Source organism: Pungitius pungitius, chromosome 6 (genome assembly GCF_949316345.1).
Source record: "Pungitius pungitius chromosome 6, fPunPun2.1, whole genome shotgun sequence".
Lineage (NCBI taxonomy): Eukaryota > Metazoa > Chordata > Actinopteri > Perciformes > Gasterosteidae > Pungitius > Pungitius pungitius.
Window position 1 is genome coordinate 15,888,708 of NC_084905.1, and position 64,755 is coordinate 15,953,462.

At 42.3% G+C, this 64,755-nt stretch overlaps 5 protein-coding genes, 1 long non-coding RNA gene and 9 other non-coding genes across 15 annotated transcripts; 13 read left to right on the plus strand and 2 right to left on the minus strand.

Moving 5' to 3' along the window:
• The first annotated feature begins 19,276 nt into the window (after positions 1-19,276).
• On the plus strand, positions 19,277-21,569 carry snapc5 (small nuclear RNA activating complex, polypeptide 5). The gene is made up of 4 exons (XM_037452628.2): positions 19,277-19,449; positions 19,838-19,968; positions 20,299-20,379; positions 20,912-21,569. Exons 2-4 carry the CDS (start codon positions 19,879-19,881, stop codon positions 21,098-21,100), a joined length of 360 nt encoding a protein of 119 aa, XP_037308525.2. The 5' UTR covers positions 19,277-19,449; positions 19,838-19,878; the 3' UTR covers positions 21,101-21,569.
• A 1,148-nt stretch (positions 21,570-22,717) lies between these two features.
• Positions 22,718-26,641, plus strand: lctlb (lactase-like b). Its single transcript, XM_037452641.2, has 13 exons — positions 22,718-22,876; positions 22,981-23,141; positions 23,240-23,327; positions 23,421-23,530; positions 23,627-23,755; positions 23,845-23,940; positions 24,056-24,110; positions 24,194-24,355; positions 24,429-24,706; positions 24,848-24,974; positions 25,065-25,264; positions 25,390-25,453; positions 26,511-26,641. Exons 1-13 carry the CDS (start codon positions 22,750-22,752, stop codon positions 26,624-26,626), a joined length of 1,713 nt encoding a protein of 570 aa, XP_037308538.2. The 5' UTR covers positions 22,718-22,749; the 3' UTR covers positions 26,627-26,641.
• A 274-nt stretch (positions 26,642-26,915) lies between these two features.
• zwilch (zwilch kinetochore protein) lies at positions 26,916-31,152 on the minus strand. The gene is made up of 18 exons (XM_037452638.2): positions 30,968-31,152; positions 30,751-30,793; positions 30,564-30,656; positions 30,055-30,209; positions 29,760-29,950; positions 29,600-29,679; positions 29,372-29,527; positions 29,194-29,265; positions 29,011-29,104; positions 28,865-28,917; positions 28,692-28,788; positions 28,512-28,591; positions 28,266-28,422; positions 28,128-28,156; positions 27,916-28,052; positions 27,725-27,820; positions 27,281-27,396; positions 26,916-27,177 (listed from the first exon to the last, which is right to left on the minus strand). The coding sequence occupies exons 1-18, from the start codon at positions 31,015-31,017 to the stop codon at positions 27,089-27,091; spliced, it is 1,788 nt and encodes a 595-aa protein (XP_037308535.2). The 5' UTR covers positions 31,018-31,152; the 3' UTR covers positions 26,916-27,088.
• A 332-nt stretch (positions 31,153-31,484) lies between these two features.
• On the plus strand, positions 31,485-35,103 carry rpl4 (ribosomal protein L4). The gene is made up of 10 exons (XM_037450995.2): positions 31,485-31,633; positions 32,322-32,493; positions 32,616-32,722; positions 32,953-33,091; positions 33,358-33,482; positions 33,790-33,919; positions 34,068-34,224; positions 34,415-34,498; positions 34,678-34,798; positions 34,978-35,103. The coding sequence occupies exons 1-10, from the start codon at positions 31,631-31,633 to the stop codon at positions 35,047-35,049; spliced, it is 1,110 nt and encodes a 369-aa protein (XP_037306892.1). The 5' UTR covers positions 31,485-31,630; the 3' UTR covers positions 35,050-35,103.
• Positions 32,786-32,883, plus strand: LOC119196765 (small nucleolar RNA SNORD16). The gene has a single exon (XR_005114350.1). It is a non-coding gene; the product is annotated as a small nucleolar RNA SNORD16 (small nucleolar RNA).
• Positions 33,188-33,287, plus strand: LOC119196767 (small nucleolar RNA SNORD16). Its single transcript, XR_005114351.1, has one exon. It is a non-coding gene; the product is annotated as a small nucleolar RNA SNORD16 (small nucleolar RNA).
• LOC119196758 (small nucleolar RNA SNORD18) lies at positions 34,274-34,343 on the plus strand. Its single transcript, XR_005114343.1, has one exon. It is a non-coding gene; the product is annotated as a small nucleolar RNA SNORD18 (small nucleolar RNA).
• LOC119196759 (small nucleolar RNA SNORD18) lies at positions 34,540-34,607 on the plus strand. Its single transcript, XR_005114344.1, has one exon. It is a non-coding gene; the product is annotated as a small nucleolar RNA SNORD18 (small nucleolar RNA).
• Positions 35,104-35,798: 695 nt separating the features above from the next.
• On the plus strand, positions 35,799-35,866 carry LOC119196760 (small nucleolar RNA SNORD18). The gene has a single exon (XR_005114345.1). It is a non-coding gene; the product is annotated as a small nucleolar RNA SNORD18 (small nucleolar RNA).
• A 466-nt stretch (positions 35,867-36,332) lies between these two features.
• On the plus strand, positions 36,333-36,400 carry LOC119196761 (small nucleolar RNA SNORD18). Its single transcript, XR_005114346.1, has one exon. It is a non-coding gene; the product is annotated as a small nucleolar RNA SNORD18 (small nucleolar RNA).
• Positions 36,401-36,850: 450 nt separating this feature from the next.
• Positions 36,851-36,918, plus strand: LOC134131268 (small nucleolar RNA SNORD18). Its single transcript, XR_009956677.1, has one exon. It is a non-coding gene; the product is annotated as a small nucleolar RNA SNORD18 (small nucleolar RNA).
• A 416-nt stretch (positions 36,919-37,334) lies between these two features.
• Positions 37,335-37,402, plus strand: LOC119196763 (small nucleolar RNA SNORD18). Its single transcript, XR_005114348.1, has one exon. It is a non-coding gene; the product is annotated as a small nucleolar RNA SNORD18 (small nucleolar RNA).
• A 406-nt stretch (positions 37,403-37,808) lies between these two features.
• LOC119196764 (small nucleolar RNA SNORD18) lies at positions 37,809-37,876 on the plus strand. The gene has a single exon (XR_005114349.1). It is a non-coding gene; the product is annotated as a small nucleolar RNA SNORD18 (small nucleolar RNA).
• Positions 37,877-38,161: 285 nt separating this feature from the next.
• map2k1 (mitogen-activated protein kinase kinase 1) lies at positions 38,162-45,264 on the minus strand. The gene is made up of 11 exons (XM_037450994.2): positions 44,944-45,264; positions 40,284-40,494; positions 39,935-40,081; positions 39,728-39,805; positions 39,562-39,613; positions 39,348-39,472; positions 38,977-39,184; positions 38,835-38,899; positions 38,685-38,743; positions 38,564-38,609; positions 38,162-38,490 (listed from the first exon to the last, which is right to left on the minus strand). The coding sequence occupies exons 1-11, from the start codon at positions 45,024-45,026 to the stop codon at positions 38,377-38,379; spliced, it is 1,188 nt and encodes a 395-aa protein (XP_037306891.2). The 5' UTR covers positions 45,027-45,264; the 3' UTR covers positions 38,162-38,376.
• On the plus strand, positions 45,008-48,145 carry LOC134131216 (uncharacterized). The gene is made up of 2 exons (XR_009956615.1): positions 45,008-45,133; positions 46,227-48,145. It is a non-coding gene; the product is annotated as an uncharacterized LOC134131216 (long non-coding RNA).
• Positions 48,146-64,755: the final 16,610 nt, after the last annotated feature.

The window sequence follows — 64,755 nt, forward strand, 5'->3', positions numbered from 1 at the left end:
AGTCTGTTGCATTGATAGGCTCAATGAAACACATGGTGTGAGAACTACTTCTGAAGAAAAATAAATAATGAGAGCACCTCGTAAATACCTTACTCATAAATATACCTCCGCCTGCAGGCTTGAGCTGGTTGGCGTTATATGCTTCACGCTCCACCCAAACCTGCTTGTCCACTACCAAAAAGTAGTAGCCCTGTCCCTGATTCAGCCCAGACAACGCAAACAATAACCTGAGCTCGATGGTGGAGACAGAGTTGGAGCACGTCACTGGAAGCCAGGTGACAACATCGGTGACCTCTGCCCCTTAGACACCTCTGTGCCTGGCTGCCTCTCTGCTGGTGCCGTGCTGTCTTCTGCACATCAACTGATGTAATATTTCTTGACTGTTTCTCACAGCAGATGGCAAAACTGTCTAGCTATCAAACGCTCCTCATCCCCCCCCCCACCCCCTCCCCCCAACTCCACCCACATTGCGGCGCTCCACTGGAGACAGCTCAGTGAGAGCTATCTGATCATCAGACCCTGATGATAGCACGGAGACTGGCGTCTGAGCTGGCCGATAGCCGTCAGGCGATCTCTGTTCAGAAATAGAGATGTGCAAGAATGGATTCATTTGAATGACGCCGACATTCTCTCCTTTCCCATCTCTGATGCTAGGCATGTTGCATCATCAGAGCTCGGCTTAACTCTAGCCCCTCCATCCACCTCCATTTCTAAGGGGAAAGTGCTACAATTTGTATTTTCAACGTGCTTACCTTTATATTTCTCGTTGAGTTCTATAAAAAAAAAAAAAACCTGCCGTGCAAAGGAGAATGTGCCTACACGGAAGGTGCGGTGACTGCAGTTGACAGGGTGAGTCTGCTGTGCGTGTGCGCCGCTGCTTCCTGTAGACTGCAAGTCTACTGGCGATGGGGTCACCACACAGGACTTTGTATTCAAAGAGGAGAACAAACAACGGAGACCTTGAACCTCCAGACCTTCCCCCCAGCTCCTCAATCCGCTCCCAGATATTAGCATCTAACGAAAGAAAGCTCACGTTCACATCCACGATGTGTGTGTGGGCAGAGATTGAGGGGAGATTCTCACTTCAGTTGAATCGAAAGATTGTGAGAATTATCCCACATTTCATGTAAAATGAAAGCCACGCCGAATGCTGAGCTTTTCCCGCTGACTGGCCGCTCTGATTGCAGCCAGGATAAGCGGGGTCAGTGGAGACTCACAGTAAATGGCCATGTCGCCAGTGCTCTCTGCTGCAGAGTTGACCGACGAAATAATGAACCGCACAGGCCTGTTTGATTTCCTCTGGAGACAGCTGAGCGGGAGTCTGATCCACACACAAGCCCTGGCTCCCACTAACCCAATCTGCTTCACCCAGCCCTTTTTTTTCCTTCTCTGTCTGTAACCGAGAGACGGCGTCTACGCAGGCCTTTTTAGGGTACATCTATTCACTGTGATTTATGGTAAATTAAAAAGCTGGGAGTTCAGTTGCACAGCTAAAATGCCCTTTCCGACTGCCTGGCCGTGCTCCACGGCGTCTGAGCTGGATCCCATTTCCACTCATGTCCACTTTGTTGCTGTTGTAGGAGACCAATAATTCACATCAAATTGTGCGTTTCCTAGGAAAGTCTCATTCAGCCTTGCAGTTTGTGGTGCATATTGATGGTGCTAAAATTAGACAGCTGGCATATATGCATATTTCATGTACCACGTATAAAACAGTGAAAATAGTGATTTTGGATGGCCTGCGTCCCACTTATGCAGAAACATAATTATGGTTCCATGATGTTACGGCGCGTATGTCAGAAAGAGTGTAAAGGCACATCCACGGAAGAGCACACTGAATGTGAGATTTTTCTGGGAAACAAGGGGGTTGGCTACTTGCAGGCAGCCAGTGGTGATGTGTCTTGGCAGGCACACATAGGGGCACTGTAGTCATGGACCCAGTCATCATCATCTCACCGCACATTCCTACCCTATCTGTGCAGTAAACTGGATCTCCTCCCTCTTATCAGCTGTCAGGAATTTTCTATCGGAGGCCCCCTTTCTCCCTCTCTACCTCACTATCTCTTTTGCTCTCTTGTTCTGAATCCCTCGCTCTTTTTTTTCCCTCCCTTCCTGTCCCTTCCTCCAAGCTGCAGGGCTGACACACAGCAGGAGCGGTTAATGGTCGTTAAGATAAGGAAGCAAGGAGACGTCAGGCGGCTCCTACGACAGGCTGCAGCCCAAACAGCTGTGGAGCTAGATGCATCCCCACAGCTGGAGGCCCAGGAGTTAATTTGTTTCATTATGTCAAGTTCTTTGAATGGATTTGCGTTACATTACATTTTTTATTTTAGTCTCTGACTGAGGGTATGTCTAACCCAAGGTATAGAAAATAAATTTGAAAAATGGCACTGACCCTTTAGCTGTCTGAGAAATGTAAGTGATTGTACTATTTCAACAGCATAGACAGTGTTGCATGATATTATTACAGTGGCTGGAACAAGGCTGGAAATCACTAACAACACAATACAATTTTTTATTTTTTTTTACAGTTTTTATGAAATTCATGTATTCATGTTTATTTTCCAAGAACATTTTCTCCAGTGACACTTCAATTTGACATAATTTCTTATGATAGACATAGTCATTTAGTTTAATTAAAACATATACATTACATTAAGTTCCTATGAAGTATCTTAAATAAGACCTCACTATATGAATTCAAAAAGGCTTTCTCGAATTCATATAGTGAGGTCTTATTTAAAACTATTTAAGAATAATTTTCACACTGGCATCAGGGATGAAAGAGTGAAATACATTTTTTACTTAAAACCAGAATAACATTTGTAGTTATGTCAAAGTTTGCCAATATATTGATTTAAATGGTTTCCAGTAACCCCAGTGACAACCAGAATACTTTCTAAACAGAAACAGGAAGCTCATGGTATAGTTTGGGCTCACTGCAGGGATACGGGTTATGCAGAGAGCCACTTCCCTGCTTCTCTGTCCTGTTCGTCATCCTAACATCTGCTCTCCGCATTCTGCAAGCAATAATTTGGCCACAATCCATGCCACTGAGGAATCCTGCAGTACCAAAAGCCAGGCACAGGGGTCTCTCGCGCCTCCTTTTCCCCATACCCTCCTCCCTCCTCCCTCCTGTGTGATGACAGACCCTTGAGAAGAGCCCTTTGTTGGTAATTGAGCTTACCTCATTTTCAAAATACCAGGAGCCCTGCTGGATAATAAAAAATGTGACTATGCTGAGGTACATATTTCTGGCAGAAGCCAAACAGCGCTATGCACAGAAAACAGAGCTGTACTTGTTGAATTAGGAAAAGGTTGTTTTTTTTTACAGTCCCCGACTTTTCTTAGGTCAAGATTTGTTTTCCCTTAGCTACAGTGGGAGAGTGGCCTTGCGTGGAGTCCAGATTGCTGGGACCTTAGTAATATTCACCAGGAAGCCTGTAATTACTCAGGCAGCGCCGCTGCCATCAGGCCACGCCTCCAGCCCTCTGCAGACATGGCGGCCTGTAAACGTGTCAATGGCAGGATGTCTCTCCTCTCTCTCATAGAGGCACTTTCTAAATGAATTCAAATAACAAAAGCAAACATTGGCGTCTACTTATTTGCGCTGAATGATGGTAAATTACCTGACGACTTGGGACCTTAAACTGCCAAAACACCACTATGGTAGGTAGGATAAGTAGGATTTGTCTTTGTGTAATACTGTTGGGTTTGTAGCTAAAAGGCGAGATAAAAATAAGGTCCTGGGCGTTTGAGAAATATCTTTTGATGAATCCAGACGTTTGATCAAAAGGTTTCAATAGTCTGAAGATATGGATAATTTGACTTCTTGTGGGTGGAAAGAGGAATGTTCAAGATGAATATCTTCCATATTATTGGTAAACAGGCCAACACGAATGCTTTTTTCCCTAAATATTGTCTATCTTACCGTTAGTGTGGAGGCTGGCAGACACAAGTCTTTGAAATGTGATCCTTGTACCGGCCCAGTCCTGCTTCTTAAATGGATGATTATATCCAGAACAAAATTATTTCAACTCGGAGTGAGATGCGGGAGTCCTTTAATGCTAAGTAAATTCCTCTAGACTTGCTATTTGTACCCGTGGCAAAGAGTCACCAACTACAATCTGTCAGGACTGGGAACAAAGCAGAACTCTGCCTCGTCAGCTCTTTAGCTTTTTCAGTGGTCATCCGTGTATCAGAAATCCTAAAAACAGACAAAGCCTCTGGAATATTTGCTTAAACTTTCAATGCCCCATAATCATGCCAGTAATGATAGTCTGTTTGCTTTGTCCAAACACCCGGGGCTCTGTTTTAAACACAGAAAGACACACATACTCATGGGCATATATACATGGAGAGAGCACTGGGATGATGATGGATGTGAAGAAATTACAGGCCAAAGGTACTCAGTCTACTTCTAGTCATTTGAATATACAAAGTACATGAACTTAGCAGAACTACACTAAAATGATACATTGAAACAAACTAAATCATAATCTTCATAATATGGGAATTCAGCAGCGGTGATACTTTAACATTTTCACTATTGCAAATGTATTGCAGTGAGTGGCAATGTATTCCTGAGTGATTTTGTTGGGTGACATTAAAAGCTTAAACAAAAATAAGTTAGAATATCAAAGGCTTAGGTTAAAACAAACATCTACCCAGAGGGGAAAATCGTACAATTACGTAGAATGTGCCAGGCTGCTTTCCAGTTGAAAAGCAGGTCATGGAAAATGCTCAAATCCAGCTACAGAGAAAAGGCAAAACCACATGGTTACATAACTAGTGGGTCCAATTGCATTGTCACTCTTCATTTACAAAAATAATCTTTTCACTGTTGACAATACCAAGAAACTCTGCAGCCAGTCACTGCGATTCATGTGAGCATGCAGATTCAAGCGCATTTCAGTTAATGCACGGCCATTTCCTCTCTGTTGACTCAACTGAATCAGAATAAATGACATGAAACACAAACACTTACTAAGTCATATCCTAAGGCGTACATTACCCCCATCACCTTTAGGCCTAATACAGGGAAATTAAAACTCTAAAGTCTAAATCCCTGCTCTCACATGTTTTCTAAAAAGAAAGCATCCTGTCATGACACAAATGGGCTCTTGTATCCTGAATACTCTGCAGAGGGAATTAGCTTTGGCCTTGTCACAAGGTCAGGGTTCACATCAGGGGTCTGGTAGCAGGAGAGAAGTCACATGACCACCTCACTGGAAACTGATGGTCGATGGTATTGGCAGCCATGACTTCATCAGGTGAACAAATACACTTCACTCTATATTTCAAAAAGCATGTGGCAGCTTTTAGGGATTGGATGCTGTCATCACTTGGCAGAGAGCTGTAGGTAATGCTGTTTAGAGTTTGTTGTTTTCTCTCACATTCAAAAGGGTCTCAGAAGGTCTGTGATTAATTCAAATGTCCATGAGCACTCTAAATCATTTAAAAAAGAAAACTATGAAATATGTTAGCAAGCTCCTGTTAAGTGTTCCTATTAGTTGCAGTTTTTGACGCTCTTTTTCTTTTCCTGAAAAAATAATAACCAGCAAACCTTTCAAAAGCCTATGAGGTCATTTAAGAAGCCTCAGCGCTGTTTGGACTTCTCCAGAATACATTTTCAAAGAAAGTTGCCCGGATTGACTTACTGTATATATCCATGCTCAGTTTGTACAATATGATCCCAAATTTAAATGGTAGTACTTTTTAGAGGTACTGAAATCTATATTTCCTTTGTATTAAACAAAACAAGCACTTATTTATGGTTATGCATAGCAAACACACACACACACAGCCTCGATGATGCTCCTTTCAACAAACACACACACTTTGAACTTGTTGGTTCAGTAAAAAATGTTTGCATAATATGAAATTACTCATCTTTGCCACAACTTGGTCGCCTTTCCTCTGAAATTTTGGAAACAAAAGCCAACCCAAGAAACACATGACGCAGGATAAAAAAGAAATCATGAGTGAGGGTGTAGCCTGAAGACAGAATGCGTCATCCAGAGCCTGTTCGTATTCTTTCCCAGGCTCCCTGGATTCATTAACACGTAGCCCTTGGCAGCACACGGTTGAGCCGGAGGACGACCTCCGCACACCAGGAGATGAGGACATGTATTCTTCATCCATCCAAACTCAACCGCACACCACCCTGCACAGCACCTGCCTCTGAGAGTGTGTCATCTCGCCCAGTTCTTCTAATATTGTTATGCTTTGGTTGAAGGCAAATAATACAGTTTGAGAAAAGTATGATTTTTAGATTGCAGAAACGATCATTGTGTGTGCTGGGGAGGGGTGAATGAAGTAAACTGCCCCCCCCCCCCCCAACCCTCAGTCTCACCCGCAGGCCAGCGCTGCTATGATTTGGCCTCATTATTAAGTTAAATGCAGCGCGGGCGGCGGTGCTCGAGCTAATGAGCAGCGCGGAGCTGGCTGTGCTGCTCTCTCAGCCTCCTGTCCCAGCTATTAGAAAAATTAGAGAGTGGAAAATGAGTCAAGGATTGTGGAGGCCTTTAACGTGGTCTTAAATGAAACTGTCTGTAATCTGAGTGAACCCCACACTGACTGGGAAGGCCTCAACCCTCACTCAGACACCGAACAGCTCCCGTCTCAACCAAGACATTATCTTACCTTGTCTCTCAGCCATTGCGTGCACATGTATGTATAAATATATGCCTGTATGTGTGTTTAGGAGAGACCTCTTTCATTGTGTTTATGCACAAGATGGTATCTGAGCTGTGTGGGTGGCAGGGTCTCTGCTTAAGAGGAGCTGTGGCTTTAGAGGAGTAGTTTAGAGCTTGAAAACTACACACGTAAGACAAAACAAGACACTGAGGGTATGAACAGACAACGTTACACGTAAGGCTTTTAGGGAGTGGGAAAACTGATTTGTGTGGCATAAACTGTTCAAAGTTGTCCACTACGCTGCATATTATCCGTCTTAAGTAGTTCAGGGACCGTCCATCACAGCCACTTAGTGAAGACCGTGAGAGACTGGGAGGTTTAGCAGTCTCTGTGTTTAGATGACTTGGAGGGTTTTTCTGTCTGAAGCCAGCTCGCTAAATTGTTCAAACACGACCACACTGGCATTCACTGCACTTCATCTCAACACAGCTTATCCTGACCACACATTGACGATGTTTTTCTGGGAGATACTGCAGCGATAGCCGGCCAAACCTTTGAAACCAAACCGGCAGCTTACAGAGATCAGCAAGAGGCTCCATTTCGATATTAAAAGAGAGAGAAAGATCAGTTCTCTGTTTAGTTTTGGCTGAACTCTGCTCGGAGGAGATAATAGCCTGAGGTTGAAGGAACATGGGAGGAAGATGAAGTTCTTGTACGTGTGTGTGCGCGAGTGCGGGTGTTTGCTAAAATGTGACAGATATCGCTGCTAATATTCGTCTCCAGGGTCAAAGGTTGCAGTAACTGAGCCGCGTTCAAGTGCCTCAACCAGGCTCTCGTCTCCCTCTCCTTTTTGCTTCAGTGTGCGGCTGGGAGACAGCGGAGAGCAAATTCCTGTCACAGAATTGTCCTCCTACAAGCCCACTTCTGATGGAGAGCACTTAGCCGTGTTTATAGCTGTACAGGTTCAAAGAGAGGCCAGCAGCACAATGGGAAGTTGGCTGCAGCACCACTGTGTGGGAAACACCATCACACACCACGGAATCAAAACAAAGACACACAAGGGGGAAAAACTCTGCAGGGATTAAGGAAATTGACATTTTTCCCCCCCATTCTATTCTGCCACGTTGAATTTGACCGAAAACATTTCCTCAACACAACAGCAAATTTCGCCAACATGGTCCTTAGGGAACAATAGTGGACCTTTAAGAAAACTGACAACAAACATTAAAGTCATTAGTGCATCGGTCGAAAATATTTTTCAGGCAATTGTAAAGTCTCACTTTTACAACAGCTGACCTCTGATTGGAGAATGCCTTTTTCTCAGTAAGCCATTGGCTGGGTGAATGGGTGGGGTCATTAGGCCATCTATAGGCCCGAGTTATCAAAATGATCACATCAATGTGCACGAGACTGCTGACTCTCACTCTCACTTTCTGATGACTTCCCATCATGAGAAGAGAAATCCATCGGCCTACTTGGCGTCAGCGTTGGCGAAGGGCAGACACAAACGCCACATTAAAAGGGATAAAACTGGGGTTTGGGATTTGAGTAAATGTTTGGCTAACTCAGCTACATCACATGTCCAGAATTGAACTACATAGTGTGCTGACATGGCCATCACATACAATAAAGGCAGCCAGTCTTCTGGTGGTGGCCTTCTCACCCCACCCAGCCCCTGTGACCTGTCCTTCAGCCCCCCCTCCACAGCCCCCCCCCCCATTGCTTTAATCCAGCTAACCTTGTCACAACCACCAGACCTCATTCAGAACAAGCAGATGACTTTGTGCACGCCAGTGGCCTCTATAAATAGAAATTTCATTGAGGAGCAGCAGGCTGAATGGGAGGTATTGTAAACAGAGGGCCAGCCTAAATCCTTACACAGGGCTAACCTGGGAAAGTGATGGAAAGTGACATGCTTCAGCCATGAGGCATGCAGTACCATAACAAACTGACACCGACGAGCCACTGTCCTTCACTTCACACGCAGAGGTTTTACCTCATGCTAGCAATTGGGCAACATCTACTTGCAAGCAGCACACTAAGAACATTCTTTGGGCAATGCGACAAAAGAATGAGGTTTATGTTTATTTTCTGAGTCAGAACACTGTCTCTGAGAGGTTTTGGCTTTCCAAACTTTCCTGTCGACCATTAAACAACAATAAAAAGACATGTTTGTGGAGAGACAAGCTGGACGTCTCACGGGGCATTTGTAAGACCAGTGCAGACCAAACTGACCATGAAGCAGACAACTTTCTTTTACAATACATACTCGTACAACACATAGTGGATGCTTGTTTCCAACAGATCATAATTATGCAGTACTATACTGCTAATTTATTCATTACTAAAATTGTTTTACTATAATCTCGAAGGCATTGCCGCCAAGGTGTTGCACAGAAATTTACGTTACGATGGATGTATAAGACAATTTGATTGACAAGACTAAACACAGCCATCTACTATCCTGGTAAGGGGCTTGCCACTTGCAGCAGAACACAAGGGCATAGAGAACAGAGATTCATTAAAGTAAGGAAGTCCATCTGGATTACAGGGGCTTCTATCCACCTCTCGCGCTCTGTATTCCTAAAGTCATATGGACCAACTATAAAAGGAGGTTAAATAGTCACCTGACATACCACACCAAGAGACAGAGGCAAAAAGTGAGAGCGAGAGCGGCTGAACCATTTTTAAGCCACTCATTCGATGCACAGTTCACACGCAGATCCCAGCCAGGGGGGTAGGGATTTTGAGGAGGAGAGATCAGTAGCCGGGCTTAACTTAAAATGTCAAATGCTTTACTTTGACTTCATGGAAAAATAAGTCAGCTCAGAGACCCGATGTTGACAGACCACATGCTACCAAACGTTTCCCCCTGATTTCTTGAAAAAATGAATCCCAGAAGCAACAGGTACAGACCGGCTCTTTCACTGAGCTGCAGTAAAACAATGAGGTGCTTCAGCACCGAAGGCAAGTGATACCTGATCATCAAACTGCCACCAATTAGAGCATTAGGAGAAGTCATTCATTTTGCCTATGTTTAAGGAGGTGCAAAACTCCATGGACCATTCCCTCATAGCTGCTGAAATTTCATCCAGAGCAGTCCTGGCCCCACGGAGAGAAGTTGGGGTGTTGAGGGGCTAAGTGAGACAAGGGCCCTGGAGATCAGGCTCAACATCGTAGACCTATATGCACGGTCAGACACGGAGGGGCCACCAGAGTGAAGGGGGTTCGCTGGGGTGACTGACGACCTCCCTCTTTTTCAGCCTATGACCTAATGCAGGTAAGGCCTCTCTCCACTACCCAAATCTCCCCATTTAGGTATTTGTTGAACCTCTGCCTTACAGAAATAGATCCACGTGTGGTAAGCAGTGAAAGAAGAGCTCAATAAGAACCCAATTCCACAATTTGCGGGTGTGTAAAGTGTCTTGAATAACTTAAACAGCAACAACCGAATGTCTGACACAGCGGCATGTTGACGGATGTATCTTCAATTTTCTATTATACAAGAAATATTGGGGAAGAAATGCTGGATGTGGTAGATATTAAATACCATACAGAAGCAATTATTTGGAAATAAAAATTCTAACAATGCACTGTTTCTAACTATTCCAGTCAGTCTTCCCAAACGTGCTATAGGGTTCGTCCCTTCTAATGAACAGCTCCCTCTGCTGCATAACCTCTGAAATGTCTCCTACAGAGCTTAAACCGTTGAGGATCCGTGGAGTTGAAGAAAATCCCAACATGCATTGAATGTGAACACGGTGTTAACAGTGCTACCACATAAATTCACATTTATGGCAATCAAAGGAACCAAAAGCAACAGTGAAAATACATTTGAGTCGACTAACATTTATAAGAACTAGAAGAGAAAATCCAGAAAACAATGTTTAAAATGAATGTGAGTGAATGTGTAGTTGTTCGATTTCTGCATCGTTATGAACAACAACAAAAAAGAGCAGACATCTCTGAAGAACGGACATATGACCTTTCTCTGGAAATACACAATACAGTAATCACAGAATGTTTGGCTGAAATTAAATGTAGAATGAACGCAATTTAATAATCGTGCCGCTCACCTCTTAACTTAAATTTGTCATTCTAGTGTATTTTTTTTCTGAATTGCTTGAGAAGAATGATTAGATATAATTCCCTACAATCCAAAGTGGTGGTCCCGTATAAAGAGTAAATCCTCATCTGGGGAAGAGGGTTTTTCATCCAGCACAGGATTGCAAAGGGCTCCAACAATAACACCTCCGCACTGAAAGGAAATTCCTCCTCCTCCCCGATCTCTGCTGAAACACACAACTCTCTTAATCCAGCTCTGGTAATGAGGTCATTTCACAATTTAATTTGTCCCATCCTTTTAATCCCATTTTTTTTGATTCAACAACAAGGCATTCTCCAATTAAAGGAGCACAACTTTGTGATTGAGTCGCAAAACTATAAATGATTAAACATAAATGATAGAAATGAGAATCTTTGATCCGTTAAATGTTTAGCAGTGTTTTTGCAGGTTCGGATCAGAAGCTCTCAGCGAGGTGGGGGTGGAGGGAGGCAGTAATGGAGCAGACAGAGATGTTGTTGAGAGCCATGTCCTGCCAAAACCAACTCTGATCACTGCTCCGAAACCATCTGATCGCCGGAGCCGCCATCCGGGCCTTAAGTGGAGGTGACAGTGTGTCTAGGAGACACGTTGCAAGTCAGAGGAAATTGGAGATAAACAGATAAAAAATGCAGTCTCTGCTGGACGTAGCGAGGCACAGGGGGGGCAGGAAACAAACCTGTATTTAAGCTGATTACCCGAGCACAGTCCCAGCCCCTTTCGGCAGCTCTGCACGGCCCGGGCCCTCGCCGCTACCAGCGTTGTTAATTAGAGATTTGCTAAGGGGGGAAAAAAAGGCCGCCTTGTCAGACTTGCAGGAGTGTTAGTGATGGCTGGCTGGAGGGGGACATGCAGGGCTCTTAATTGGGCCTGTATGCTGTATCGGTGGCTGGCCGGAGTGCTGGTGATGATTGCTGTGAGCAGGTGGCCGTGGTGGCAGCTCCATGCAGGCCGTCCCAGGCCAGCCTGTCTGTTCTTGTCAGGACCTGGAACACTGAGCAGACAGCTCCTGAGCCCTGCGCTCATTACGCCAAGTTGCCCACCCCGTTGCCTAGTAACGCCCTGACAGCCCCTCCAACAACTTCCTCCCCAGTCCCACGATGCAACCCGCAGTTGATAGGGAATTGTTTCTGCATAGTCCAGCTAATAGATGGTGCTCTTTAAATGCAACGTGTAGCGCATTAAGAACCCACCAACAATGTACACCAGAAGACATTATTTCAATGCCAATCAATTAAGGCTCCAAAACCACTGATTCATCACTTTCTCAGCTGTGTTTTACGTGAAACCATATTTAACTGGGTTGTGACTTCGACTGGAAAATAACACAACAAGGCTTTCAATAAAGCTGTTTGTCTGGATTTAACAACATCTCAGACACGCCACAGCTGGTCATACATGACACGTGTGATTACAATCTGCCTTCCAACAGCACATCAAATGCAGACGTGAACATGTGCAAGCTTTCACGTGCACACAGCAGTAGTTAAAATCTCAGAGGCATTCTTGTTAAATCTGCTCTTTTCTAAAAGAATTCTCCATTTGCAGCAGAGTGGAGCAAAAGTAGGAGCGGAGAAGTGGCAACTTCATGCAAATACTGCTTGTGCATTCGTTTGCATCCAACAAACAGACTATGGAGCAGTGTGGAAATCAGTGCTCATCTGTATGCGCCTTCCAAACAGTACTTGTGCAAAATGAAAAGCTTTACAGGGAAATGCCTTAGGGCAGAACACATTTAATGGAGCAATTCTTTCTCTTTGTAATACCAAATGTCATCAGGTCGTTTGGGAAATACTACTGCATGTCCCAAGAGGACAGAGCGGTTACTTTATTGCTATTTTGATTACTTTGGACAGTATTCAGCCAAAGTTTCATCATCAATGGATTTTGATGAAAGCTACGAATGAAGTGTAAAATAATCCATCATGTTGGGGCGTACCGGAAAGATACTTTGGAGAAGGGCATGTGTAACAGAGACCCATCTGAAAAATGACAGGAAACCAGTTAAATGACATCAGTCACGGCACAGAGCGAGGCCTGTTTAATGAAATGGCGACGTCAATGAGCTCCTATAATGCCTTTTAAAACACGGAGCACACCTCGTGACCCGTTGTGGATTAAGGAAAGGACATATTTCATGTGACTGCAGAAGAAATTGTAGCTGGTTGGAATCCATTCAAGACCAACATCGCCCCCTAATTTGCTGTGACTAATCTGCCAGTAATACATGTTATTTTCACTTCTCTCATCTCAAAGGGATGTGGCTTGAAACTAAAAAGAAGCAAACTTATCTCGTGTCGTGATCCGTATTATTCAAGCGGATTTAATCCAGTCAACTGAGTGACACACAGTTCCCACAGTCCTGTCAGTGGTTTGAGTTCAGGCTTGCCCGGTGTTGTAAAAGGTCAATATTAAATCATAGCCCCACCTGGAAGGCTCCCTCTAACATAACCTGTATCCTCCCCGGGACTTGTCTACCTCCTGCGGTGCCGCTCCAGTCACCAAATTCCGAGAGTGGAGGGAGACCTCTCGGGTCCAGGCGCCAAGAAGCCCACCACATGTGAACGCCTGAAAACCCAAAAGGGCGATCATTTGTCACGGGTAGTTCGCACGTCTGGAATGTCTCAGTTTGTGCAGTCGGAGCATCAGAACAAGACGGGTGGTGTTCCCTCAGCTGATCAGGCCAGCGGACCTGGCGCTACAACGTTCGCACGCAGCTGTGTCTCCCCCCCCCCCCCCCCCGGGGGGTTGCGCCTGGGCTGCGGGTGCCAGACCTCACTGTGGAAGTGGCTGTAAATAAATGGTTTTGTCACTGTGTTCACACATTCCTCCAACCATCCGGGCCCGCTCTGCCTTATTATCATCGGCTGCCATGCTGCCATGGCCTCCATTACGTACGCATGGACATCAAACAACACTCGCAGTGTAGAGCCATCATTTTAGTTGGTATGGAAATATCCAAGTTTTTTAAAATAAGCATTCTCTTCAAACTCCAGTGTGACCATGTAGGACGTGATGCGCCGCTGGGTGCCTCTGAGGTGGTGGAGAGAAGGGGGGGGGAAAGGGCTCGGTTAATGAGAGTGAGGGTATCGGGAGGAAAGGCAGGCGTGCGGTGCCTGTGCTATGGTCTTTGAATGAGGAATGTGAGCAATGCCCAACGCTCTGAAGTCAATATTGGCTTTAGATGAAATGATAAGAGCGGCTCAGTCTCTCACCAACTACAACTGGGATCCCAGCCAAACCATTCAACCCAAAGGAACCAATTCTAGCTCGCCAATTCAAGGAGCATACGAGTTGCATTACCTTTACACAGACAAATATTGATTACACTTTATGAGCTGTTGATACCAGCCAGCCCTACAGGATTGATCGGGCCGTCTGCTGCATTTGACCTTCGTCCTTGGCATAACTGCCTCAGACTTTCCTCTGCCCAGTGCTGTACTGAGCCTTATTTCACAACTCTTTTGCTTTTCTTTTTTTTTACTTGGGTCAATAGGGCCAGAAGGATTTGTTTATTTTCCCCGTTCTCCAAAACATCTTTGACCACATTTCGTAACCAGGCATTTGGATATTTGAGATTGAAAAGGGTCAACAGAAGTGAAAAATGAGCCCGCAGACTTTAATAATAATGAATCATAATGACAAGAAAAAACAACGGCAAAATGTAGTGGACTTCCTTTTGGCTGGTCTGACATTACAAGGAAGTTTAACTTGGGGTACCGAGGGAGGTGAACAACGTAGACTAACACACCAGGGATCCGGAGAGAGAGAGAGTGAGAGTGAGAAAGGAAAATGTAATTAATCACACAACTGTCCGCGGGCCTGGTCTGGTGGAGGTGTTCTTGAGCTCTGGGTTTGTTTGTCAGTCTTGAGAGAATGACCAGTGGAGCAGCAGGGCTGTGTTTGGGTGGTCAATTAGTTTACAAACTTCAGCCGGGACGGAGAAATGATGCTCGGCTCCAAACTCCCGCCTGCCATCCCAGGCCAGACCACATCCTATCAGGCCCCAAACCTCATGCCGTGATCTGAGGCTGTGACAGAAAGAAGCTCAACCTAAATCCGCAGCCTTTTGCTGTGGTTACATCGGACTGCCTCACATCCAGGATCTGCCAGCGCTTTTTAAGCCCCTTTTCAGTTTTTTTTATGCGTCCAACTTGTGTGTGAGAACCAGACCTCCACCACCGCTGTCCCTCTGCTTTCCCCGTTCCCTGGAGATACAACATGTTGCACATCCTGTTCAATTCGGCTAAATGCACGTAAACTGTGGATGGTTTAGATTAAGGACAAAATCCAAATAAAAAACAACAGAACCGGACTGAACTCCAGTCTGAACACAGGATAATATGCTTTCCCGAAAGAGGGTCTTCTGGTCTTTATCTTTAACATCTTCAGATAAAGATTCAGAGGGAAACAATGATCAGGTTGTCCGGTTGGCTTTGACTCCACTTCCTTGAAAAATGACAATAGGCAATGCACCCAGACGGTGGATATTTTTTTATTGTGATTTTAGGATTAACATTATCAATTATCTTCTGTGACGCAATGACAGCACACCTACTGGGATTAAGCAGCTAACAAGTTTAGTGTGAAAAGTTCCAATATGCAAAAATCTGAGAAAAATTGTCTCCATATTACATCTAACATGTAGAAGATTTCTACACAATGACACGTCCATGTATTCTTCACCAAAGGACGCATTAGTGTTTTTTGTCTCTGTGTACGTGCAGAAGATTTAGCTGATTGCAGTGAAATGAACTCGAATACATTTGTCTCGCAGTGTGTGCGTGACTATATGCATGAATATGTGTGTGTGGAAGCTGAGCGCAGGAAATGTAAAGGTTAAGGTAGTTCCCTTGAAACAAAGGCTCCTCTGCCTCCCCACCGGCTCTTTCCTTTCATACTGAAGGCGCCTGAGGCTCCTGTCCACATCATTGTAATGTTTAAGAGGGAACATCCTGGAGCTGCCCCCCCCACCTTTCCCTTACACCTCCTATAGATGGCTTGACCTACAGTGTATCGCAGTCATGTCAAACGCCAGCTCAAATGTTCAACCTGGTGAGACACAAGCACATTTTAAGAGTAGCGCCTCACTGCTGCTTCACAAACGTATCTCTGTGGGCATCGGTATACATTCTGTGTCGTCGTCTTCCCTCCCTCTCTCCTTCTACATCAGTGCTCCCTCCTCTTTTTCCATGCTCTTACTCTGTGTTTAGCTGCCACGATTGAAAATTGAGTCATAACTTCCTGACGGCAATGTTTAAAGGTCACCCCCCCCCCCCCCCCCCCCCAACCCGCCCCTCAGGTCCCTCCCTCCCTCCTGCTCGATCCCTTTGCTCTCTTTCTCTTTGTTCCCGGGCCTCCTCTCCCTTTTGGGAGGCCCCTCAACCAACACGCCCACCTTCCCGGCGGGACCAAACTCTGCATATGCGCCACTGGCGGCGGCACGTAGGGCGACTGAGCCCCGGACTCAGCTGCCTCCAAGCCTCAGCAGGCCTGCCGAGAAGAGCTTTGATGGGGAAGGAATTGCGACGCAGTCTCAGTGATGACAAGGGCAAAAAAACCTGCAGCTTTAATAGAGCAGATATATAACAGTACAATATTAGTCACTTTCATTTTGATGAAACCAGCCCCGCGTAAAAGCCTCGTGCCACAGTGGGGCCTCTCGTGTCTCTGCTGGGAGGGCGGCAGCTGTGGTAGTGGGGCCTCAGAGCACCTATTTGTCTGACCCCCATATTCTTGAGGTCTCTTGTACACTGGCACACAGCTCCAGTTTCACCCTCCCAAGGCTCACTATGGGCTTGGCTCGCTACACGATAATGTTCTAGTACATGGTCACATTCCACAACATGCAAAATGTCTTGAGCAAACACTCGATGAGTCCATGAGGTGAGAGACACACGTTGTGTGCATGTATATATATATATATATATATATATATAGGCTATATATCATTTATAAGTCATGCTTTAGTAAGTATATACTTACTAAAGTAAAGTAAGTAAGTGTAAGTGTAAGTAAGTAAAGTAAGTATATACTTACTAAAGCATTAGTCATAAATGATGACATCATTGATATTTTAGGAAAACCTGCATGAAATGAAAATGAAATGTTGCATTTCCGTTCTAAAAATGGTGTACAATATTTTGGGGAACGGTAGTAATTAAAAGAGCCAGAACAACATTGCATATTCATCATAACAATACAAATAAAGCTTCGGTGTACTGTGTGTTTAATTACACATCACTTGAGATCAAAGTGGGCAGTATGTGGTCCCTTACCTAACATGAGTCATTTAGACTAAAGTTATTCTATTATCAGTCAAACAATATCTTGACAGTTTCATGCATACATTTCACACGGTAAACCCCGAGTTGTTGTACGATCGGCTCGGTTATAGAAAGCCTTTGGTGGAGGAACTTTGAGGAACCTACATGTTCTCATGTGCACGTGATCAGAGGCGGGTCAGCTACGTCGCTCCTCTTGGCTGGGCTCCATTGTTAGTCTCCAGTCCTGCACGCCTGCTGTGATTATCAACTCACACATCTGGGTGGACTTAGTCAAGGAATCCTATAAAGAACCTAATGGGCTCTTCCAACATTTTTGAAGACTGATTAAGAGCAGTTTCAGATCTTGTTCACATCAATGAGTTCCATATAGGATTTATAAAGGTTTTCACTGAATTAGTTATCTGCGTTAGGCCTAGCTTCCTTGTAGTGTAATCCGGTTTGAGGTTTTAGGGGCACACTTGCATGCTTTCCTAGTAAAACGCCAGGCAGCTGACTATTTGCTAAAGGGGGGGGGGGGTCAGATACTTGAATAAACATGGAGGGCCCATCCATCACTTACACCATTAGCATACACGTACACCAGCTCTTTCTGTACCCTGAAAACCAACCCAGCTTCCTTAACATACGATGCGTTTTGAGATGCTTAAAAACTAGCATGTGTTCCCACAAATGTATTCTCAAAACATGTTTGTGGCCTTCGTCAATATTGGGTGTCAATTTTAGGTAAATTCCACAATCTGGAGTTACGTTAGAAAGGCACATTTACTTCTTCAACGTGATTAGCTCAGTTACAGGCAGCTCACGGTCGGGAGAAGTAGCAAGCGGGCCTCGCTTTTAAGGCCGTTTTGGCTTCCAATGGTGTGACCCTCTGGTTTTATGAGAGAGACTAACACCATGAACTACATTTGTTACAAATTAGGCTTCCTAGTGCCGTAAAGTTGACACCTGCCACTTCAAACCATTTTAAAAGGGGACGACCCTTGAGAACTGACTGGAAAGAAAAAGCTAAATTAATACACATTCATTAGCTCGGCTGGCTAACTAGCTAGACCGCTCCAACCAATAGGGTAACGTAATTTACAAGTCCTTAAAAGTGAACCATAGCTTCGCTTGATATTGAGCATTTCAGCTGGAAACATCCGATTGAATTCAATAATTAAATTACATGTAGGTTTATCACTGGAGAGGTTATCATGTTGTTCTAACTTTGTTATTTCACACATTGTAAGTACAAACAAATCAAACTACATGTGCTTTTAATTTGATCTTCACCCAAATAGTTGACGCATGAATACCGTGTAAAATCCACCAGAAGCCCATTTATTCAAGTAAATTACTTTTACACGACTACCGGACAGCTGCAGTTACTAGTTACTGTGCGTGTTAAGATTACAAACACATGTGAGTCTAGAGTCAACTACCCAACAGTGAATTGTCATCACAGTGAAAGCTCCACTTTAACTACCACATTCAAATACACTAGACACCTTTGATGCATCAGGAACAATTCAATAAATAGACACTTTTTGACACCCAAGGATGTTATAGTGGAAATACGTTTTCTCTCCAGCACAATTTGAAAAATAGGACTATCACTTGTGAGACAGTGTTTTCTTTTTAATAGTGGATTAGATAACAAAACAAAAAAAAAGTGACGTATGAATATTGTCCTGCTTTTTTTTCATATGATAATGCTAAATGTACCAAAACTGCGCAGGAATGGGAACCGCTAGTAAATTGCCCCGTATTAATTCAGGACAGGAGTTCCGGTCCCTCAGAGGAAAGGCCACCAGTACCGTAATTTGACCACCAGATGTCGACAAAGCCAACGTTGCTTTACTAGATGATGTTGCCTTTGGTTGCTTCTCGTGATGTCGTATTTCTGAGCTCAAAGGCAAGGGGGTTTGGATTAACGTTAAATCTATTAAAGGTGTGTATCGTGGGTTATTTTCGGTGTCAATTCCTCATCAAAATGGGGGAAAATGCAACACATTAAATGAATGTTTTTGTTTTTAATACTGCCATGTGTAACGCTATTTCTTTAGAACAACTTTTAAACGATTTGTTAAAGTTTTTGGACCTTTGGACGAAACATCACATTTTAACTCAAAGGCTTCCACTATGGCTAACGTTAGTAAAACCAAAGAGAATGCTCACAGTGTTCGATCCTACGTTCCCCACAACTAATAGTATAGATATTAGATATTATAGTAGATATTTCCGACAGTCTTTAAGGTAACAACAACTCCGGATATGACCGCTTAACCACAGGAACCAACTTTAGCTAGTAACGTTAGCTCTTTCTGTAGCAACAACAACTCGCTATCGGAATTCAAAACAAAAGCCTTCGGAAGCACGTTATTCTGTTCATCATCGCCTTCGTCGTTAATATGGAGCTGTAGGCGCAATCTATAAACGAAGGTAAACGTGTGAGTTTTATTCTTGCGTGTGTTGAAATTACTATTCTTTTAAAATGTAACGTTACCGCTAACGTTAAAGTTATCGTTATTTAACGTTAGCCAAGTTGTCAGCTAACAGTAGCAGTGCACTCCACACAAACACGTTTTTTATTTGACACAATCCACACTGCTGACGAATTGAACGTCGGTCCTGGTATACCTTAACGTGAAAGACTCAATGCTATATTTTTAGTACATTAAGTTCCTAACTGCAGCCCACCGACGTCACAGTGGCAGGTGCAGAGTAGATGCTGTTGCAGTTGGGACTCGAGCCTTAACGCTGAAGAAGTAGGGCACGAAGAGGCCGGAACAGCCAACTAGCTAACGCTACATTTGGTTTACCTTCTCAGTGTTGAGGAATGGTCTGACTGCAGCAGCAGCACCAGTAAAGATGCACAGCCGTCTGCAGGAACTGAAGAAGGAAGAGGAGACTCTCCTTAAAATCAAAGTCATGTTACAGGACCAGCTGAACCGGTTGAAGGTGAGTGAGAGAGTAGAGGAAGTAGATTTGGTTTATTTATTTTCATCCTATCTAATTAATATTCTTCTACATACCCCTAGCCCACAGCCTTCTATTTTATATATTCATAATTATATTTTATACTGTAGAGTTAAATTATTAATTTGTCATCTGAACATGCCACTTGTTACACGCCAATGTTACTTCTCTTTGTTATGCAACAACCGCCATGTCAAATTCCTTGTAAGTCTAAGATAGTTTGGCAATAAATGTTCCTGATTCCTGCAGTAGAGTTGGTGCCTTGATATGGTATATGTGGTTGATATGTTCTGTATGCATCCCTGGTTTCAGTTCGAGGAAGGCGCCTTGAAATCGATCATCAGTGCTCAAACGGAAGAAGGAGCCTCTGAACGATCTTCCCCAGAAACTGAGGTAAAGCGCTAAAGGAATGTCAGCGACTACTCTGCTCAATGGATTATCCATCTGTCGATTCTCAGTAATATTTTGTTGTTGTATTATTTTAGAACTCTGAAGCATGATCACCTCATTTCTCCCACCAACACACTAAATTTCATCATTTAAAAACTAAAAAAAACATGGTCATCATTCATCTGTATTTAAAACATGTTTGTATCTGTATGCCTACAGTTATTGGCGCAAATTACTTTTACGGAATAAGGATATTTTAAGGAAGTGATAATATAGAATGTTTAATAAGCTAGAACATCAATATTCATGTGATGCTTATTGTTGCAAAGTAAGTCATCAGAAACTATTTGTAGTCCTATTTTGACTCGCTTTACTTTGTTATAAAAATATAACATGCATTAATATATACAATGTTAAATAATAAGTATGATAATTGGCAGCATGATGTTTTACAAGGATGCTTCCTGTTCTCGTACGTGTTTTTCAAATGTTTAGTATAAAAAGGTTCATGTTTATTATGTTTTTCTTGTTACAGGTTCATATTAACCTTGACGATGAGAGCAAGATCAATCAAACCAAACTGCTACTGAATGCCGCTGTAGATTTTGATATGGAGGAGGAGGACGATGAGGAGGAGGAGGAGGAGGAGGAGGAGGAGGATGATGAAGATGACAATGAGCTTCCGTTTATGCCTGACGAAGATGAGGACGAGGATGATTACTGAGGTTCTCTGTTTTACATGAGGCCTCTATATTTGCACAACTGAAGAAGAACCACATGTAACTGGACATCTGCTGATTTGTTGGTCCGATTTTATCACTTATGGAGATTAATTTATTTGGATGAAGTGAGTTTCTGTTGCAGTTTAACATTGCCCTCTCCTGTTTGTGATTCCAGTTCTGTTATTGACAACATACTATGTTAGAATTCATGTGTCAAATTTTGTGAGAAACGTTTCACTGATATGCAGTAAGACAGTGTTATTAGGTGCCTATAGCTTATTAGACATGTTGCATTGTGAGGATAAGCATAAAGGTGTATGGCTGGGCCATATAAGAAGATAGTGTGTATGTACGAGAAGATAATTGTAAGCACAAAATAAAATGTTTTGCATAGGGTTTATCTGACCTGACATCTTTTACAATGTCCACTTGTTTTTCAAATGTGATAAATGTTTGCTGATGGTCAACAAGCGAATCAATCTCATTTTTGATTAAGATAACGCTTAAAATTGTCCTAACCTGACCCAGGCGAACGAGTAATGCAGCGCAAACACTTTCTACCAGCAACCATTCAGCATTTTCTAAACATCTAAAACAATACAGTGGGCCTCACAATACGGCCAGCTTTCAGCCCGGACAGCAGGGGCCGCTTTGGAGAAGGGTGGTGCTACAACAGGATACATACAATAGAGATTAGCACCAATAGATATATTCAGCTTTCTACATGCTCTGCTGGTCCAGGAGAGCTCCCATTCGCCCAGGGACTTGAGCTCAGCACACTCACCTGCTGCAAATGAATTCTTCATAAGGCATACAGGTAATCAACGTCGTGTCCCCGACTCAGTGAATCAAATTTTATGGAGTGATGGTTATGGATTGTGCACTAGTCATTTTAAAGATAGTTAGCAGTGTGAATACTTAAACAAACATGCTTGAGAGTGAGACATGTTCTATCATAGAAACAAAAGTTTGTTTACTAATTAGTATTCATCATTTTTGGGAATTCTTTAAACAATGTCTACCATATGTTTACAATGCAAGGCATACAGGGCTATTTCTTCAATCTGCATTATAAGATTAAACATATGAATCAAACTGCAGGGTTATTAGACTATAAAACTGGAATGGGATATGCCCCTGAGCAGCTGAAAGCAACCATGGCAATGTAACAAATGGCGTTAATTTCCTTTAGATTGTCAAATGATAAGGTAATAAAAATTCCCACATTCACGTTAAGTCTTCCTTCATACGTTTAAATGTTCATTTGATGTCACGTGATGGTACTCTGCATACATCAACCTCGCTCAAATTAACTTTGCTTACAGAGGTGAAACTGGTTTGTATAGATTGTGTCAGCCTCAGCAAGATGAGCTCACACTCCATTGAGTTTGAAAGGGCGCATTGGGCTCTGCATCAGGGGTGCAGGACCCCTGCAGTCCATCATCTGCAATGCTTTCACGCTATTTAATGGAAAGGGACTGTACGTTCAAACATTTTTCTGTCACTTCGATTTTTCTATTTCAAATAAAGGAAGTTGTGATGATTCAGTCCGTTAAAGAGGGGGTGCTGAATGGTCCTCCTCTGTGTGCAAATGACAGTAAAGGACTGGAGCAGAACCGAACAGTGACTGTGCTGCAGGCTCAGGAGTACCATGCTGCCCCGCTGTGCATTCAGTGTGTGCCATGTGTTTGTGTTGGTGCTGTGTCTGTCTTCGGCTGAGGACTTCGACTGGACAAAGAACGGTCACAGCTCCTTCCATTATGGCACTTTTCCAGCTGGTAAACAAACATTGCTCTTTTGCTCACTGGGAAAGGTGCTGTACATTGAAATGACTGATTTTAATGAGAGTTGAGCATCTGGTCGCCATTCATGCATTTATTAGGATTTTCGTGGGGTGCCGGCAGTTCAGCCTACCAAACAGAAGGAGCTTGGGACAAAGATGGAAAAGGACTGAGCATCTGGGACGTGTTCAGTCATAAGAAAGGCAAAATCCAAAGAAATGACACCGGGGATTCCTCCTGTGAGGGTTACCACAAAGTCAAGGTGGGGTGATCGGGTGTGATGCATCCGTTAAATAGAAAGAACAGAAAGGGAAATGTTTCACTCCATGGTGTGTGTGTGTGTATGTGTGTGTTGTACAGGATGATGTTTCCCTGATGAAGGAGTTGAAGCTTAACCACTATCGCTTCTCTATATCCTGGCCCAGGCTCATCCCCACTGGCATAAAGTGTAAGTAGCTGCTGCTAATTCAAGTCTTTTGGAATTAAACCGGCCTATAAGATTACATTTGTTAAACTATTGACACCTAAATTCCATTTACAGCTGACCATATAAATGAAAAGGGAATACAGTACTATGATGAGCTGATTAACCATCTGTTGGAGAGCAAGATCACTCCCATTGTTACCCTGTATCACTGGGATCTTCCACAGGTTGGTATGCAAAACATTGATAATCTTTCATTTGAGACCTTTTCCCCTGCATCACTATTCCTCTGTATCAAGCTAATGTACTCTTTGCTTTTTTAGGTCTTGCAAGAGAAATATGGCGGATGGCAGAACATAAGCATGGTCAATCATTTCAATGAATTTGCGAGCCTTTGCTTTGAAAGATTTGGTAACCGAGTGAAGTACTGGATGACTTTCAACAATCCATGGGTACGCTTAAAAATGAATCATTTGGATAAATATGTATTTACCTGTTATAAGGACTCTTATCACACTGATGCTCTAATAATCTGTTAAAGTCGGTCGCAGTCGAAGGCTATGAGACGGGTGAGCATGCTCCCGGACTGCGGCTGAAAGGAACAGGTGCATACAAAGCTGCCCATCACATAATCAAGGTAGGACAAAGCATGTATATACACACACACATATGTATTTGTATATATATATAAAATAAGAAACATGAATTTGCCTCTTTGAACCCGAAATGTCATACAGTGACCTTTTTCATAGGCCCACGCGAAGGTTTGGCACACTTATGACACTCAATGGAGAGGGAAACAAAAAGGTAAACAAGGTCAAACGGTTAAAAGTCACTAGTACAGCATCACTTTCTGTCTCAGTGTTGAGAGCTCTTGTCCACTTCTGCAGGTCTAGTTGGCATCTCCCTCTCCGGGGATTGGGGAGAGCCGGTGGATATCAGCAACCAGAAAGACATTGAGGCAGCTGAGAGATATGTCCAGTTCTTCCTGGGCTGGTTTGCCACACCCATCTTTCATGGAGATTACCCTCAAGTGATGAAAGACTTTGTCGGTAAGTTCAATTGTAAACAGTTGATCTTAAAGTACCGTTTGGTGAATTAACCAATCACTACCCCTGTGAGCAGGAAGGAAGAGTGCCCAACAAGGCCTCGGGACGTCCCGCCTGCCCACATTTTCCCCCCAAGAGAAGAGCTACATCAAGGGGACCTGTGACTTCCTGGGCATCGGCCATTTCACCACCCGCTACATCACCGAAAAGAACCACCCATCAGCTCGCGGCAGCGGCAGCTACTTCACCGACCGTGACCTGGCGGAGCTGGTTGACCCGCGGTGGCCCGACCCCGGCTCAGAGTGGCTCTACTCGGTTCCATGGGGTTTCAGACGTCTGCTCAATTTTGTCAAGGTGACCCATTAGTTAATGGTGAATCATGCAGAACAGGCTTGTTGGCGTTTGTTGTGGAAGCCGAAATGATCTCAGCACACTGCCGCACTACTGAGATGACACGAAGGCAACTAACCAGACGTTGATTTGTTTCCCATCTAGTCTCAGTACGGAAACCCGATGATTTATGTGACGGAGAACGGAGTCTCTGAGAAGATGCTGTGCACAGAACTGTGTGACGAATGGAGGATCCAGTATTATAAGGACTACATCAATGAGATGCTGAAAGGTAAATGAGCTCAAGCATGCACCATTTGGTCATTTGGGGTAAATTTGTTCAACGTTTTGCTGTCAACTCTTTCTCTGTGGTGCTGCTCAGCCATCAAAGACGGAGTGAACGTGAAGGGCTACACCGCGTGGTCCCTGCTGGACAAGTTTGAGTGGGATGAAGGTTACTCAGAGAGGTTCGGCTTGTACTATGTGGACTTCAGGAACAAAAACAAGCCCCGCTATCCCAAAGCTTCTGTCCAGTTTTACAAACGCGTCATTAGCTCCAACGGATTTCCCAATCAGAGAGAGGTAAGAAATCAGGTGTTCACTGCAAAGTCCCACCTCCAATTCTGTTCAGACACTCAGATGTTCCTCTAAAACATTACGCTTGGTTAGTTAATGCAGTTTTGCTAGTGATGTGTAAATCCTTGCAGGTGGAGAACTGGAGGAGGAAGGCGGTTGAGACTTGTTCCTCCAGCAATCAGCTCCTAGCTGCAGGTCAGTTCGTCTAGAACATCTCTGTTTACTAATCAGCTAGCTGGGGTAAACAAATAAGGATTCTACTGATAGAAAAAAACAAAAACTTGCCAATGGTTTTCAAACGCAAGTAAGCTCAAGAATTAACAGGTGTTGCTGCACCCCAGAAAAACACACAAACAACTTATTAGCTAAAACTGCTGGGAAATATAAAACACAAAATCTCTGAGATATCTTCTTTGTTTGCCCCCCCCAGCTAGAAGAAAATCCAAGGAACATGCAGAAATGCCAAAGGTTTGGCCAATGCATGATGAAGTTTAGAACTTGAGGGTATATCTCATCAATGAATGTTGTTGTTGTTGCTTTGTGATTGCGCTGTATTAAATTTGACTAACAGAATCAAGCCTCTGCCGTTCCACACTAAAAAATGCCTCTGAAGCCAGCTTGTACTTGCGTACAGCGTGCGAATATGTCTTCATTTATCTGAAGTTTGAGTGTGCTTAAATCTAATTTGCAAGCAGCTTTGACAAAGACTAAGAAAGCGTAAAGCTTAACAGTGGACTTATTTCACAAAGCAGGATTATTTATGAAACTGTCTGAGATACTGTATAGGAACTCAATTTAGAGATCAAAGCTTCAGGACATGATTTAGTGATACTGGTTGATATTTGGTGAAAATCAAAAACATTTCAGAAGATTTGATTTAAAAATAAAATAAAACATTTTGTTGAAAAATGCTGCTTTATGAAACATTCTCTAGTCGCTGCATGCAGCACTCAAAGGGTTAAAGAGTTGTAATGAACCCTGAGTACTTTCTCTTTTCTTCATTAGAGGAACAGCGGAATACTGCTGCCAATATTCTAAGACTTATACATGGTAAGGAATCACTCATGCTCACTCTGAAGGAGATGAAAGATTTTGATTTAGAGGACAAATATTAACCCTTTGAGTGTTGTGCTTGAGCATCATCCCTCGCCTCATGAGCAGTGCCTGAACTACATCATAATACTGTTGACTTATTAATGTATGTCTGTATGTTTGTGTATGCACGTGTGTGTTTGTTGTATGTGAATTACAGACCCTTTGACCAGCCAAATGGAGATGGTAACTGAAATTGTTGTTCCCACCGTTTGCACACTCTCTATTTTGCTCGGCGCCGTCTTCCTTATGTTCCTGCTGCGGAGGCGGAACTAGACGTTGTGCATCTTTACAGCCACAAACGTCAATACACACAAGTGCATCATTTCTTTAATGGATCATGTGTGAATATAAATACTATACTCAGAGTTTCAAGAGAATGGGTTGTAAAAGCATGACTTAAGCCTTTTACTTACATTGTAGTAGCGGACACTCAAACAGTGTGGATAGCCCTGCGGCATGTTGCTTTTTGTTATATTGCTGAGGATTGATTGTACTTTGTTTGGAGTTGTTCTCTCAACTGCTGTATTGAACATAGAAACAGCAAATGTGATATTAAAGATGCATTTAGAGACCCCACAGTCTGAAAGTCGTTTATTCAAAAAATGTAACCAATATAACTTGATATTAACAGAGCCACTGGCTAGTTCTTCTATCATTTTAAAACGTGTTAATTGCTAATGAGAATACTGAAAATGACAAACTCCTGCCTTGTATTGAGTGGTGCTCAGTTTGAATTCATGCAAAGTTGACGAGGCTGCAGCACACCATGGTGGAGAATAAGGCAGGATTCTCACTGTCCACATTCATGGTTTCATTTGGTTCATCTGAATAAAAAAAAACAGTTAATGGAAGACAATGTTATCTCTACTTTACCGGGGATAAAAGCCATTTGTAACCATATATCACGTCCTGCACAAGGTTTTTCACCTGATTCAAAGATGACATGATCAACCAGTGGTCTGTCACTGAGAGTTATGGAGGTCCTGACATCACGGGAACCGTGGCCACTGGACACCTCAGCCCCCCACAGGACTGGCTGCTCTCTGTGGAACGCACAAACACAAGGGATGAGACTATCGCCTGTGTTAAAATGTCATACAGCTGGCACTTGGGTGACCAAAATGTGCACAGGACGCAGTGGGCTTGAATCACAGGCAGACACTCAGGAACACATGAGAATAACATCTGAACACAATGGACTTATTTAAAGTTCATCAAATCGTACCTGACGCAAAGTACAAATGGCTGACACTTTTTTGGGTGAAACTATTACTATTTTGTATTAAAACATAAATGTATAGACAGAATTCTTGATTTTGTTTTCCTAGGAAATAATGCAGCAGTAAGTGTGAAAAGGGTTGTATTCCTTACTTCTGGTAGAAATGGCTGATCAGTGCAGGTTTGATTTGCAGTTTGAATTCATGCTCCTCATCATATGGGTGTGTTTTGTAGTGCTGCAAACATGATCTATGGGGAAATAAAATTGTGTTCTTGAATGTCATCGTCGGAAAAGAACATTTTGAACTCTTATAGATTATTGGCAAAAAGGCAAATGAAGTTACTGTGTGAGAAGGAAAAGCCGGTCGTAGGTCAGTCCCAGGAAAGTACTGCAGGTCACTATTATTTCCAGCAGATGGTGCAGTTTTTGGAGTCGGATCACTTGCTCCTGCAGATCAACCTCTGTGCTCAGGTAATAACCCTATGGAGTAAAATGTCTAAACTTAGAATTATTAACAGTCAGTGAAAAAGACAGTTGTCAGTGAAACAGTCTTACCAAGTGGTTAAGAGTTGTCAATTGTTCCCCTGAGGAAAAAAAACGACATCAAAGTGTGTACTTTAAATATGACTTCAAAACTTTGAATCACGTGTAAAACACATATAGTTATAAGGCGAGTGATGTTTAAGAAGTTACCAATGAGGTAGTTAATGTAATCTTTTCTCATCTTGTCCAGACCCATCTCCAGCAGCATTTGGACAGGGGTGACACCTGTGAGAGACACATGGTCAATCTGCTGGTGGTAGGACTGCAGGATGAGCTTGCTGAGGGAGCTGCTGCTGTCTCTGTGAATCTAGAGGAATTTAAAATAAAATAAAAACAAAACAAATTAACAAACACATAACAGCCCTCAATCTGTTGATGAACTGCATAATTTCCTACCCAGGGTTTGATGTCCCCATATCTTAGAGCTTCCGTGACCAATTTCAGGCAATCTCCAATGTCTTGATATGAAGTTACACCTGCAATAAAAAATAAAACGGAGGAAAATGGTTGTCACTGTCGGTTTGTAACGCTGAATCAAGTGAACACTAAGCTTTCTCATTAGAGAAGCTGACTCACTCCTTCTCATCCGAACCCACAGCTGCTCCACGAAATCCAAATCGCCTCGTTCCAAGAATGAGTTGAATATGTTTGTCTCAAGTTTCACCTCTGTGTTCTTTGAGAAAAGTTGGATGAGCAAGAAAACTTCTGAAATATATGAGTTTGTGAAAAGTCCCTTTATTCTATGATACCTTAGCTGTTTTAGCAGTCTGGTCTTGTAGTGTCTTTGAAGTATCCCGAAGCTCTGAAAGACAAATGACAAAAGGAAAATTATACTTTGAATGAACTGTTTTTCATTAAGTTGTAACAAATGAGCATTGATTGAAAAAACAGATACCTTGAAGGAAGGCCTTGGTCAGATTTACAGCAGACATGCTTTCCAAAGCCTCCAGCCATTCAGTCTCACCAGTTCTCAAACCATCGGCTAGAGTCTGAAATAACACAAGACTGATATATTTAGATGCCTATTTGTTTGATGATGCTCACTATCATTTATGTCAGAACAATGTGGGACACAAACCTGAAGAAACTCCAGCTCTCTGTACATCTCATTCATTGGGCTCCTCATGTCGCCGCTGGCAACTTTAATATTCTGCACATGAGCAGAAATAAACATGCCTTTATTCTGTATTTAATGGTATTACAAGTGTTCATAGTAGAAAAACAGTATGTATAGATTGTGAACTACTGGTTCATACCAGTGTTGCTGTAGAAGACAGGGGTGGGGTTTCAAGGATACTTTCCACATGGCTCCATTTGAAATCCACTGTCACGCTACTCTGTGACTCAATAACGGAGTTTTCAAAAACAGTGGAGCCAAACAAGAGGAACCTGGCACTGCCTTTGATTGCCATCTGGAATCATTGACGGATGTAAGTTACTGAACATTAATTCAGACTAACGTAAAAGAAAGGACGCACACTCACCGAGGACGGGTGGTGCCTTTTGTTGTGCTCTTGTTTAAGCTGGTCCAAGGTTATGAGAGATGCTTTGTCCACAGTTGAGCCTAACACAATTTAAGTTAAAGAAATGAAACATCACACTAGGCTGACAATGGAAGGATTAATATAAGCCATCGGGCTTTACCTTTGCAGGTAACAGAGTATAATTTGACACCAGATACTCTCTTTCCCATGCAGACCGTTTCAGCTCCAAACCAGGTGGTTCCAGCTGGATCAGACATGTCACATCGAACCCATAGAGGGTGCAAGGCGGGGTTGTTGTCAATAGATGACATATTATCATTTTGGGATAATGTGTACCAAGATAGCAACTGCCTATAAAGAAAAAAATGCATTTTGATATGTTAGTTACGCAAGTTAATAAGTCATTCTTGCTCTTGCGTTATTTGGATAAAGTGTTAAACTTCTTAGTTGGTCACCTTGCTTTTGTGATTGTGAGCGGCTCTGGTCCCAGTTCTGTCAGGAGAGCATTGGCCTCCCCAATATCATCATCATCATTATCTGCATCATTGCTGTCATTGCAGTTGGTCGTTTCCTTCATTGGTTTATCATCGGGTTCATTTATTTTTGGAACCTTGAGAAATTACGAAATAAAAAGGACCAATTGAAGAATGGAGGTGAGGTTTTTTAATTAAAATTATTTGAGAAAAAGGGCACCTGTGGGTACGTTGAGTTATATTCTTTGCTTTTTACAATACTATATGTGTTTGTAATACACAATTATGGACGTCCGGGTGTCACTGAATGTGCGCTATCCCAAATTAATGTCTGCATCCCACAAAAATAAGGTTGCACTTCAAAAATCATAGACTTCTAAAATGCAATACAATCTCCACGTGTTAATTAAATAATCAAATTACCTAGCAATACTGGTTTGGGCTTACAGATACCCCTGGCTATGGTGAGGTACAGCGTTGACTTTACTCACAGCTTTTTCACAGATGACGACTGGCTGGTTGCCACAGTACATTTTCAGCACAGGAATTCTGCCTCCGTCCGTCTTTAACATTTGGATGTCCTCCTAAAATCAATCACCGAAACACGATGATTCATTCCGGTGTTCCACAGATACATACAGTTTAACACGACTGATTCAACTCATTAAATACAATTACCTCATATACAAATTGTTCGTTGCTTTCCTCATCTTGAAGAGACCTTCGATCAAACGAGAGAACATTTCCGTGAAAAGATAAGTTTATTGAGAAATCAACATGTAACGTTGAGCTGTAACACCAGGTGTACAACTCATCACTGCAAGCGTTCATTTGACTTTCTCTAAAATACCAAACACAACGTTCGTAATGGTAAACACTCCGAAAGTAAACTCACCGAAGAATATTATAAAACTCCTTAGCATTGGATATCACTTTTGAGCCCATTACGCAGGTCACCTGTTCCAGAGTGAATGAATGTTACATTTATTAAACGATGGTATTAAACTATTAAACGAGTTAAGCGGAGAGCTAGCAGTGCTGGGATGCTAATGTTGATATTTTGACTGCCGCGCGCTTACTCGGGCGGTGACGTCATAGGTCATCGGTCACAGGTCATCATTTTTTTAATCATAGTTATACGCTTAACGTTACATATCAGAAAATAATGGATCAAGGCAGCAGGTGTTGATACATTCCCAATAAACAATAATTATTTTAAAAAATTTAAAAAATGTCGTCCTCAAATTCATCTTGCGCCGTAAAAATGGCGTAAAGAAATAGTCCCATTTGAAGGAACGTTAACTAACTTTAATACGGGTTTGTTTAGAGTATTTGTTTCAAGATGCGATTGGAATTATTTGATACAACTGCAGGCATTTTTTAATAGACATTTGTTCACGGTAAGCAAAACATTCGTGAAAAACATATTTCGGCGGAAGTGATATCCGTCTACGCGGAGGCATAAAACCTAGAGTGTGTTATACCTACTTCCTTTTCACTGTGGCCGCCATACCGTGAGCAGTGTGGTTCCCGGCGAGCCGAAAACTAATTTTCGAAAATGGTGAGAAGATACGCTCAGATCGTTGTTAATATGCTATATAATACTTGCGGGTGTATATCTTGTTGTATTTGGCAAATAAACGTTACGTAGTTACCTGGATGAAGCTTGTATTCCGATCCGTTGGAATGAGCCCGGCTGACGAAGCTAACACGAGGAGCCATTTTGGACGTGTAGCGTCAGCTCAGTAATTCAGACCAGTTACACGTGTAGAGCGGCATGTCGTAGCTAGCGCATGTGGCACAGGGCATCGAATTTTGTATTGTTTCCCGTTGTAAATATACTTTACGGAATTAGGCTGTATTAATTCTCTTATTAGCTCATTTGCCAGCGCGATAGGTCAACGCAACGTTTTAGTCCAAAAGTTACGTTAGCTTCAGTCACGTTAGCATAGCTGAGCTAAGCTAACTTAACATCTAAAGCTGTTTACCAGTGGGAGTAGAAATGCTAATAAAACACCCCTGTTGATATTGTCAGTGATGTACGACGAGCATTCGCACGGAATTGGTTTTGGTGTTGGTTACCAGCCTAAATAGAGGCTCAAAGGAGAAAAGATATCTTGAGCAGACGTAGTTTTAAATAATGGACTTTCTCCGGGACAAAGCGAGTATGTCTTACATAATATTCATTAGCGTCTCAAATCAAAATTAATTATATTGAGATGAAGTCGATTGCTGTTTTTTCTTCATAGGCCTGTTCCCGACCACTGATCTCGGTTTATTCCGAGAAAGGAGAATCTGCCGGCAAGAATGTCGTCCTGCCAGCCGTGTTCAAGGCTCCGATTCGCCCTGATGTCGTGAACTTTGTCCACACCAACATGCGCAAGAACAGTCGGCAGCCGTATGCCGTCAGCGAACTGGCAGGTATACCTCCTAGAACTGGCCCGTGGACCAGGATTGTCCATTATAGTTGAATCAAAATATTTAAAAAAATGGTGAATACATTCATGTGTTTTGTAATAAAGGTACGTGATTTTATTTTACAGGGCACCAGACCAGTGCCGAGTCTTGGGGTACAGGAAGAGCTGTAGCCCGTATCCCCCGTGTGAGAGGTGGTGGAACCCACCGCTCTGGCCAGGGTGCTTTTGGAAATGTATCCTTGTAACCAAAATGTGTAAAGAAAATGCTTAAATTCTCAACAAACGGCCACAAGACTTGCAATGATGGTGTAATTTGCGACTTACTCTGTGATCAGTGACAGATGCCTACTGTCATATGCTGGCACAGATGGCTGACGAACAATGAGTCTGAGCAGGTAGTACTTGGTTAATCACTTGATTTTAATGCAGTAGTTTTTGTGAAACATCCTTGACTTTGGTGTAGATGTGTCGTGGAGGCCGCATGTTTGCCCCGACTAAAACCTGGCGTCGCTGGCACCACAGAATAAACACAACCCAGAAGCGCTATGCCATCTGCTCTGCAGTGGCAGCAACTGCCATTCCTGCACTTGTGATGTCCAAAGGTATGTACTAAGAACCATTTCATTTATACACCGAAGTATCCCGGTTTTAAATGTATTTCTAAATATTCATATTGCTTTAGAGTTTAAAGTTGGTCTTGCCATGATGGTGTAATTTGCGTCTGAGTCTGTGATCAGTGACAGTAGCCTGCTGTCTTAAAGCTGTCACATGGTATTGATGTGTCTTCGAGTCTGAGCAAGCTCTGGCAAAAAGGTAGTACGTGACAAAGTCAGCAGAGGGTGTTTGAACCAATTCTCTTGTCTGCTAGGACATCGCATTGAGGAAATCCCAGAGGTCCCATTGGTGGTTGAAGACAAGGTTGAGGGCTACAAGAAAACCAAGGAAGCGGTTCTCCTGCTGAAGAAGCTGAAAGCCTGGAATGACATAAAGAAAGTAATCAAACCCTTCTTTTCTGCTCGACCGAGCATTTGGAATTTTTTTCCCCTCGTGCAAATTTAAAGAAAGTAAAGATGGGAAAATGGAGAGAATAAGATGGCCCCATAGGATGACGGGAGATGCTAAGCATCTTTAATTTAATTTATGTATAAAACTCAAAAAGATCTTGGACTGGACTTGTTTTTTAGTGGTACTAATAAAGCACAATAAGGATGTGATAACTGCTAAAGCTTTCAAGAGTATGGAAAAAATAACTGAAGTTGTAGTTTATCATATAAGTAACAATGACAAACTTTGTACTCAGGTCTACGCCTCTCAGCGCATGCGTGCTGGTAAGGGTAAGATGAGGAATCGCAGGCGGATCCAACGCAGAGGACCATGTATCATCTACAACCAAGACTCCGGTCTCACCAAAGCCTTTAGAAATATCCCAGGTGTGTCCCATTAGTTCCCATTTCTAAAGAACCTAACTAGGTTAGGTTTATAGTTAGTGAAGTAAATGCATTCAAGACCTTGCACTATTACGTATTACTACAATGGAGAAAAAAAGATCCAATGTTTTTGTGCTGTCCTGTTGTCAAGGCATCACTTTGCAGAACGTAAACAAACTGAACCTTCTGAGACTCGCCCCTGGTGGTCACGTTGGCCGCTTCTGCATCTGGACTGAAAGTGCTTTCCGCAAGCTGGACGAGCTGTACGGCACCTGGCGTAGACCTTCCTCCCTGAAGGCTGGCTACAAGTGAGTATTTAAGACTTATCGCTGTTACAAAAGTAGAAATTCTCAATTACATCAGTGATGAGCTTCAACTTCGTGGTCCGTGTTTTTGAATATCTGATATCTAAAGAAGTTCTGAGTTAAAATGTCAAGACGTGTCACTCAACTGTTTTCATAATGTGAAACTTAAATTTGTAATGCCTATTTATTTCAGCCTGCCAATGCACAAGATGACCAACACTGACCTGAGCAGGATTTTAAAGAGTGAGGAGATCCAGAAGGCTCTTCGTGCACCAAAGTAAGCACTGCTCGCCTTATTAAACATTTATTTTTGCTTGCCAACTATGATGATGTTACAACTTCAGGTCCGTGTTTCTGAATCCTGATTGTATGGAAGTTCTGAGCAACACAAAGTAATAGATTTGTAGTTGTGCAGCAATTTCACAATTTTAAGACTAGTTTATTTTGTCATTGCAGCAAGAAGATCACCCGCAGAGTGCTGAAGAAGAATCCTCTGAAGAACTTGAGGATAATGCTCAAACTGAACCCTTACGCCAAGACAGCAAGACGTAATGCCATCCTGAAGCACGACCCTAAGGTAAGAACTAAAACACCTAATTTGCAAGCATGTGCTACCAGCTAGCTCAAGGCTAAAATATAACTCGCAAGGCAAAAATAATACATTGATCTAGTGAGTGTTTGAAAAAAGGCAACCCAGACTGACCCCTAGTGGCAAGTAGTCATTCCAAACGTGAATTTTGGTTGTTCTCTCCATAGATCAAGGCCAAGATGCTGAAACCCAAGAAGAAGCCTGGCAAAAAAGGAGCACCTAAAAAACCCAAGGCATAAATTTCAGTAATTGCAGACAAGGGTTCAGTGATTTAATAAATCATTTGTTGCAAATATACGAGTCAGACCAGTCATTCTAAATGTTAATTCACAATAACATTTATATCCCATAAACCAAAGACTGAAATCTGTTACTGCTTTAGACTGAAAACCTAGAAGAATATTCTGCACAAGGGTTCAGTATTTTTCATGATTCAATTATATAATCTTTTGAAAGACTTAACACTGCATGTAGGTTGTACATTAAAAATACAACCGTTGCTCGCACAACGCGTAGATGGGCCTCACAATGCTCTGCAGTGGGTGAGTCACAAGGCTGAACCAATGGTACTCTTCAGCTTTGAAAGCATTGAGTAAATGAAAATAACTGCAAGCTGCTGGTGGCGGTAAGACACCGCCTCGTGGAGCTCGTTTGCAGAGGACGCCTTTAACAAAGTTGCCGGATCTTGAAAGTCTTCTGCAATATATCAGGTGGGTCAATTGTTCAAATGTAAAAGTTGCCACTAGTGGCTCTATGGAAATGTTGGTAAAGCATACTAGACTCAATAATCTAAAGACATTGAGTTATAACATAAAGACATATAATTCGACTTTTCATAGTGTTTCACAAGAGTTAAATGTGTATTGCCTCATTTTTTTCAGCCTGCTAATGCACATGATGACCAACACAGACCTGAGCGAGTGAAGAGACCCAGAAGGCTTTGTGCACCAAAGTAAGCACTGCTCACCATATTGAACATTTTGCTTGTCAACTATGATGATGTTACAACTTCAGGTCCGTGTTTCTGAATCCTGATTGTATGGAAGTTCTGAGCAACGCATAAAGTAATAACAAATTGGTAGTTGCGCAGAAATTTCACAATTTTGAGACTGGTTTATTTTGTCATTACAGGAAAAAGAGCAACCAGAGTGCTGGAGAAGAATCCTTTGATAAACTTAACGATGATGCCAAACCAAACCCTGGCGCCATCCTCCTAAGGTAAGAACAAAACATGTAGACCTATATTATAGTTACTGGCTCGCTCTTGGCTGAAATATTAGAAATTGTTGCCCATCCGTGATGAGCTTCCACTTAAAGGGCTCTGTTTTTGAAGTTCAAAACATTAAGACTTGTCAACTGACTATTTTCATAATGTTCAGCATGATTTCAATTTGTAATGCCTCATTTTTTTCAGCCTGCTAATGCACAAGATGACACAACACAGACCTGAGCGAGTGAAGAGACCCAGAAGGCTTTGTGCACCAAAGTAAGCACTGCTCACCATATTGAACATTTTGCTTGTCAACTATGATGATGTTACAACTTCAGGTCCGTGTTTCTGAATCCTGATTGTATGGAAGTTCTGAGCAATGCATAAAGTAAACAAATTGGTACTTGCGCAGAAATTCACAATTTTGACTAGTTTATTTTGTCATTACAGGTAGAGCAACCAGAGTGCTGAAGAATCCTCTGAAACTTGAGGATGTTTAAACTGAACATACGGTACGACCCAAAACATGTAAATGGTGTTACTAGCTGGCTCAAAACTGCGATATATCAGATTTGAAATTGTTAATCACATCAGTGATAAGCTTCCACTTCATGGTCAGTGTTCTTGAAAGTGATATTTAAACTTTAAAGTAGTTCTCAGAAGAAGCATTAAACTGGTCAATGGAATGTGTTCAATATGAGTATTTAAATTTAACTCTTTTCAGTCTGCCAATGGACAAGATGACCAACACTGAGATGAGTGAGGAGATCCGTCTCTTTGTGCACCAACGTAAGCACCACTCACCTTATTGAACATTTATTTTTACTCGTCAACTATGATGATGTTACAACTTCAGGTCCGTGTTTCTGAATCCTGATTGTATGGAAGTTCTGAGCAATGCAAAAATTAATAACAAATTTGTAGTTGCACAAAAGTTCAATATTTTAAGACTTTATTTTGTCATTACAGGAAGATCACCCGCAGAGTGCTGGAGAACATGATAATGCTCAAACTGAATCTTTACACTATGACTCGAGGTAAGAACCAAAACGTGCAGACTTAATATATATATATATATATATATAACTGGAGAAAATAAATGATTGCACATGAGTGATAAGCTTAAAATTTGTTCAGTGTTTTGAGTATGCTAAAAAAGACATGTCACTCAACTTTTTTTCATGATCAACGAGTTGAATTTGTAATGCCATATTTATTTCAGTCTGCCAATGACCAACACTGAGGAGATACAGGAGGCTCTTTGTGCACAAACGTAAGCACCGCTCACCTTATTAAACATTTATTTTTGCTTGTCAACTATGATGATGTTACAACTTCAGGTCCGTGTTTCTGAATCCTGATTGTATGGAAGTTCTGAGCAATGCATAAAGTTAATAACAAATGGGTAGTTGTGCAGAAATTCACAATTTTGAGACTGGTTTATTATTACAGGAAAAGCAACCAGAGTGCTGAGAAATCCTCAACTTGACGATAATGCTAAAACCGAACCTTTGCACTATGACTTGAGGTAAGAACCAGATCATGTACTTGTATTGTAAACTGTTACTATCTGGCGCAAGGCTGCAATAAATTGTTTCCCATCATTGAGTTTCCACTTTATGGTTTATAAATTTTGAAACTGCTAAAGCATCAATTGAATGGGTTTGACAAAAGTGCTTTTTAATGGATTATTTCAGCGGCTGCATGAACCCAGAAGGCCTTTCGTGCACAATGTAAGTACCACTTACTAACTTACCACTCACCTCAATGAAAGTTAATTTTTCTTGTCAACTATGATGATGTTACAACTTCAGGTCCGTGTTTCTGAATCCTGATTGTATGGAAGTTCTGAGCAACACAAAGTTAACAAATTTATAGTTATATCAAAGTTCATTATTTTAATCGTTTTACATTGTCATTAAAGGCCAAATAAAACGGCAGTGCTGATGAAACCACACCATCCCAAGTGACTTATGGTAAGAAACAAACAAGTTTACATTCTTTACTTGTACATTGTTGTTTTTTTTAAATGATGCTGTTCTCTCCATAGATCAATGATGCTGGAGCCTTGGGAGAAGGAACCCTGGACATATATTAAATGTACATTATGATTTAATAATAAAATTCTCTGAAATTAAGTTGTTTCACAAGAATATTTATTTCACATAAGCTAAAGAAATACAAGGCAAAGAGGAATATCAAGCAGCATTTGTAGTGACTAAATTATTTGATAATTAGAAAAAGATGGCTTCAGGCAGGGCTGCAATGTGGCCCAATACATAAACGCACTTGGCATGTAGCTGTGTACACAATACAACTATTGATTGGAGAACTGAAGTGTCAGTTTCATCATTCCTCACATTGCAGTGCCGTGGGTGGGTGTCACCGGCTGATTGAGGCCAATGGTACTGCACAACCAGCCTGCAAAGTCCACCTGCTCTGCTTCAGACAGCTTGATGAAAGAATGCACCTGGGGAACAAAGTCTACAGGGGTTAGGGGTGAAAAAGCACTGAGAATGAAGATGCTGAGTAGGAAGTCTCACCGTCAAATGTTTCAGGTCTGCTCTCTCTGCAGGATTCTTAATCAAACTGCAAAAGACAGACTTTAGTGCATATTTCAACCACCAGGTGGCCCACGAGTTTGAATTGCTTTGCTCTACATACCATTTGTTCACAAAGTCTTGAAATTCAGGGCTGAATATCCCAGGCAGCTTTGGTGGAGGCTGGAAATATAAAAGTGCAGTCAGCATTGAAGGGAGTCAAAGGAATCTTAAAGAGGTTCTGTTCATTTTAGAATGGTTATATAATACGCACCTCATTGACTATGTAATCAAGCAGCTCAAATATGGCCATTGGTGGTCTGCTGTCAGGTCCATGTGCTAGGGGCCGCCGGGTAAAAGACTTCAGTTTATTTCATTACACTCATCACAAGACCAACCAGTGTTGTCCCACTTACAGCTGCCTGGTCGCCCGGGAGGCTGAGGCTTTGGGGATGACTCGCTGCAGGCAGCCTCCCCTTCGACAGGGGAACCAAAAATCTGTTCCAGTTCCTTAGCATCGGGCGGTGGGATTGGAAAGCGGCCGATCGCCATTTCAACCAGGGACAGACCCATGCTCCAGATGTCCGACTGAACGGAGTAATGTGTTCCCTGCAAACGCTCAGGCTGCACAACACGCACGCAATGCCGTTATTATAAAACGCTGTTAAGAGGCCACAACAATTAATCTCATGTGTGCAGTGTTGCATTTTCACAGCCCGAGTATGAGGCTAGTTGATTTTGGAATCAAGTTGCAGCAGCACTGGTAGAGGCTCGCGTGGGGACTCACCGACATGTAGGAGCGGGTGCCCACAAAGGAGTTGGCCATGGAGTCTATGAGCTGGCCGCTCACGCCGAAGTCACACAGCTTGATCTCGCCGCGGGAATTCACCAGTATGTTAGAAGGCTTGACATCTGAAAGAAGGACATGCAGTGTGTTTGTGTGTGTGTGTGTGTGTGTAGGAGGCAAACGTAAAGGGTCTTATAGCAAATGGAATAGTGACCTCTGTGCATGATCTTGTGTTTCTCCCTCAGGTAGGCGAGGCCTTTTATCACCTGCATAGACACACGTCATAGTACCATTTTAGGTTATTTAAGAGACAATGTATTAGCTCAGTGTTCAAATATAGCACGGAACTGGCAGTGGAGGTTTCTTTTGGAGCTACCCACAGCGATGCTGACTTTGCCGAGGATCTGCTCTGGGATGTTGCCTGCCTTCTTCAGCGACTGGTCCAGGGAGCCACCGTCCTATACGGCCGGCAGAGGAAGCAGAGAATGCAGAGCGTCTACTGAACGGACCTCGTTTCTGAGGCCTGCAAAGCAGCACTCGGACTGTAACACTGTACAAACACACGGGAACTTCTTAAAGACGAGTACCATATGCTCCATGCAAATGCTGATTTCTCCGTCGCTGTAGAAAGCTCCATAGAAGCCCACGATGTAAGGGGAGTTGCACTCATGCAGCACCTGCAGCTCCCTAATGATCTGGTTCCGAATGGCCGGTTTGATCTCCAGGTGGATCAGCTGGAGCACATCAGGTTTTATTGTTCCCGTATCACATGAAACAGAAATAACAGGACATTCAACTTTTGCAGGCCATATCTTTTTAACATATTTCTGTACGTATTTCAATCTTGTGTAACAAAATACTGGTAGATGAGAAACAGTCGATTCCACAGAGAGGCATGCCTTTGAGCTTTTAATTCCTACCAGGGCCGCAGCTTACCTTCCTCGCCATAATCAGACCGGAGGGTCGGTGGGAGACCTTGAAGACGACTCCTCCGTTGCCGGCACCCAGCTCGCAGATCTTCTCAAAGTCATCGTCCTTGAGCTCGCCCACCTTCTGCTTCTGTGTCAGAAAGGCCTCCAGACGTTTCCGCTGCTGCTCGTCCAACTCAAGCTCTTCCAGTTTCTTCTGCAGAGCCTCTAGATTTGTTCTTAGGAAGAGGACGGAGAGAACGATGATCAAGTCATAGTGTTAATCTCTTCCGTTCAGATCGAACTTTCTCAGAGGTTATTTTTCAAAAGTACCTGCAGTCCCGATCTACTGTATCTCTCTTATTATTGAAACCCTGCAGAACAGGAGCTTTGTGTGACAACACTAGCACAGGTTACCCCGGCAACAATTACCACTAACGAGCAGGAGGAGAGAAAGGGTCACCGGGTTTGTTTCAGCGGGTGTTCTTCCTAGTCGCCGGTGTGAGGGAGCGTGCGACGGCGCTCTCCGGACGCTGTTGTCACGGCAACGCATTGCCTTGAGAAATCAATTGTTGATCAAGCTATTCTAAAATGCTGCCCTTTTCTCTTTTACTCCAAGCGCATGATAATAGGATGCTTTTCTTGCTCACGGGTAACCATCATTTCCCCCCCCAGTCTTGTATGGAATCACAACAGATCAGGGAAGTAGGCTCTTTTTCTCTCTGCCGCTCGCCAGAGAGGTTTTAAGAGGTTTTATTTTTCGACAGTAGGTCTGCATATCCATGGAGACCAAGTGCTGTGTTTGAGTTGGTTGTGGGTAGCGTGGGCGACAAAAGCTGGAGGAGGACGGAGATACCGAGAAGAGGAGCAACTTGAAACCCACTCCACACAATACGAGCACGACGCTGGCCTTTTGTCCTCCACCCGAACAAGGCCACAGGACAAAGGACTCCTGTTGCAACTGAAGACACAATATTTCCAAAGCTTGCTTAAAAAAAAACACAGGAAAAAGGATGGCATTGCTGTTCTGCAGTGGGGCTTCTGTGAGATTATTAATTATTGAACTGAAATAAATCAAACCAGATCAATTCATGAGGATGCGGTTTACGACTGCTGTGAATCAGCTGTTCTCCCAACAGAGCGAGAACATGATGCACACTGCACTAAAAGGGGTTCATGGCAAGTACAAACATTATTGCTTTTTAGTACACTAACTTCCATTAGTTCAACTCAGGATAAATGTATAACAGCATTGTTTGATTATCACAACGAAGATCAACAGTTTTTAAAGATAAGGGGAATGAATGTGTTGGAAACCAAGCATGCCAGCTCTGCAAACACATTGCTAGGCAACAGCTTGGGTCCATTTTTACTTCCTGACAATTCACATAATGTCACTGCAACAGGGAATAAACTGGGACACATTTGTAAGGTTTATGTTGACAATTGGAAAATGCTCCACAGTGTACAAGTAGCGAATTCCTTTGTGGTGACACAGGATGTAGTAAGTTCTATCCAACAAACTACAGTCAGCTATGCACTATGGCTTCATCATTGATTGGATTTTTGCACATTTATTTCTGAAAACAACACTCTTATGCAAAAGAGTGAATCGCAAAGCTTGTCTTGATAATAAAGCTGCATAAGATGGAGGCAGTTTCTCTACGTTTGAATTGAAGTGGCACTGGGATCTTATCCTGGACGGAATATTTGGTCCATTTTTATTTGTTCTCAGATCTACTCTGATAATATTACATGCTTGGCTGGTATTTTGTGGGTCACTCAGTAAACTGCTCCTATGACCGGCGCACATTAGAGAGCAGCTGTAATGGCAATTCCGTTTCACCGGAGCCGAATGGTCTAGTTTCAATAAGAGGATCATGGATTGCATCTCGGTCTCTCGAGGCCAATATGCAACACCTGTACATCAGATCCTCCTGTATAATTGTCCATATTCCAAATAACGTGTTAATTTATGTATCTGTTCTGAACATGTTGTCCTCTTGTTCGATACAACAACAAACAGGGTTTGCTTTAGCTGTAATTTATAGTATTGGTTTTGTATTGGGCCACTGGATGTCGTCTCGGATCGTTGTTATCTAACATCTTATGCATGTACGAGTAGGATTTTACAGAACACCGGTCACAGTAGCAAAATCCCAGTTACAAATGTATATATGTAATAGAACAATATCTGCCGATTTCACTCATAGGTCCCTCTGAATCCCCATCACAGCTTATTACTAAAACAGGGCATCTACAATGTTAAAAGTAACAGCTGACCAACTAAAATGTCTGCAGTGAAAAAGGCTGTTTGAGTGGAGACACGCTGAGAATTAAGCAAGACCATTGAGCTCCGGGTGCACTGATAACAATGACAAAAGTGTTGGCTGAGAAGAGCCAAAATACAAAGAGCCACCTGTTGAAGTGAGCCGTGTAAAAGTCATTTGGAAATCATTCAGTGACAACGTTTCAATGCAATTTGGGGGGGGAATTTTAAAGCGATTACTTAAATAATAATAAGAATAACAGTCCTGACAAACTACAAATACTATTGGACAGCTGTGGCCATTCAGAGGCTTGAGTGGTTGATTTTGTTGGTATTGAAGGCGTAGCTCCCAGGACCCTGTTTAGACTTTGTAAGAACACATGTAGTCCGTTTCCTCCGATCTCCAAGCCCTGAACATAAAGCCTCTCCTATTGCAGCACACAAAGAAGCCCAGTGGGTTCAGTTCATACCGACAGGTCTACATATGGCAAAGCTCCAGTCCTTCATGAATAAAAAATAAAATCCTGCACCTTGTGGTTCATTAAAGCCTCCAAAGACTTCAAATTTACAAATATTACACTTGAAATGTTTAGTCCTGTCTGACATTTTAGACTGTTTTTAGTTGCAATGCATTCAAACGCCCATTGCCTGTAAGAAAACATATTTTCTCACAAGTATAGTTTCATCATTCTTTAAATGAAATTGACCTAGAAATGTATGCATAACTATCAACAATCTAACGCCTGTTTTTTTTTTTCGTGCGGGTGCAGCCAAGTTGGGTTTTACGCATTGTTAAGAAACAAAAAGGACTGTGTGCTTGCAGACCGGTCATCTACCATCACTCGCCTGGAGCAGCATTTGCCCCCCCCCCCCCCCCCGAGTCTCAGACAGCCGGGGCTGTGGATGCAGATAAAACCAGAGAAAAGTCACGCTAGTGGTTTTTTATGCCAGCAATGTGTCTTTCTGAGGTCACAGTGCACAATAAAGTGTACACAAGAGACATTGTGAGTTCCCTCATCAGCAGAGACTTCCAAGTATGTGATTTGTGTTCCCTGGTTGGTTCTTCATCCCGACGTGCTGCTGCTCGCATGTTGCAGCTCAGCCAAACGTTACCTCCCTTAAAAGCAAAGCCAGGTAGCCACGCGACGACTCCTCCTGGAATGGGTTTTGCTTTTTAAATGAGAGAATCTGTCACTTTTCAACAACAAAAGGAAAAGAAAACTTCATATTTTGGGGTTTAAATACAAGCAATTTAAAGAGGTTTATTAAATATTTCCCCTGTTTTCTGTCATTATTAAAGCAAAATAATCAAAAAAACATACTTGGGAGATTTATTGAAAATAATTCTGCAGCTCTATGAATTTGAACTAAAATGCTGAGCTTGTTTGATCCAGGATCATATTCTAGTCCACTGCTTAGTAAATAACTCAGTCCAGAAGACTCAAACTACCTTCAGATGTATGATCTCAAAACAAAGAAATGTATTCCACCTCTTCATGAGGTCACAAAACCAGCCATCACGAGGGATGACCTGTTATGCAGTTCTCCTCCCCAGCAAACACAGCTCGTCGGCGGGACTGCTTTTCTAGAACTGGAGCGCCGACGATAACATTTGCATCAACGCGTTCTAGGCCAAGCGTTGGTGGGAGAAGGCCAGAAAAAAAAAACAGAAATACTGTTGTACACTCTGCAAAGGTCATTCTGTGGCTGCTCACGGGCTCTCATCCCTGAAACCGTGCACACGTCACACCTTTTTCTACGGCAGACGTACAGGTGACGGTCATTTAGTTAACGATGGCTCAGTCCCATCATGCGTTTATGGAGTAGCACGAAGGACGGAGCTCAGCCACATGGAATGCAGTCATAAAATGAATGCTGTGCTTTTCGTGCTATGACTTGCCAGAACATCTCCGCTTACCGCTGAGGAGCACTGCATCACGGTTTATACACAAAAGAAACAATTATTTGGTCATTAGATCGGTTTTGAAAAGTTCTAGTTGTGAAAATGTTACCATAAACCATCATAAACCTGATAATTGACTATGTGTTGGCTTTGAACTACAAAAATTAGCAAGTGCTAAAATGGATTATAATCAACCTTTATTTGAAAATAAATAAAGAATCTAAGTTAGGTTTTAATTTTTGTATTGTTTTGTTACATTAAGGAAATATTGAAGAACAAATTGATTCAAGGAAATGGTTATTAGTTTAATCTCCACTGGCAATCAATTATTAGATTAATTAAGCCCTCAATGTATGATTTGATAATGAACGTGTAAACGTCAGTGCGTGGGTGCGCGTGCGCACACACACACACACATACACACACATACACACACACACACACACACACCTGTTCCTATCAATATTTCCCAATCAGCAGTACAAACGTGAGAAATAGGTGAATATCGAGTCTCACTCTGTGGCTCCGGTGCCGTTGATGGTGTTTCCATCCGGGATCGGGTTGAGCTGGATCGGCTCCGGCTTCCTTCTCTTCTGCATGTCGGACACGACGAGAACCTGAGCCGCTGTGGAAAGACACGAGCTGGCAGCCGCGTGAGCGGAAACCCCGGAGAAAAATGGCTCTGGTATCGACAGGACTGGGTCAGGTTAGTCGACGCAGACGGTGAGCGGGAGGGTCTGATGTTCTGGTGATGGATGTGAAAGATCCGGCGGAGGCATCGTCGCAAACATATTTACGTTCGTCTTCCGGACAGCATGTGTGTGGTTGGGACAGCGCCCCCTCTGCTGGCGATGGCGGGTATTACCGCCGGCGGCGGCGATGACAGCAACACAATCGCAATGAAAATCCTAATACAATTTTAAAAGAATTAGCAAAATATACTTAAGGTACTAAAAGAAAAATCACGCACGACCCAGAATGGGTCATCTATAGAATAATGCAAGCATAATGAATGCTCAAAGAAGTGTAAACTCTCGTGTAATAAAACCCAAAATATAGTCTAAACAGAGTCAATAATGTTGTCCACAAACGGAGAATGTTTTCATGTGGTTGAAAAGAAATGAGAAGCACATTTGGGTGTTTTAAAACTAGCAATGAGGAAAATCAAAGCAATATGAATCAAGCCAGTAACTACATATTTTCTAATAAAATTGAATGGATTTTTTCAATCCAACAGTTTAATTCCCTTAAATGTTTAATTCTCCAATGTAACAAAACGCCAAAAAGAATGTCCTAGTGTGGTGCAATTCGGATCTGAAGGGCATCAAATCAGAGTTTACTTTCATGAGTGTTATTAGCATGCGAATAGCGTAAGTGCTTTTAATGAACGGGACTCGTGATAACGCATTTGAAGGCCACATCATTGACTCAATGTAATTCATGTCTATTTAGGATAGAATAAATGTATTATCTGTGGATAATAAACAAATACCATTTAAGTCATCCTTTTGAAGCACAACAACTTCAAATGAAACATTCAAATATTCTGTGGAGGCTTTGTATGTTTGTTCTCAGGCAGCAAAACCCTCCCTTTTTAATACTTCCCCCATATATCATAATTGTGGACACTGTGTGTTGAGAGGATTTAAAGAAAAGTGTATTTATTAGGATTGATCAGACTTCTTTTTTGCATCAATGACCTGCTTTTGCATACAACATAAAAGTGCTATTAGGATCAACCTCTGAACATTACCAGGATTTGAACATTGACTTTCTGATCTTTTCCCTCTTTAATTTAGGAGACGTACTGTACTGATGACACAGAATCACCTTTGAATGGTTCCACCTGTGGACCGGAGGACGCGTCCTTCCTTTTGGGTAGATGCTGTGTGAGCTGTCAGCCTAACCGCACCCTGCAGAGCAGCCATCAAACACAACTTACAACTGGCTGCCATTTTTACAATCTGCTCTGAAGTCTCTACACATTGTCCCGACAGACACAAGGCCGCTGAGCCGTGCCTGGTTTACCAAAAGCATCTTACTGCCAAAATCATCTTTTCCTCCACAAACCGAGACTGACAGAGAGGAGAGATTGGCCGTGTCCTGTCTCGAGCCCATGAACAGGAACCGTGTGAATTCTAAGTTGCTTTAGACAAATTGGGTGGTGGGCACTCGAGCATATCAGACCTTACTACAATCCCGGTGTCCCAATAGACCGTAATACATCGACACCAGCGGTTTTCCTCCCTTGGGGAACTGCAAGAACTGCAGATGTTACTTTTCTATGATAACTAACAACCACTGATCTATACTATCAAGAAGAAACTTGTTTCCACTACATTTTCTCCGTAAGCAAGGGGTCTCCCTCGCGCGGTGGGAGGTGTTTCAGTTTTTCATTTTGGTCTTCATTTTCTTAGTTCATTGAACACGCAGTCTGTATGATACTACGTGAACCTCCTCTTCTCTTCCTCCCCCTCAAACCAAGCCCTTGTTGGGTACGTGTAAATCGTTAATGAATCTTTGCATTCACAACATGATGGCGGACTTTTGAAGTAGAAGCAAAGATTATGCTGTCTCAAGCTCCCCTTTCCATTCTCCCTGCACCTTCGAGCCCGTTGATTCTTTCCTCAAATAACTCCACTATCAATCCATGTGCACCCATCAATTAAGAAAAGGTTTGTGGAGGCTTCCATTTAGCTGCCAGCATCCTTTTTTGCATCCTGATGTTCTCTGAGACATGTTTTAGGTCAAATTAAACCATCACTTGATAACATTATTTGTGCAGAAGAAACAACTATGGTCTTTTTTATATTATTGGCGTAGTTCTATTTATCGGTTTTATTTACCCATGAGGGTTAGAGATACATCTGTCACTGAGATTATTCCAACACACATGAGATGAATATCATTTAATTTCTGTTGATCTAATCTTTGGAAAAATACACTTCACCTCCAGTAAAAAAAATATAGTATGCAATATTACTTCAGTTGGAAATGCACTGTTTTCACATTCATATGCTGAAGGCAAAGCGTGTCTGTGATCACTTTAATCTGCTGCATACGCAGCGTAGCGCATGATTTTGTGGCGCCATCGTTTGGAAGTGAGTCTTTGCAGCTTTCACGCTTGCAATGTGGGGACTTTGAACCTCCGGTGCACACCCTAACCGCTTGTGTTCAATAGACAAAACCTTTTAGAGATGAGAGATTCTGGATTTTTCAATGTGGCTGGAGGAGCAGATTACATTTTAAGATCCTATCAGACTCAAACTATATTTCAAAGCGCTTAAAGTATTTTTCTTGTAGTTCTCCTTTTATATCTTAAAATGTCAACATTTAGATGGGATGTTAATACAAATCTGCAGTAACAGTTATTTCTAGAGTCAGTCTCTCTGTGGATGACCACCTGTCAGCATGTTTTTATGAGATGTTTCCTTTTAAGAATGTAGTTAAAAGGAAAACTATTGACCTTGAGCTATATGCATATCCAAAGATATAGCTCCTAAATTTCAGATTTTAAAGCTGCAAACCTGACTATATAAATGACCATAGTCTCTATTTTAATAGCTTAATGGTTGTTTATTGACTGATTATGTAGAGGATCAGTCTAATAAAGGAACTGTCTTTGTCTTTCTAAGTAGAAGATGTGATGCTTGCGATTGCTGTGTTTTAGACCTTTCCTATTGTGCACTTGATATCAAATAAATACATTTATTTCCAAGTCACTCTCTCAGTGTCTACTGTTTGAAATCATTTGGATGGACTGATCCTTTAACTGCCAGAAGAGGAAAAACAACATGCTTAGAAATCACTGCAGAGTACTAGAAGACTAGAAGTGAGAAACACAACAGACATCACTCAGAGTTTCAGTCCGACACTTGTCACCAGACGCTGCTGTCACGAGGAGACGGCAGATGAGACGTAAAAAAAAAAAAAGGAACAAACTCCGAGAAGCTGATCGACGACAAGCAGCAGTGTAGGAAAAACTAGAATACGCCATGTCTCGTTTGATGCTGCGGATTTGTTGCCTCATCCACCACCACCACTTTGTTTGGGGAGTTGGGGATTTGTGGTCGGGGATTACAGCGGGCCACGGAGGCGGCTTCTGAAGCACACGATAACGGCAGCCGGCCGCGCTGGCTGAAGAAACAGGCCAACAGTTGGGGTCCCGAACGTGCAAATCTGTGCAAGACTTAAATTTTGCCTCAGGATGGGACAATCGCTGTAGACAAGTGGACACTCTGTTGCACTTGAGTTGAGTAACTGTTACATTAATAAGCACAGCATTTCCTTTGTATTCAGTAGATGAATCTGATCCCTTGGACACCCTCTTATCTATTTAAAAGTAATCATGTGCAACCCACTCGCTTCCTCTTTAAGTGTTAGTCAAGTTTTTTATAGAATGTAATTCCCTTCACTGAGTGGCCTCCCCCTAATCCCAATAGTGTACTCAGGTGCACACTCAGGCAGACTTAAAGACAGCTGTCCTGAAAATGATCATCAGGGAGAGAACAAGAAAGGAATATACAAATAACTGCAAAAGGAGAATGCACCTGAATAAATAAAAAAAAAGCATCTGTTTGCAGGTTCTTTGGAGGTGTAATGAGTTTTCTTGTTTGCATTCATTCAGAACATTTTGTCAGCCAGTGGCCGAGTGTAAGGTGGAGCTGTGCCTTTCTGTTTGGTCAAGATAACTCCGAGAGCGAATACAAAAAGCCAACGCTACTGTGTCCTCTTCCACTTTTGGGCATGTGTCTGGAGTCGTGCCAAAGACGGCACACAGAGGACTCCCCCCTCGATGCGCCTGCAAACGCATTTCTGATAAAGCACGGGAGAGTAAAACAAACAACGTCCAGCCGCTTTGAAGCAGAAGCAGTGCATTTAAATGATTTACACGTGTCCACCCTGTCTTAGGTGGCAGCCTTCCCTGCAGGTATTGGAGGTGGGGGGCGCGGATGAGGGTCATCAGGAGAGTGGATGCACCTGAAGCAGTCACAAATGGACCCTTTGTTTCAGAGCCTTCTGTTAGAGGTCTTCCTTGTGCTCCGTTGGTCTCACTCTTCTTCCTGAGGCACCTGTTTGGTATCTAGTATAAGAGGTTGGTTTGTCTACATGCCAGAAAACATTGCATTTTGCACACACACACACACACCTTCACTTACTCTATACTGAAATTACTGACACCACACACCACTGTTGGTGGTTAAAAGTTATTCAGTACATGTACCCAGCTACTCTACTTAGACATTTGAGCTTCTTTATGCGAGAACTTAATGCCTCGTAAAATAATCACAATCACGAAGATAGTCATTAGCTTGTGTACATTAAGCAGCCTACATTTGGCTAATAATGTAGTTTAGACATCAAACATTTCTTGAATACTATTTGGACTTGGATTCGGGGCTCAGCGTTGGGCTGAATAAGAAGACTTGACTTGCTACAGACGTGTTAATTGTCACAGAAGACTTCAGATCTGTTCAGTGATCAGACTGTGTGCTTTTCTTAGATCCGGAACATTTATTAATTTAACTGTGGACACTACCATCATGAAATGTTTAACCCATAAAATGTGTTATTTCTCAGCCGTGCACGTGTTGAGCACTAATGTCAGCTGCACATTTGGTGTTTGGCACAGCAGCAGGACGGTATACTGTATGTGGGATTCACTGAAAACAAATTAAAGTGCTGGTGATCATTAAAAGGAAGAGCATGTCACAGTGCGCAGTGGTGTGGTTCATTGATGTGTTTTGGTCTGAGGAAATAATCTGTCAGCCCAGTTAGCAGGAACAGTCCATTGTTGGTTTATTTGATGTATAACATATTGAACATCACCAGACTTCTCCTGTGAAATGGTGTTTGAAATGTGGTTCAGGTAACACATAAAGGAACGCTCATTCTCTACACACAACGGCGTCTGACCTCCTGCTGAGAAACATACCTCCATCCAGTGCCCCGGGGGAGAAACTACGTTCACTGTCAGATTTCCAAACCTTCCATGTGGAAAATCAAAAGGGGGATTGTGTCAGTTCTTGGAAACATTGTGACGTGTGAAGCTAACCTTGCAAAGTCTTTCTGCAAATCATCAGTCGACTTGTTCTCTAAACAGGAGTTTAAATCTGTCAGAGGCTGATGTCAGTTCAGCTGGGTTTGAACCATCATTTAAATACTGAAAGAAAACGTCATTCTGCCTGACCTGACTTGATCTGAAGGGTTCACTTTCAGAATATATAATGTAATTATAACAATTACGCCGTTCGGGCAATTCGATCAATTCGATCAATTCCAACAATTCCATCAATTCAATCAATTCCATCAATTCCATCAATTCCATCAATTCCATCAATTCAATCAATTCCACCTCCAGCTCATCATCATTTTGAATGTTGCAGCTCTGTGGCAAACTGATGATCTTTCATGGAATATGTCCTACAGGTTGCGTACTATTAAAGGTGCATCTTTCCTTGTGCTTGTGTGAGGCTGGGGAGGCGGGATGGGGAGAAATGGGGAGGGGGGCGGGGGGGCGGGGGGGTGCATCATCAGCATCGACGTCAGCAGAGTTTAAAGTGGTTCCGCGCTTGTCCCAGTGAGGTAGACGAGGGGCATCAGGCAGGAAAGAAGCGGCGGCTCCCCTCGCAACCGCCTGGACTCGTGCCCCCCCACCCCCCCGCCAGCCCCCCCCCCCCCCCCCCCCGGACTGAGGCGCGCCGGGTTCAACTCCACAAACTACCTGCTGCCACCCCCCTCCCCCCCCACTTTCTCGCTCCTTTTTAACACTGGAACACCGTGTTGACAACCACGTTTTCTCAAAGGGGGATAACTTCCAATCTCAAGTCCTTCGCCGGGTGAGTTCAGTCGCATTTAGCCGGAAAAAAACGGATCAAAACCAACCCCCCCCCCCCAAAAAAAACCAGGGGCTTTGATTTAAATCTGCAGAGAGGCGCTAATGATGCTGCAGCAGGTATGTGACAACCATCGACCCTGTCCGCGGTGACGAACAGCTGTGCAGATGTGCGTTCGCGGAGAAATGGCTTTTTGTGGTATTTTGTGTCTGTGTACGATGGACAGAAGTAACTTGAGGCGCAATCACAAAGCGCTGCTGTTGGCTGGTGGATATGACAAATTATGCTTTCTATTTAATGAGGCTACTGGCGAGTCTGCCCCATGAAAATGTGCGTGCTTTGCCAAAGAAAAGGGCTGTATCATCCGGGAGAGTTTTATAATTCTCAACACATGTATTGGTTTTTTTTTTCAGAGGCTGCATGTTCTGCCAGGAAACATATTAGTTTGGAAATAAACGGAGATTTAAATGTTGTTGTAATGCAGTGAATGTTAATGATGTGGGAGAGTGTGTTACAGGACGCATAAGCGACCAGTTCCAACTGCCTCAAAAGTTCCCGTTATACATGCTAGTGGTCTTCTCTGTTTTTGATAGATTGTTGACTGTGGCTGATGACAATATTGCATTGCTTGGCTTACATTGATTTATTAGCTTTGTCCGTTTGCATTTATTTAAGTGACACCAGTGTAACGCCATAAGTCAATATCTCTGTCTTGGTCTAAGATCAATTTCTTATTCAGAATTTTACACAATTTTGTCGCCTCTAATGTTGAGGATGAGAATCCAGCTTGAACAGTTTAATTCAGTCTAGAAAGATAGCCAACGGAAGTAAGTTGTGTCATTTCTGTGCCACTAGATGACAACAGAGTGCAAGCTAAAACAGCTGATCCAACTTGCATCAGTCAATGAGCCGATCTGCATTAATGTTTAATAATGAAATCATGGCTGCTGTGGATTTCCTTCTGGGGAGATATACAAACAGAGCAAGGTGGCATTTGTAATATTATTTTTCATTTGGAATTGCATTAGGTACACACCCCGCATACTGTCTTACTTGGAGCAACTGAAGACCTACTGTTGTTTTGCCCCATTGAAGCTGCATCCGCTGCAGACCCTGTAGCTCTGCATGGCTTCCACGCATTATAGAAAGGTGTCACAAAGTGATTTATCATAAATGTAGCTTGGCACTGCAGCATTGCAGCTTTTGTTTTCATGCTAAGATTGATATACAAGATTTACATATAAGACTATGTTTTCTTGAAAATTCGGTGTTCTTTTTGTTGGTCATGTATTGGCTTCTCTTTTAGCTTTTCATCTCTTCACCATCTTCACATCCGTCTTCTTTTCCTCCAGTATAACAACATAAATCCTACGCACAAAGAAATAATTCACATGCATGCAAACGCATGTTTAACTTACTATCACTGTTTGACCTTTTTCAATTAAGAAGTAAAACCATTGAAGCAACAAAGAAAGCCATTTGGGATTTTGGACCACTGTGGACCTTTAAGAAAAGCATATTTTGTGGAATAACATTTGTCATCACGTTTGTCTTTCTTTTCTACATTTTGTCGCTGTCCTACTTTCACTGAACATTAATAAACACATGCTTTTCTGATTTGTGACATTACAATTGTCAGCTAACCCAATTGTTTATTTAGCTTAAGAAGTATTTTTATCAGTTCATCAAAATCACAGATTTTGGAGTTGCATGTATTTCTTTGAAAGATCGATGAGTTTAGGAAAACCTTTCTCCCCTTATTGTGCACAGTTGCAAAACTATCTATTAAATAATGCAAAACATTTTGAACTTGTGCTATTCAATGTCTGTATGCATTTCTACAGAACATTTAAGGAGTAAAAAATACTTTTTGTTGCATTTCTTTTTTTTAATCAGACCCACATACTGTAGCTTCAGTTAGTCCGGGATAACATGCCCTTTCTGAAGTGCTGTAACATGTTCAGTGAGCTTTCTAGTTATCTCCCTCTCTAATAATGTGTCTATTCATCAGATCTTGTGATTTGTAGGTTGTTGAATACCATCTGGTGGTCCTTCCAGGGTTGATTCAAACTGTGATTTAATTTCATAAACAGTTTTTTCCTGGGATGAAGGGTCATGCTGCTACAAAACAAATTGATACCCAGTTCAGCCTCAGTGGCTTCGGCTCTTGGTAGAGCCAAGGACGACATTAGCCTCTGAGACGCTGCAAATTCTGACGTTGCTTAATGAGAAGTGAACTGACACATCTATGTCTAATGTTTAGAGTTTTCCAAAGCGATGGAGCCTTCAAGGGCACACGAGGGGCTTGCGCAATCGGTCATTTTTTGTGTGTGCTCCTTTTACGGTCTAGCCTTTCAACTGGAAATCCGGATGTTTGGCTCAATCAATATTTATAATTACTGCCAATTAATAAAAGAGTGTGACTTTGGAAGGCAGACTCACTTCACAAGGACACGCTCTATGGGCAATCAAGGAAGGAATGGGATTTCACACAGTTAAAGCCATTCACAATGTAGATGGCACGCAATGAAAGACTGTTTGAGAAAAGTGCATAAGTACATTTTATGGTATCTGTTGGATTTAGAGGACACGCTAATTCATTCTTCAAATATTGAATTGATCAGATGCTGGTTTGCGTGGAAGCTCAATAATCACTAAAGGACATTTACATGAAAAGATTTGCAGAGGAACATTTTTCTTTACCGGCCCTATATGATGTGGGCAGTATGAGTATAGTCTCCCGCGACATACTGAGATATGCAGTGTATTTGGTGTGCTGCAGGAATATGAGTGGGTTGGGTCTAGTTCACAAGGGCAAATCCTAATAGCCAGCTCAGCGTTAAATACTTGACACTGATTTTGAGAACAACAATTGAATGCCCCAGTATACTGTAATATTTGAAGGCAGTGTTTCTCCAGAGTTTGTTGTTTTGAACACTGTTCTCTGTCAAAGCCCCTCCAAAGTAACAGCTCCAATGACCTTTTATTCTGCAAATTAAGCTGTTTTTTCTCCGCCCAGACTGATGGATCCTATTTCAGCAAAAGTACATTGAGCATTGAGCAAACACCCTGGAGCCATAGCAACTACATTAACAAAAGTTAATGAGATATATGGAGGCAGAACCCTGAATTTGTTTTGTGTATGAAAACTATGGCATTTACATTTTGCACGTCCGTGAAGAGGGAATAAATATAATTTAACGCCGCTTTCACCCACATCGCTTATGTGTCTACGTTAACATATCAATGCTGCAGCCTACAGTGTTATGTATTGTGACCGTAAAAGCACAAATAGGCTTGTTTAAGTTCTCTTTGTCAATCTATATATTTTTCTTTGTCTGGGCTGTAAATAAAAATCATGGTTGTGCATGATTTGCCCCACAACAAAGTTAAACAAGTGCAAAGTGATGCAAAAATTTTAAAACAGCAAAACTAGCTGGCATTGAAAAATAAGAAGACATTTGCAATTTAGATTCTGCTAAAATTCTATGTTAGGTGCCCCAAAGGGCCGACCATGTCTGCATCTGATTACGTTTGCATGCATTCAATTAATAATTTGACAATGCACGGCATTGATGTCGGTCAGCCAACGCTCTGCAGGAGAATAGATTGGCCGGGCCTGATATCCAGCCACAGCCTCTTAGCGAGGAGCAGAAACGATGAGCTCAGGCAGATTTCAGATACATAAGCTCCCGTGTGGAGCTGCGATAATCCCCCCTCCCTCAAGTGCAGCCACTCCTGGGGAGGAACGCCACGGACTGCAGCGCACCACCGATGCTCGACCGCTCTCTGATTAATGCACTCATCAGTTTTTTTTTCCTTGTTTGTTTTAATGACAAGCATGTCCCTTGTGGGAATTTGGTGACTTTTTGCAAATACTGCTGATGCATTTTTCTTTCCACCTGTCACTTTTTTTCCTTTCTTGTCTTGTGGAAGGACAGTTACCATAAAACCTAAATCTTTTGACGTGGTTGGTTGTCAGGGGGAACCACTCAACACATTTTCCGCCGGAGATGCAGGAAATACACAAGCAGAGGAAATGAGCAGTGATAAGATCTCAGCATGATGGGATGTGTTGTGCTTTGTTGATAAGGCATCATGATGCTTTAGACAGAAAAAATCCACCTGGGAAATGTTGAGAAATTGGTCGGCATGTAATAAAAATTCGAAGAAAATGTATGTAGAAAATTATTTATAGCTCTGATCAAAATGTGGGGCCATTTTTCAATCAAATGCTGAATTAGGAAAAATACTAGCTCCTGCAAAACAAACTTATTTTACAGCATCCTTTGCATGTGATTTTGCCATGTTGAGACGTCTCAGGTTGTTTTGTTATAAAGCAGGATTGAGTCAACAAACAAAAAAAAGATCCAGTCTGTGAGGTTCGAAAGGTAAAATGAATTGAAAACTACTATAAGGAGAAAGAAAATGAACAGTAAACGCAACCTGAACATGAACTCTTGAGGTCACCAGATTGTCCGCTAATTACCACTGTGGATCCTGTTTGACTGAGGAGGCTAACTGACCTGCTAATTAGTATTCATATTATTATATTTTATATCATACAGTAATTCTGCAGCGTAATCGATGATCATCTTCCCGATAAATGCGGACAGGGAAGAGTTGCGGTCGTGCCACCTTTGGCTGCCTATATTTGGTTGATGATTGATGATTTAAGTGGACAAATGATTCAGTGTGCTCAACTGTCCATTAGTAGTGTTTACTCCTATTAGACTGGTACCTTGCCTCTGGCACCTTCAGTGAGTATTTCTCTCCGTCTGTGAGTGAGTCTGTGCTCTTCTTGTTCTATTGACACGAGTGCAGCTGCCTTTTGTGGAATGCGGTCCAGAGATGCACACTCTCAGCTCTATTGCTACATTAAATGGATAACTTACAAATAGCGCATTGATGCCACATTTCCGCCACATTCTGTCCTACTCTTGTATAATAAATGTTGTATCTCCTCTCCAGCCTGTCCGATCAGTTATGGCAAGCAAACTGGCCCGTTTCCAGTGTCAAGTGATGGATCTCTGTGCTATCAGTGGGGCCCTATAACATAAAGCCACCGCGTTTACTCAGCACTCGGGTAGCCTGCTTGTGATCAATGGCCAGCAGTCAGGACAGTGAATGGGGCACAGATTGAACCACATCTGGGATTGGGATGCTGAATAACTTCCCACTCGACAGGGGCGACTCATGAATAATACACCAGGCAGCCGAGTGTTCCATCTCCTTTGGCCCCTCGCAGGCAATGCTTTCCGTCCAGAGAGCAGAAGGTCAGGGCTGCACCCCGGGCGCCGGGAAGCCCGGCCTGCCGCAGCCACCGCAGGGTGGAGAGAATAATGGCTGGAAAAGTAACAAGGAACTACGGGGTGTGTCAAGGAAAGGATCAAAATTTACACCGGGGATCATCGGGATTACGTGTATAGATTTTTACCAATATTTCTTTTAATATGCCAGGTAGGTTGAGATGGCAGAGAAAACTGCAATCAAAGACACTTCAGGGTGCATAGGGTTCATTTTGTTCGCTATGTTGCATGGTTATATACTCCATTGTACTTTATGATACAAGTGCTTGCTAGTTCACACGGAGGAATAGAGAAGGAGGAATAGTTTTAGCAAAGTGAATCTCCAATGAAGCATTCCTAAAGGAACCGTTGTTTCTTCCGCTTAGTGGTTGTTTTCTGTACTCTAATGATTGTTCTACCAAACTCATAATGCCTTTGACTTTGGATGAGTGTGTTTGTTTTACTCTCGATGCATTACACTGCGGTTTGTCCATTCATCAGACACGCTGAACGTGGCCGTAAGAGCTGCTCTCTTTCGTTCATTTACAAAAAATGAATTCCGTCGATGTACTGCAGCCGTGTTTTGCTCAAGGGGATTCAAGGATATCTAAAAGGTCACAGTGGCAAAAACTGGGCATACGTCTTTAATGCAAATTTGGTTAATGGAGCTTTCATTTGACCAAATTGAGATCACCAGGTAGCTCGATGACCGGGCTTAACGTGTTACCTAAGCATTTGTCCAGATTTGTAAATGTTTCCCCTTTTTCAGTCTGTGACGAATCATCAATAAAATTGATGTGCTACACAAGGGAGAAAACCATTTTTCTGAGAAAAATGTTGGAGCTCTAAGTTGAACATGAAGAGATATATTTCTAATTGTTCATTTAAAAAAAAAAAAAAAACCATTCCACTTAAATATAGCCATATTCATCTTAATGGGGATCCCACAAAGTCCTTTGTCTTTTGTTTTGTTGGCCTGCTCTTGATTGATTGGTATTGTAACAATTTGTGCTTTCAATTCCAATAAATATCCGATAGAAGCCTTCTACTTTTACATTGTTATGAAAGCTGCAGTTTTAGATTAAAAAGTATGTCTTAAGTTTATAAAGCGCAACACATTTCTACAGATTTCATTAGTATTCCGACCCATTATTGATGACCCCTTATAAAAATGACTGCCTTCTTTTGAATTCTCTTTGTATTTCAGATATCTGAACTCTTGTCTGTTCCCCCAAAGATGTCCCTTTTTAAAATGTCTTTTCAAATGGTCCGGTATATCAAAGCCAATCACTCTAATGATTTAATAAATGATAATAAATCAGTCTCAAAGGCTATTTTACTGTAGAATTTAGTACATTTTCTATTTCACACTACTTCTACTATCTGCATGCTTCTTCCATCACTGCAGCCGATAAAGGGGTGGTATTTGTTAAATGTGATTTGATTGATGAGACTAACGTGAAATACGAAAAAAATAAAGAACAAAATAATCTCCCCTCCCGTGAGATGTCAGAGGATTGCCTGAACGGAGAGCAAGGTGCATCCAGCCTCCGTGGCTTTTCCCTCACTCGCTCCTCCGCCTTCACACACCGCTTACCCTGCGACATTTGGGACGAGTTTCTCACTGCTTGGCTTCTCACATCTTGGACACTGACACAAAATAAATGAAGACACCAAGAATACTCAAGGTTCAGAGTTGGAAGGGGTTGGTGGTTGAGGTGTGAAACTATTGGGGTGTAAAATTGCCCTGGCAGCCGCGCTGTTGTTTCAGCATTTCACTGGGAGCTGCTCGTCCCTATCCTTGCCTGTTCAATGCCTTCTTCCCTTTTTTCTTTACATTTGTTTGGCTGTCCATACTATTGCTGCTTTAAGTTTAGCCCCTCTCTCTGTACAGGGTGTAACTTTATCAATACAGTACTAAACGGTGGGCTTCTTCGTGTGCATCATTTTGTGGTCGTGCTTCCTTGAACTGGGCTCCAAAGTAAACAGTTGAGTCTTGTTCTCCTGTTGAGAGAGAGAGAGAGGGCGAGAGAGAGAGAGAGAGAGAGAGAGAGAGCGGACGGTCCAACAGGCTTATGTTCACACGTTAATTTGTCCTAACATGTCCAACTGTTCGCCAGGAGCTCTCGTTATTCGCATTAGGGAGGCTAATTGTTTGTGCGAGGAAGCCTTACTGGTGTGAGGCGGAGTTGGGTCGGTGCTTCCTCCTGGTGGCAGCGGGGCGCCGGAGTCAGGCCTCGGAGGGAGGACAGACGTTGCACAGAGGGCATCGCAAGACATTAGGCCGTCGCCGGGACGCCCGGCGTTTCTTATTAGAAGCACGGGGTGAAACCAAGTGACTATTCAGAGCAGCGTGCTGAGCAATCTGGTATCAGGCACATTGTTTTGATTCATCAAGTGCTGTTGTTTCACTAATTGGTTTTCTTGCAGAAAATGCATATCTTAAGCTCGTAATTGGTGACATGTTTACGACTGTGGAGAATCTGTGCATGTTATCTGGACAAGGACCCCCATTTAAAAAAAAAAATTGACAGTTAAAAAAACTGCAAGAGGGCAAAGTTGCAATACACTATTATCTAGATTTTATAATGGTGTTTACTCATATTAGTTTAAAATGTTCCGCTCTTTCTTTTGGACCGCTTCTGAGCAGATGGCTCGAGCGGCTTCGCTGCTCCTCTCCCAAGTGTGTCCGAATCTAATTTCATTACGCTAACGTTAGACTAGATTAGTTCCTCTCGTGTACATCAGGCAATTTCTTATTACTGCCCGTGGTTAAGAATGGGCGGACAGCTGCCTTGGTGCACACGGGACAGTGTTTGTCCGCTCTGACTGGCTGCAGAAAGTCTTTTGTGCCCCGAGTTAAAGAAATAAAAGTATGAGGAGAAGCCTCCCTCCAATGGGCCATGCCTGGTGTCGTCCTGCCCTGCGGTAAGGCAAGGTTATTCGGATGAAAGATGGTGTTGAGATTAGTGAGCCCTGCCCGAGCCCGTGGACGTCCAGCATGCTGCACTGCGTGATTTATGAGACTCGTGATATCAGCGGTCGCCACATGAATAAACCATGTGGCCAGAATTAAGCTCCTGTTAAACGACGCACAGCATTTTCCCAGGTGCCCCATCCTCCAAGTCGAAATCACAGCAGCTAAAGTTGTGTTGTTGCCGTTATGTTATAGCAGTTTCATGAGACCGCTTGTCGATGGTTAAGTGGGGCAGCTGAAGAGCCATCCGTTTGAAACCTTCAGAGGACTTTTCTAATCTTGCACCCACGAATAGTTACTAGTGCGTTACCGGCTGAGGGGGCGGATAGTTACATGTTCCTTAATGGAGGGATTAAAAAACAACAACAACAACTTCAATCTCACAAAGTTGAGATGGTTTGACACAGGAGAATGTAACTCCACTAAATTATGCGTTTCCATTAAATCATTTTGTCCATCCCATAATAGCTTGTTAAATTAAAATGTTTATATTTACAAACTGTCCTCCTTAGAACATAACAGAGCTGCAACCAGTGACATTTATTGTTCTGTTGTTTTACCGACTGTTTGAATACACACTCAATCAAAGTCAGAATTTGCAGTGGACACCTGCAGTACTCAAGATTAAGTTAAGATATCCAATTAAATAACATGTTTTTTATTGCATTTTTTACTCTTGAATACAATATGTAATCAGTAGTCCTGGGAAACATACCCATGCTTAAGTATGACTCTCGTTCACGCTCTTAATATGAATATTGCACATTTGTCTTCAGTCCATCTTCACACTATGCTTGAAAAAAGGATGCAGAATCCCCAAAATAAAATCCAGATAACTTACTATATTCTTTGTCCATTTCTGTAACTAAGCAGTAATCATAATCATAATCACGAGCATTTATTATTTATTATTGATTTATTATCAGAGTCTGAGATGACCATTATGGTCATAATGGTCATCTCAGACTCTGCGGTCTGAGATGGAGAGACAGTAAAGTGAATGCTCAGCTGGATCATGTCAAGCTGGTTTTACTAATCATTCAGTTTTAATGAAAAGTAAAGTACCCAGGAGTGCATTTTTTACAGAGATCACGAATAAGACATTGCTGCTTTGGAGGAACTTCATGCTGTCAGCGTTACAGAAACACCCATAAATACAGCGACAAACAGCCTCTCAGGTTTTATGACTTCAATACGCGTATTCCCAAAGCAGCCGTTGTCTCTTTAAAGTGATATGTGCAGAGAGGAGTAAGACAGGAAATCCAGAAAAATCAGTAACTAGATTCTCCCTTCTTCTTAAGAACCACACGGTACTTAATGTCCATTTTATACAGTATTTAATGGACATTTTGTCTATGATGGAAGACGTGTTTGGATCACACTTGGTGTTATAGAAAAATGTCAAAATCCTGAATTCAAAATACTCTAATAAAACAACAACTAAGATAGAATAGAGATAGAGTGAAACATTGTTGACAATGTTCCTCTTAAATGCAGCTGAGTGTATTTGGCATTTTATTAATGGAAGTCAGACAAAAGAGCCGTTTAGTGTAAGTCGCCATAATGCCTGTTATTATTTCTACCTGTTTTAATTAATGGTCAGACTGTTGAAACAGTAGAGGAGGAATATAATGTAGGAACCTTTTTGGAGGTCTTGCTGAAAGTGTTATAACTTTTAATGGGTCCATGATTTGAACAGCTCGGGGATAAGAACAAAATCAGCAAATTACCAAAATGGCCAGTCTAATTATTTGGAAAGGGAAAAAGTAACTGGGATGTGTTTTGGTTTTGTGTGTTCAACTGAATGAGGAAGTGTGTCCAAACTTTTGACTGCTACTGTCTCATTAATCCCCTTTATAAGATATTCAGGAAACAGCAGTCTGAAAGATGTTATAGATCTGCTTCAGAAACCAAGAGCATCTTTCATACTAGAGGTCATAACTTCAATGAAACAACATTTACACTGGCACCATGCCGTTTTTCTTCTGTGTTGTGCATGTTGTGCTAACTAGTATTTAAACTGTAATTTACTGTCAAATGTTTTGTGGACGATACAGATCATTTATCTTATTAGTGTTATTTGTTTTAGAGTTATTATGACAAATTGGGAAATAAAAGAAAAGTACATCGTTTCAAGCATTCCTCCGAGCGAGGGGCTTTTACGTTCAGTTTTTGCTGTTTTTTTGCACCCGGTTTTAGTTAAATGCTGATTTGCCTCTGTGTTCCTCCACTTGTCAGAAACCAGCATGTCCCCGTGACATATCGTTGTCCTCATCAGACGCAGAGGTGTGTAGCCGAAGCCCGAGGATGCGGTGTCTATGACGTGCCACACCGCGCGCGGCCTTCCTAATGAGGCCTGACTCGTAATGACTCACGGACCCCGGCAGAAGACGGCGATGGCCAGCAGTGGGGCTTATCTCATTGGCACGCTGTGCTGCGCGGTTACACCTGTAACCTTTCAGATCGCTTCAAATTAGGTTGCTTGGGGGAATCTTTCAGTAGCGATTACAAAACCGAGGGGGGCACTAGAGAAATCTCATGAAAATGTATACGTGAGGCCCGCTGCTTGAATCTAGAGGAGGAGGATAGTCGGGCTGATTGTGCAGAGGCACGTCACACACAGGAGAAGCTGACGACTGATCAGGCATTCTCTCTGTTGCTCTAGACAAAATTGCAATGCCAAGCGATGTTTCCGTTGACTGGTTTCCATTATGTAGATGTAAATTAACACGAGCAAGATGAAACTGAGCATTGTGATGAACGAGCACATGACTAAGTCGAGGCTGAATAGCAGCTGGGATCTATAGGTGGGAGGTGAGCTTCTATCTCGAGTGAGTCAGCCGTGCCTGCTGAGCATCATTCATGAAAGAGTGCATGTGCTGGTCAACCAGGGGACGCGGTGGGTAATTGCATTGCACTTTGATAAGTCACATGCCGAAGACACGTGGCTTTAATCATGCAAATGTCTCTGCTGTTAGGCAGTGCTGAGGACGAAGGTGACTCTGACTAATCAATGTGCTTCAGCAGGCTGGTGTCAGATGTTAACCATCGGTATCCGTGTCAGGATTCAGGAGTCCTTACTCTCACATGCACTACCTCCTACATACACCATAACACTATACACTGCCCCTTGTACTTGTGCAAGAGGCACACACACTGCAATTGTGTCTTCATCAGTAGCATAAGAGATGTTACTATTTCAGCAGTTTCTCAGCAGGATCCGATGCGGCAGCCGTACAAGATGGTCCCCCCGTCTCAGTAATCAAAGTGGTGAGAAACAGGGAAGAAATTCATAGTGGGGAATGAGGTCCCTGGAGAACATTTAGTTTGGTCTGAATAGAACATGTTTGAAGTGGGAAAAGAAACAAGCTGTTTTTGTGGATGTCGGCAGACACAGGGAGGAGAAATACTGAGAGGACAAGAGTCGTATTGATCAGACATGACTGCCTCATGCATTTATGCTTCTACAGAATTAACAATGAACAGAAGTTCACTTCGACCCAGTGTGTGAAAGTGTGTGGAATTTTCTCTAAACATTCAAATGTTAAAATCCATATTAAAGGATACGGTAGGCATCTGTTTGGGTATGGGTAAAAATCTGTGAGTCCTTGTCCTTGACATTCATCTTTTTAAAGTCAACAGTCTGTTCTACCGACATGTGAGCTGCACACAAATTACTAAGTGGAAGTAAACAGACCCAACAGAGAACAACATTTGGCATCTCAGTGTAATAACAATAACAATAGTGACAACATGGACAATTTGCATTTGTAATCTTTTGCTTTTTTTTTTGTTGACATTGAACAACAAACATTGCCTGCCTGCATGGTGCTTGAAGATTATGGGCTGGATAAAGAAATTCATGCCCCCTGCTAAATAATACATTTTCACTACAAACAAAAATGCATAATATTTTGGGGCATCCAGGGTTTGGGGGCCAAATTTTAAATGAACCTACATTTGTGACTTTAATCTCAGAGAAAACTATAGACTGTATATAAGAAGTGGATGAAGTCACCATGAGGGCACCCATTGGTTTGGGGAAAGCCGATGTGGTTTTAAGCCTTGAGTTCATTTATTTTTCTGTCGCATACGATGGTGTAGTCCACATGGTCTGTTTCACTCTAAATGGGACCATAACTTATCAACGCAATGCTGTACTAATGAATAATTGAAACCAGCTACTGAGGCCATTAACTTGTGTTTACAATGGTTACAGCGGTATAGAAATTTAGTGAGAAAAAGGGTTCTGAACATCCATACAATCGGATACATTTTTGGTATATATATATGTATATATACACACACATATTAAGACATATTAAGACCCCTCTGCATTGGCTTCACTTGAACCGCAGGTTGCTGCCTAAATCTTGTAAAAAAAAGAGAAATCTCACAATATCGCCCCACCGCCGTTATTATTGGGTTAAGTGCTATAATGTCTCCATATAGTAAGGGAGCTGAAAATAAAATGTATTATGAAAAAGTCATATTTTACCACATTTGAACAGACGTTTACTGTGATTTGGGTGAAATAAACCACAAGGATAAAATTCACCCAGTTATCAGAATGCTAATGTTATTTCATTGATATATTCCTGCTTGACATAGTGAAGATTTAATGAATTTGTTAACCAGCTGGATGATGGTGTGTCTGCGGACCGGATGACTTGAATTCAGTTCTAATTCAGTTTTCCATTTCAATGACCACCCTGATGGACCTTAATTATTCAATTAACCAAGAACAAAAACTTCCGTTTTATATTTTCGTACATCTTAATTCAGGATGCAAAGCACCTGAAGGGCAGAAGATTCTGAAAACCTGCCCCTTCTGACCTGGAGGAATCATTAAGAGCCATGTAGTGAATAGAGATAATAAACACATCAATGTCCTGTTCATAGCTGTATTATAATTTCAATAACCCTTGTGTACGCTTCTTTATGAGCACACATCACAGCATCAGGACACATTGTGGACCAGCCACTTGTAGTGTTGGAGTGTGAGCATAGTTCATTGTATTAGGCCCTCTTGAGTGAATGTAGGCTTTTATTTTCCGGTAGGTAACGTAGTGTGTCTGTGGACACCAGGTAGGAGGGACACTGGAAAATGGAATGAAAACCGTGTGGTTGGATGCGGAGGCTGCGCACAGTAAATTGGTTCTTTCAAGAGCAGCTTTTGTGAACTATATATCCCAGTTTAGATTCTTGATCCCATAAGAAATTCATG

What these genes read in the sequence shown, in the direction of transcription:
- snapc5 (XM_037452628.2), top strand. Translation starts at nt 19,879, where the DNA reads ATGCACAGCCGTCTGCAGGAACTGAAGAAGGAAGAGGAGACTCTCCTT. An exon ending in ACCAGCTGAACCGGTTGAAG is followed by an intron (nt 19,969 to 20,298) that starts GTGAGTGAGAGA and finishes CCCTGGTTTCAG; the next exon opens with TTCGAGGAAGGCGCCTTGAA. An exon ending in GATCTTCCCCAGAAACTGAG is followed by an intron (nt 20,380 to 20,911) that starts GTAAAGCGCTAA and finishes TTCTTGTTACAG; the next exon opens with GTTCATATTAACCTTGACGA.
- lctlb (XM_037452641.2), top strand. Translation starts at nt 22,750, where the DNA reads ATGCTGCCCCGCTGTGCATTCAGTGTGTGCCATGTGTTTGTGTTGGTG. An exon ending in ATCACTGGGATCTTCCACAG is followed by an intron (nt 23,531 to 23,626) that starts GTTGGTATGCAA and finishes TTGCTTTTTTAG; the next exon opens with GTCTTGCAAGAGAAATATGG. An exon ending in CAATCAGCTCCTAGCTGCAG is followed by an intron (nt 25,454 to 26,510) that starts GTCAGTTCGTCT and finishes TGTGAATTACAG; the next exon opens with ACCCTTTGACCAGCCAAATG.
- zwilch (XM_037452638.2), bottom strand. Translation starts at nt 31,017, where the DNA reads ATGGGCTCAAAAGTGATATCCAATGCTAAGGAGTTTTATAATATTCTT. An exon ending in AAAGGCACCACCCGTCCTCG is followed by an intron (nt 29,528 to 29,599) that starts GTGAGTGTGCGT and finishes CAATGATTCCAG; the next exon opens with ATGGCAATCAAAGGCAGTGC. An exon ending in GACCAAGGCCTTCCTTCAAG is followed by an intron (nt 28,918 to 29,010) that starts GTATCTGTTTTT and finishes TTTGTCTTTCAG; the next exon opens with AGCTTCGGGATACTTCAAAG.
- rpl4 (XM_037450995.2), top strand. An exon ending in AGCCTTTAGAAATATCCCAG is followed by an intron (nt 33,920 to 34,067) that starts GTGTGTCCCATT and finishes CCTGTTGTCAAG; the next exon opens with GCATCACTTTGCAGAACGTA. An exon ending in TCCCTGAAGGCTGGCTACAA is followed by an intron (nt 34,225 to 34,414) that starts GTGAGTATTTAA and finishes TATTTATTTCAG; the next exon opens with CCTGCCAATGCACAAGATGA.
- map2k1 (XM_037450994.2), bottom strand. Translation starts at nt 45,026, where the DNA reads ATGCAGAAGAGAAGGAAGCCGGAGCCGATCCAGCTCAACCCGATCCCG. An exon ending in GCACCCGCTCCTACATGTCG is followed by an intron (nt 39,185 to 39,347) that starts GTGAGTCCCCAC and finishes CGTGTTGTGCAG; the next exon opens with CCTGAGCGTTTGCAGGGAAC. An exon ending in CAAGACTTTGTGAACAAATG is followed by an intron (nt 38,610 to 38,684) that starts GTATGTAGAGCA and finishes TGTCTTTTGCAG; the next exon opens with TTTGATTAAGAATCCTGCAG.